The sequence below is a fragment of the Larus michahellis genome, chromosome 7 (assembly GCF_964199755.1).
Source record: "Larus michahellis chromosome 7, bLarMic1.1, whole genome shotgun sequence".
In the NCBI taxonomy this organism is placed as follows: domain Eukaryota; kingdom Metazoa; phylum Chordata; class Aves; order Charadriiformes; family Laridae; genus Larus; species Larus michahellis.
Window position 1 is genome coordinate 19121132 of NC_133902.1, and position 71851 is coordinate 19192982.

The 71851-nt window shown below is 47.6% G+C and overlaps 1 protein-coding gene across 6 annotated transcripts; it reads right to left on the bottom strand.

Moving 5' to 3' along the window:
* Nucleotides 1–5501: 5501 nt before the first annotated feature.
* On the bottom strand, nucleotides 5502–59816 carry VWC2L (von Willebrand factor C domain containing 2 like). Of its 6 annotated transcripts, none has more exons than XM_074594137.1 (4): nucleotides 59004–59812; nucleotides 56392–56858; nucleotides 37787–37916; nucleotides 5502–7824 (listed from the first exon to the last, which is right to left on the bottom strand). In XM_074594137.1, the coding sequence occupies exons 2-4, from the start codon at nucleotides 56800–56802 to the stop codon at nucleotides 7676–7678; spliced, it is 690 nt and encodes a 229-aa protein (XP_074450238.1). In that variant the 5' UTR covers nucleotides 56803–56858; nucleotides 59004–59812; the 3' UTR covers nucleotides 5502–7675. The 6 variants fall into 6 exon arrangements, with proteins under 6 accessions (XP_074450238.1, XP_074450241.1, XP_074450236.1 ...); XM_074594138.1 differs by lacking the exon at nucleotides 5502–7824 and adding an exon at nucleotides 29332–31218 and having other exon boundaries at nucleotides 59004–59815; XM_074594140.1 differs by lacking the exon at nucleotides 37787–37916 and having other exon boundaries at nucleotides 59004–59816.
* Nucleotides 59817–71851: the final 12035 nt, after the last annotated feature.

Genomic DNA, 71851 nt, shown 5'->3' on the forward strand with positions numbered 1-71851 from the left:
TCCTCACATTTTCGTCTCTTCCCTTTCCCACCCCACCTCCCCCTGGAAGCACAGACTTCCATCCGCGATCGGGATGAAGACAGTCTATTAACACAGCACGACTCCAGAACAGCTCTGTTTCACAATATTAAGGATGATTATTTTTTTCCTGGGAAGCTGCTTTCTGCCATTTCGAAAAGGAAATTAATAAATAAAAATTAACAAAACTTTCGTCCTTCAAAAAAACAAAGACAAACGGCAAATACAGCTAAATTATTGGAACAGAGCCTGGCTCTAGGAAATCCAGAAAACTATTCTAGCAAGGCACAGGTTGCATCCATCAAGCCCACTAAGTAATGAAAGTAGCAAAGACCACTGGTCCCTATCTATTAAACTGAAATGATTTTTATTAACCGAGTGCTTGATGGCGGTGTTGAGGATGATGTAAACACTGAGGACAACACTTCTCAGCAGGCCAGCTGAACACCTCGTCCTGCTTTATTGCAGCATCTTCTGAAGTCCTTTGAGGTAGGACCCACAGTCCCAAAAGCTGGAGCCTGCTGCCCCCAGCCGACCCTCTGTCTTTGCAGCCCATTCCAAGGCATGGTCTGCAGTCTCCACGCCTGTCGTCATTTAGAGGGACAACGTAAAGCCTGGCGAGCCCCGTTTTTCACCTGCTTCCTTAGAGTTTTGCCTTTCAGATTCATACGGTTTTTCCAAAACTCCCCAGGCTGGGATTTGGCTGTTTCTCCAAACACAGCCAAGCCACCACTGAAATACCTGGACGGATAATCCGTTTGGGTAACAAGGATAATCCCTATGGGTAACCAGGTGGGAGAGCGGCCCGGTGGTTTCTTTTCAAGCTTTCATGGGTTATGGCTATAAAGAGAACAGCAGCACGGAACACTGTGTGTGTTGTAATGAGCAAAAATACCTTGACTGTGTCCTTTCCAGTGCCAGATGCCTTACAGTCTAAATGAGCATCTTTAATAGTGGCATTAATTATTATTGAAATCCTGCTCTGTCCCACTGAAACAAATCTAATAGCTCAGGCTCGCTCTTTCTCTAACTCCCTCCTTTCCTCAGATCGCCACGTCCTGTGTCTGACGCAAACATCAGAAAGTCACCAGCAGAGGGTCCTTTTGCCTGACTGGTTGGGCCACTGAAGTGCAGAGACCTTGGGAGAGCTGGCTCTGCCGAGAACCACATTGGCCAGGTGAGCATAAAGCACTCTGCATTGCGCTGAGGACATGGCTCTGAGGTGGCCATGGGTACCAGCACCAGGGGTGCTGCATGAGCTGCGGGTTGGAAGGGTTGTATTGGGAAGGATGCCCTAAAACTGTCAGATAATGTCACTGCTCTACTCACCCTCTGCCTTCTTCTAAGGAAAGCCCAGTGCCAAGAAAATATCAACTGGCAGCTCCCAGGGATACAGATAACTAATTAATTAGTGACCCCAGAGGAATCAACATGGTCAGAGGACACAAACTCCCCGAGAAAGGAGAGGCTTTGACCACCTCTTGCTAAGTGGCCATCGCTAGCACCCATCTAGCTGCCTGCCCAAGAGATGAGGCTGGCTGTGCACAAGGGTGCAACCACCACGTTTCCCCCGGGCCTCGTCAGGGAAGACACCAGCCAGTGCTGGTGGGGGCACCAGCTAGCTCTGCGCCATCCCAAAGGAGCCCAACTTAGCTTTCTGGTTGGGTTTTTGTCTCTCCTTCCAATTTCCTGGTACATGATTATCCCTTTTTCTGGGCTTGCATGTCCTGTGTCCAGAAGCACGCTACCTCTGGGCAACGGCTTATCCTTCCCTGCTTCGGGCTGGTTATGCACATGCAGCACAGTAAGGTCCCAAATAATATTTTATATGGCTTAATATGGATCATGGTGTCTGATTGTTGTTTGCTTATGGGGTATTGGCGCTGGCCTGCCTGCTCTCCCCGTTCATGGACTCTCAGCACACGTGTCCATGGGTACAGGGAAGGGAATTGCCAAAAGGAGCAATTCAGTGACCAAGGCCAGTTACCTGGGTTGAGACGCAATCCTGGGGGCGGTTCTCAGGTGCTTCATGTTCTGTGTGCAGCTGATGGAAAAAAACACCTCTGCTATTTATTTGGATGCCAATCTATGGTCACGATGGCTAAAGGGTTTCCAAGGCAGAGAGTCAGCTGCTCTCTAGGTGGCTTGGAGGGTGGACGAAGTTCATGGTCATCCTGCAAAATCCTGTGCATCAAGGACCCCCTTGAAGAGAACTTGGAGGATCTCCATCACCTTAGTATGTGATCCAAAACAGTCACATTTCCAGAGCTCCTCTGTCGATACGGAAGTGAGTACCACCACGTAATGCTGAACATAGTCCCGTGTTGAGCATATTCAGATGTAAAACTCTCACGGTAACCTGTGGCACTGGGGTGTTACTGGCTCCCCTGGGGTCATGCAGGAAGAGTGTGGCTGAGTGGGGGCATGAACTGGCATCTTCTGAGAGCAGAGCTCTTTTAGATAGTGAAATTAGTCCCAGTGAAAATAAATGTTCCCTAAAAAAACAACTTCTGAAAATGTAGGAAGTATATCGGCAAATATAAATATATACATACAATATATTAAATACATAAATTAAACACATTTCCATGCACTCTGTTCCCTGTGTTTTAAAAGCTAACCTTCCACACTACAAAGGAAGGTGGATTTTTGATAAATTCTTCATTTTCTACATTGACTTGCTGTTGCAAAAACATGTAATTTTGCTATATAAAAGGCATTCATTCACTCTCCAGTCACATGGGCCCTCTTTTCTCTTTAAGAGCCACCAGAAAGAAACACATTATTGCCCATGCTGTGCTGGGAGCTAAAGATTTGCTCCTTGGCTTTACATTTAGCAGAGCCGTGGCTGAATAGGGGTTGCTGCAGTGGAGCCGGCATCCCTGCTGTCGGGGACAGCTGAGCCGGGGGAAGGTCACGTCAGACAGGACTCGACTCATTATGTGCCACCGAAGCCATGAACCCATGATATGCTGCTGACTTACGGTGCTCTCAGCATGCTGGTACTGCGTGGAGCCAGCTGGGTGGGATTGGTCGGATGGAGAGTACTGAAAATTCAGGGGTTTTCCCCAGCCTTAGCCTGGTTTGGAGTGTGCCTTGCAGGCTCTTGAGGGAGAACAACATCGCCCTGCTGATGCTCTGCAGGTGATACAGAGCTAAGAAGTTCCTCCCCAGCGTGTGCGGGAAACAACCCTGTAATTATAAAATAATCTTGAGTAACGGCATATTAATGAGGATGGGGAAAAGGCGATGCTCTCAGGGTGGGCTTTCCCACTGCTTGGAGGAGGAGGGAGGCTGTACACAGCAGGAAGCTGCTGAACCTTGGGAGTAAAAAATGGCATCCAAGTAAGACTTGGATGTAAAGCACCCCAGGAGGAAGGGTCACCTTCCTGGGTCTGGGTGTGTTTCTTCTGCAAAGTTCACTGTTACTCGTGCTGATGGTGTTGCCTCTAAGATACCCACTCCCTGACCCGCTCTTTTGCTCCAGTTCAAGAGCTTTTCTATCCAGTTCAAGAGGTTTTCTCTCCCTTTTCTACCTACATCTCCTCGGCTGTATCATTTCTAACTTCCCCTCATGCTGTCCTCTTTATCATCCCTCCTCTTTCCAGCCCATCAACTCCACCTTCCTCTACTTCCTGCCCTACCAAGCCCCCTGCTCTTCTCTCTAGCCCTCAGCATCTTCTGTCCCCTCTGTTCACCGTCTCCTCTTCTCCATCTCCTACGAATGCCTCCTATCTTGTCAAGAGTCAGCCCGGGGGGACAGGAAGGACGGCGCCTGCAGAGGAGGTTGTGCTCCCCCGTCTAATAACATATGTATCAGACACCTTTCCCTTGAGATGGCAGCCTCTGGAAGCCCAAGACGAACCTTTCAACAAGATTAAAGAGATGGTATTAATTGCTATCGATCACGGGTCAACAAATTAAATTGCATCTGCAACTGCATCTTGGAAAGGTCTAAATGAGAAGAGTAGTTAATGGGTCTGGCCGGCCCAGAGCTGTGATTAATTAAAGGGAGAAATGAACTAAAACATTAAAAAAAAAATAATAAAAGGCAGTAAGTAAGGAGATTGAGATGAGGCTGAAACACTTTAGTTCGGAAAAAAAATAGCATATGTGGAGGGAGCTTGATGGGATTTCAGTTCTGGTTCCACCCTGGCTGGCCTGAGATGGGCTGCTAAGAAGCAGTGCTGGTGGCCATGATTTTTGGGGCTATTGTTCCAAGTGCCCCAGGTGCTGTGGAAATGCTGCCCACCTCTGACAGGTGACTCTTCCACCCAGACCCCCAGAAAAGCCCATCTGTGGCCATCGCTCCTCCCTGCGACCCCACACCTCGAGGCACCGTGTGCCCAATGCCGCTGGATTCGGGAGAAACGGGTCCCTTCTACAGCCTGAGCCAGCACCTCGTGGACACCTCACAGAAATGTCTGTGATGGGATCTCCACGGCTTCCCCCTCATTTCACCCAAATGCGCGTTCCAGCTCACTGCGTGTGGTCCTCGGGGCGTCCCCCTGCCATCGCCTGTTTTTTTCCCATTTGTTTTTTAGGCTTAATGCTCTGAAGGGGAAAAATCCGAGCATCCCCATGTTGCTGAGCCATCCCACTCACCATCAATACAGTACCTAAAGGGGGCCTACAGGAGGGATGGGGAGGGACTCTTTATCAGGGAGTGTAGTGATAGGACAAGGGGTAATGGCTTCAAACTGACAGAGGGGAGATTTAGATTGGATCTGAGGAAGAAATTCTTTGCTGTGAGGGTGGTGAGGCCCCGGCCCAGGTTGCCCAGAGAAGCTGTGGCTGCCCCATCCCTGGAGGGGTTCAAGGCCAGGTTGGACGGGGCTTGGAGCAACCTGGGCTGGTGGGAGGTGTCCCTGCCCAGGGCAGGGGGGTGGCACTGGGTGGGCTTTAAGGTCCCTTCCACCCCAAACCATTCTATGATTCTATGATACCGCTCTTCCCACTCCCATCCTGCGTGGCAGCACCGCAGCATCCCGGGGGGAGCCGGGGGTAAAGTACTCCTGGGTGGGAATAAGGGCGCTACTGTGACTCCTTGGGAAATAATGAAGTAGCACAGCGTGGAATGGAGATGGTGCTTAATTAATAATGAAGAAAATAATAATATGTGGCACGTATAGTGCTGCACTTGTTCCAAGCACTGTACAAACATTAACTACAGTAATTAAGCTGTAATTAATTAGAGTAACTACTAATCAGTGTAAATAATGATGCATCTGGAGGTACCAAATGGAGTTTGTGAACTGAAAGCAAATTTCCATGTTCGGGAAATGGCATCAAATATAAAATGGCACCAGAAAAAGGCAAAAAACATATGGAGGTTAAAGTGAGAGCGTGGGAGTTGTGTAGGTCCACGACAGCTCCCCAAAAGGGAAGGACGGTTTGGCAGGTACCCTGCCACAACGCAAAGCTGCTTTGCTGCTGAGGAGCTCCCTGGGAAACCCATCCCAACCATAGGACTTCGACAGCTGTTTCCAGGCTCCAGCTGCATCCTTGCACTCACCAGCGCTGCCAGGAGTCAGGGGCCGGAGCAAGGGATGGGATGGGAAATTGGGAGCTTGAGGCAGAGGGGGAGATCAGCAGAGTAAAATACACCACAAATATATAATTTTGGGGGTTTTTTTTTTGCTGGTTCACACACTTTATATTTAACAAAATAATTTTTTAATAATATAGTCTTTTACACATCAAATATCGTTTCTAGACCCCCCCCCCCATTTTTACAGAATATTTTTTTTTTTTCTCACTAGTTTCAGGCACACTATTGTTGGAAAATTTTGAAACCGCATAGTCACTGATAGGCAACAACTTGCAAAGAAGTGTGGCAATGACTTCTTTAATGGTACCAGTTCAACTTGCAGGAAGCCGCTGCTCAGCCCAAGGATGGCCATCACTGTGCTAGTGCTCGTCCTACCCCCTGCCCTCCAGTAAACACAAAAAACAAGGGAAGAAATAAAAATATAAAGGCAACAGTGTGCATAAACCGAGACCAACCATGCTGATGCGCTTCGGTGGAGGATGCTGTAAGGACGATTTGCTACCATCGCTGGTAAAAGCAGGTGCTGGACTGAAGTCTGAACAAAATAAGCACCGTCGCCCGAACGGCTGTGACCAAAAAGCAGCAAACTGAGTGATGGGAAAGGCTGCTGCGCTCACCCGGGCAGGGCAGAGCGAGGAGATGACATTGGTGGCTTTTCTCTCACAGCATTGCTTGGAAGCTGCAGCCTGAGGAAGCGAGAGGTGCTGGTGCCGAAGAGCCCGATGGGGACGCTTGGCTGCTGGCGGGGACCACGGGGACCTCTCCTCCAGGCAGGCACATAACAGCCTTCTAGAGAGACTCCCCCCCAGGAGCCGATGCCCACGGGCACAGCCAGCCCGTCCCCAGCCCCCCGTGCGCCCTGGCTTGCTTTATTCCCAGCTGTAGGGATGCACCCGGGATGGGGGCGAGCCAGAGCAGCTCCCTGGCACCGCAGCAAAGGCTCCTACCCGCCAGCTGGCCTGGTTTAGCGGTGACACAGTGATGGGACATTTCTGTAAACCTCCCCACGGGCGATGGGCAGAGCCGGGGAATTAGATAATTTAATTTTGACTGGCAGCAGCTGAGTCCCGCTGTGGCTGACGTGAATGAAACAGTGCCTTTGGCTCCAGCGAGAGCAGCCTCGGCGCCAGCGAAACAGGGATGGGGCAAGTTAGGCAAGTGGCTGCTCAGCCCAGGAGCCGGGGGAGCCATGGCACAGCCGGGACCCTCTTCCCGTCCACCACCGATGCCCCAGCTGGGCATCACAGGGACAGCCCAGGGAAGGTGTTGCTCTCTTGGTGCCTTTCCAAGGCTTTCTGGCTTGCCTGCCCGCACGGCCGGGGCTGGCTCTGGCCGAGGTGACAGCAACTGCGTAGGTGTCTTCGACTTTATGGTCCCCACTCAGTGGGGAAAGCGTTAACACAGACACAGCTTGTGTCTTGGGGGTCTGGCCCTATACCTGTGCATCTGCCTCCCTCCTTCCGCAGGTTACATTCCAGTTGGGTTTCTTTTTTGACCCCTTCCTCCCCTTTTAATTTCTACCTCCCTCCTGTCCTTTCCGCGTCCCTCCCCTCATAGACACGATGAAAACGATCCATCGCTTCACTTACAGCTGCGTTGCCCCCGATGATCCCAGCTTAGGAAGAGGCTTTAAAAAAAAAAAACAAACCACAACCAAAGCACAATAGCAAAAAACCTTAAACAAATAAATGTGAAAACCCCACAATCCATGTTGTAGAAAGTGAGAGTGGTGAATCTATTGGTGTCTCAGAGGCGTCACAGGTCCAAGAACTTGCGCGGGCTGTTTTTACCTTTTTCCTCCCCAAATCTGACCACCGCATCCCTACCAAGCGCTGGTAATTACAAAAGCAGAGTAGATACCTAGATACCAGTTACACACTGTGTACAGCGAGAGAAGAGCAGGAGGTGGAGGGGGGAGAGGGAGACCCTTCTCCGCGAGTAAAATCTCTGCTTGTGTGAAATCCTCGCAGGTTTTGCTGGTGACCCTGTTGCAGCCGGCGGGAGGTCGAACGCGTGTGCAGCAGCATTGAAGCTGGTCCTTCATCGTCGTCGTCATTGTCGCGGGCGGGCGGTTCGCCCGGCGGTGCCTGGCAGGGTGTTTCCCGGCTACAGAGCCTGCTTGCCCTGGCACTCGCGCTTGGAGCACTGCGCCGGCTTCCACCAGTCCCCGTTGTGGCAGTGGCAGATGTTGCAGTCGTCCACCTTCACTTCGATGCCGGCGGGAATTATCGTGGTTCCTGCAAAGCAGTTCGGACCTACAAAAACACACGGAAGTAATAGAAATAAATACTTCCCTTGTTTCCTTATTTTTTTTTTCTTTTTTAAATTGGGGGTAGCAGCTCTGCTCTAAGCGCCCGGGAGCAGGCAGACACTCAGCCCCAGCCCCTCGCTCTGCTCCAGCCATGATGTCCTGCTGCCGAAATCAGCTCTGCCCCACACCCATCACTTCGCTCAGGTGGCTTCTTTTTTTTTGTGCCCTCAGGCACTAAGGAAGAAGAGAAGGCCTTGAAACTTCCCTTCTCCTGTTTCTGTACCCAACCACTAATACGGATGGCACTGGGTGCCCCATCGATGCACCCAGCTTTTTCTCCTCAGCTGCCCACTAAATTTAGTATCGCTTTCTCCTAAGATTTGGCTCCAAGATGGAGTATACTGTGAGGACAAGCTTCAGGTCACGGACTTCGCTGCTCTCTCCCAGTGAGCCTGCACCGAGCCAACCCACCCCCCGGGACCGTGGCAGCCGTGCCCAAACCCCCGGTAACCCCAGGGACCCCCCGTCTTGGGGCTGTTAACCATAAATGACTGATGGCATCAAATTAACAAAAGCCATTCACTGCCCAAATAAGCTTTCTGATAAAATCCGTTTGTTTTTTTTTTTTTCTCAAGGGCGATTCCTTTCATCTGCTCGTTATTGGTAATTTTTTTTGGCTGCTTTATGACACAATATCAAAGCTGAGCAGCAAATCAGTGAGGATCTTATTGTCCTCCTTCTCGTAAAAGGCCGGCGAACGCCCATTGCCTGGCTGTCCCTCTGCAACCCTCTCCTCCTCCCCTCCCGCTCCTCTGTCACTCAGCACTGGGAATTAATGTCAGAGCCAGCAGCACACGGAAAAAAAAGAAACCCAAAAAACCAGGTCAGTGGCATTCGTGGCACCAGGGAAGCGTAAAGACATTTGAAAAGCGTCTCGTGGCTCCGGTGCTGCTCCACAATGTCACCCCTCGGCTGGGCACCCGTTTTTATCTTTGCCTCCGGGGCATGAGGTGCACTCGAAAGATGAGAGTGTACAGACATGAAACTACAGGCAAGTTGTTAGTGCTTAAAATAAGACTTGAGAGTGTTTGAAAGGGAAAATAGTTTCCCTACGTGGCTGGAAACAGGCTGAGCTGTGGCCAACCCAGTGCCGGGGTTTCATGTCTTACAGTCTCAGAGAACTATTAATTTCATCTCGCTGATTTATTAGTGCCCTGACTTTATTGAGACGCTCCTCAGGACCCTGTGTTTGACCTCAACAGGCCACGAGTTTGACCGGGCTCAGCTTAACCAGATATAGGCAATTCAGGTGGCTGATGAGCAAAACGGTGCCTGCAGGCGATTTCTGAAGTTGGCACCTCTCTGGAAGACACATTCCCCGTTGGAAAGCCTGTGATCCCAACCGCGGGATTTCTCTGGTGACCCACTGAAGTTCTCACTTCTTCCCACGGCTTTCGAGTCCCTGCGCTGGCCGCGTTGCTGCCTGCGCTCTTCATCACAGATTTTAATCCTCTGCTTCATCAAGTCCGGTGGGGGGCATTGTGTGATGATACCCACATCGCTTCGCCATCACGTTGGCTCATTTTTTTGCCGGTAAATGACCATGGCTCAAATGCAATGAAAAATGCCAATAATTGGAGCTGGCCGTATTTAAAGTCAAAGTAAGTGCCTGTCCCTCTTTAATAGGATGCTCCGATTGCCTGCCGATGTCAGGGACGCCCAGGGTGGTGCACAACAGCCCGCTCCGCGCTCCCAGAGCAAAAAAAATCCTTTTCATTAAAATTTAAACAAAAAGCTTCCTCCGGAGATTAGGGTGGCAAGGAAAGGGGAAGATTGTTTTCTCTCTTTGTTGCCCTGCAGCTGCCTGTTAATCATCTCATTTGAGAAGCCAACGCTGCCTCGACACCCCCACGCGTCTCCAGACACAGCTTTCTCCGGGTGCGGAACGACGGCGGATTTATAGCATTGCTGGCCCTGTTGATGCGGCTGAAAACACGTGGGAGGCCGGCGGTGATGGGAGCCGGTGTGTTCTCTCCCTCGCAGGTGGGCCAACCTTCACTGCCCAGCCCGGGTGTGGGGACCCTGCGCCCCCTCGGTGGGGTTCTGGCTGCATCCCTGCGCTGAAACGCCGCGGGGGAGAGCACAGCTCAGGGCCAGGATCAGCCCGGGGCAAATAAATTGGGACTGGCCAATGGGGAATTGCAAACTAGGGAAAAGCTTATTTTTCCTTGCATCCTGCTTATCTGTCCCTCCCGTGGCTGCTCCATCACGGTCGCAGCTGTCCTTCTGCCCTTCCTCCTCCTCCCTGCAGCCTCGGGTCCCTTCTCCCTCGTGGGTTCCCCCAGGGGGGTCATTTGGGAAAAAAAATTTAATCATTAACACCCCTCATTAATGTCCCTATCCCCGAGCCAAGAAGTAGAAAGCAGAGACCACAATGCAAAGAGGAGATGGATGAGGGGGATGTCCTAAAAGCACCACCCGTGCCTTTGAGGTCTCCGGCGGAGAGGGGTTCACTCATGCTGGGGACAGCACCAGAGCAGCAACCTCCCTGCCCTGGCCAGGGACAGAGGGCAGGCCTGCAAGAGAGTAATTAAACACTAATAATCTGCCCCTCTGATCCCTGGCATCCAACAAGCCAGGAAGGACCTGGCACACGCCTGTGTCCGATGGACAGTCCTTGGGATGCTGCCACCCCTCCCGAAGGGTCTGGGTGAAGGGAAGAGGGAAATTTACAGCTGTTTTGGGTAAATCATAGGGACTGAAGGCTGCGAGGAACATCAAGGGACGGCCAAACCAGCCCTTGCTGAGGCAGCACCGAGCATCCCTGGGCTGGCCGGCGGAACATCACGCGAGCACACCTACGGAAGGAGCTGTATTCAGAGGCTGAACTGAGGGGGAAACTACAGCAAGTGGGTTTGTTTTCCTTTTTCTTGGCTTTTAGCAAAATGGATGAAAACCTTTGGGCTCAACTGACACCTGCCCTCCTATGTGAAGTTTTGCTGCCATTTCAGGACATCCATCTCTTCTGTCAGACTTTAGTTCTTTTAATTTAGGCCAACACCACTACTGCTCTGGACCCTTTTTTTTTTTCTCTTTTCCTCAAAATAGCCACCCGTGCATTGCCAGAGCGAAATGTTTCCTTTTGCACACAAGCCGGATGGAGCGTTTTTCCGTCCTCTCTCCCCACCCTGCCCCTATAGAAATGTGGATTTCAAACAGAAGGCGAAATTTCCACACTCCATTTCTGATAACTCAACGGACTGGAATCACTGAAATCCCATTTTCCAGCACAACCACTATCGGCCAGCCCCCCCCACCCCCCACTCCTTTTTTTTTTGAGGGGCATCTAAACCTCTCCCACCTTTATATTGGAAAAGTGGATCCTGTCTGGCCAAAACGGGATGCAGTGAGCATCGCATCCATGGCGGAGGCACGAGAAAGATGCACTCAGAGAGGGACATGGCACTGCTCAACTCAAATTTAGTGGAAAATACGCTGCAGACAGGTGGCATTTCCTACCCAATGGACAGTTTTCCTGTGGCCTCGGGCTTTTATAGAGCCAACAGCTAACGCATCGCCAGAGACGCCATCCAGCACTGGGGATGCTCCGTGGCTTTGTGCTGTGCCTTAGGAAACCAAGTCCTTTTTTTTTCTTTTGCTCTTCAGCGGAGCTAACCAGGCTCCTTTAAGTTCTCCAATATTTATTTTTCCCTCCCTTAGATCAGCCTCACAACATTCCAAAAGCTCCGTGCCCCAAACCCACGCTGTCCTGAGCTTTTCCCACTGTGGAGGAGGAGCAGGCTGAGACCGGGATCTGCCGAACTGATAGAAAAAAACCCACAAAGAATGGGACAGAACAGCACAGCAAAGTGTTTTCTTTAATTATTATTCCAAGGAAGACGCTGCTCAGAAACATTTGATGACATGTCGAGCACATCCAGAAAGTTATTTATGATAATAGAAGTAGGAACAAGAAGCTGCTTTGGGCAAGGGCTGTCGTCCTGGTCTTTGTAAAAGCATCTTAAGCCACGACTGCGATGAAAACAGGACGGTAATCATCCTCTTCTCCTTGCTCAGGGAGGCTGATGGGAGAAGTTTGCTGCTCCCACAGACAACATAATTGTGAGATTTGCTTTGCTTAACATAATTAATACTCATAAAAGACCTCAGCACTCCAGGCTGTTTGCTAGAACAACTGTGAAGATTTTTATGGAGATATATTAGGGACGTTCAGCTGCTGTTTTGACGGGAGATATACAGCACAAAGAGAAAAATCATATATGGTTCGTCGTTCGGGAAGAGTGATGGCAAATTTTGCAGCCGTACGTGTAAGACCAGATACCTGGGTGACAGCCCACGCCAGGCACTGCTGCTCGGCACCCCGGGTACAGAGGGAATGTGTCCAAGCCCACTGCAGGCACTGATGCGCTCCTGCTGTGAGCAATGCTACCCAAGCGCGTGAGACTAAGTCCCCTCGGGACTCAGTGGCACGGTGGGGCTTCAAAGCCGCCCGGAAACCCCCAGATGAGACACCGCCACAGCGGGAAAACCCCACCTCCACCTCCAGCCACCACAGCTCCCCAGCAGACTGCATCTGCACGGTCCCCACCGCAGCACTATGTGGGGTGTGGAGGAAACCATCTGAGCTCAAGAGCATCCCGCATGGAGGGCGAGTGAAAGCTGGGAACAGCAGGAGCACATGGCCTGATGCTCTCTGACGCCATGGGCACGCAGCCTCACGCCGATGCTTTGGCGGAGCTTGGCGCCGGAGCCCAGCCTGGCTCCTGGGGGCTGGGGGCTGCTCCCAGTTGCTTCTTGAGTGGGTTTGACTGAACTCAACGGCTTTGCCCGTGGCTTACAGCAGCCCTCAATTTAGCTTTGTATGTGCAAAGAAGCAATAAAAGGAATTCAAATGTTAAGCACCGCAAGCAAGCACGAATCACTTCAGGCCAACTGTGACATTCAGCTTTACCCTGAATAGCATCGTGCACCGAGCGAAGCTCATCACCTTCACTGGAACTTCTCATGGTACAACTTCCTATTTCAGCAAGAAGCGGCATTTTCCTCTTAGTTAAATGTTTTCTGACGATAATCCTATGTCTCCCGCCACTCCTTTTAAGAGCCTCCTCATTCCCTTTAGGAAATATTAAGGCTGTCTCCAAGAGAATTTAGCTTAGTCGGTCAATGGATAATGTCAAGGAGAGAGGTGCTGATGGCTACGCTTATCTACCTTGCACGGGTAGTTTAGATAGCCGCTAAACAGCAACTCAATTTAGCCAGCCATCCCTCAGGCTCCCGCGTGATGTGCCCCACAATTAAAGCTGCAAGGGATAAGGAGAAGACAGCGCTGTTTCCTGACAGTATTTAGGAATGGATACAGCCTGCAAACATCCCCATGGATGCTGGTTCAGCTGAACGAGTCTTGACAACTTTGCTTTTGGAGCCTGACTGCGAATGCAATAGGGCATGGGAATTCACTGCTGGCAAGCTGCACCAAACCGGGGGGTGGGTGGGGAGAGCCAGTTCTAGTGAATGTGACCAAATGTCCTCTTGCTGGGAAGGCAGATTTTTTCCTTGCGTGTCTCCACGAAACGTGGTCTGCAGCACAACCATCCCACGCCGCAGCCACGTAGCCTCCAGGGCCGGCGTCCGGCACTCCCAGCGTCGCTCGGCTGAAACAAACACTCACAAAGCCACGGCCAGGTGAGGCTCACACCCTGGACCCCGCGCAAGGATGCGCGTGGCCAACCCTCCCACGGCGAGAGAGGTGAAGAGGCGAGACACGGCAGAAATACAAGTGACCCCGGGCTCTGGTGCAAAGGGCAGAAATCGCCGGCTGCCGGCACCTTGTGACACGGTCCACGTGCAGGCTGAGCTCTGCGATCAGGGGCAGATAAACCTAATATCTTGCTTTTAACGATGCCCCCACCCCCCCCCCCGCCCCGCCCCGCCCCGTTTCTGGAGGTTAACACAGCTCCGCTCTGCTGATCCCACAGGATCTTTTAAAATGTTCCCTTAGCTCCATCAACGCTATTTATGGGATCACTTCAGATTGCAAGAAAAGACCTCAATTTGTGGCTTTAATTAACGAGTCGAGGAGGGAATGAGTCTTGTTTCCGCTGCCTGGTACCACGCCTGCCTGCCCCCTCTCCCCAGGGGGGGAGAAGGCAGCGGCTGAAGCCGGAGGTGAGACATAAAGAAGTCAGCTGCCAATGCTGAGCTTTGCCTTATGGAAAATTAAACTTGATGATGCTCTGCACGGGGCGGGGGGGCTGAAAACCCCCCAAAAGAGAACAGCTCTGGAGCTCTGTTTTGTTGGAAAGAGGCTGAAAGCAAAGGTCCCAGCTCGAAGCACGGCTGAAGCCCAAGGGCACATTGGGAACGGGGCTGCCACCACCATCGCATGTGTGGTGGGGTGAGTTCACACCCTGATAATGCCCCACTCGAACCCCTGGTCTGTGGCCACTTGCTTCTTGGTGGTGGCAGGAGAGAGGGGAGCACGCCGTGGTTCTGCTCCCAGAGATGATGCCCATGTCCCCCAGGCTATGGAGGACACAGGTCTTTGCAGATTAGAGGACATGTATTCATCCCACACATTCCCAATACATACCTGAAGTGAAAATAACCCCCCCTGGACTCCTCTATAGCCCAAGTCCATCCCCACCCAACCTGCACAAAGGCTGGAAATGGGACAGAAATGGACTGGAAATGGTAATGGATGCCACCCCCTTGAGGTGACCCCAAGGTGGAAGGTTCACTCTGCCTTTGCCGCCTTGTCCAGCCACACATGGAGAGATGGCACCGCCAATAAATGCCCCAAATTTCACTCTGTTACCTAAAACATTGCAAAATGTGATCCTCTCCTTTTTTTATCTGTGGACAAACCCCACTGGCTCTGGCTAAAAGCTCCCTGGAGTCAACTGGTGGTACCTCCAAGCCACCCACGAGCTTTCAATCTTGTACACCATTGCCCCAAAGAACTAATCTCCTCCAAAGCTGATGTGCAGCTCTTCTCCATCCTTCCTGCAGATTTCACTCCGCGCAAGAGGATGCTAACAGCCCTTCTCAAGCACTGCCTATTTACATGAGCTATTTTTCCAGCCATAATTCACGTTGCTAGGTGCCTGAAGATACCTAAAAGTTATTTAATCTCTGCATTAAAAAAAATAAAAAAAAAATAAAATATATATATCTGCAGTATCCTTCTGCAGTCTAAATCCAAGTTACTCACTCTAAGCAAGCCCTACATCATGAAAAGAAGTGCATTAAAAAGGCAAGACTGAGCTGACAAGCTAAATTCTGGGCAACGGGAGCTTTTCCACTGACCTTTTGCCAGCGATGAAGCCGGCACAAAAAGTGAGATAAAACACACCTGCAGCTCTCAACCAGCCCAGCAGGATGGGGATCTCCCGGTGGCCCCACGGCACCTTCTGGCTCTCCCCACGCAGAGATGTTTCACATCATCCGGGCCTTGCTCGGGCAACTCCAAGCATCTGCTGCTTTGGCGTCTAATGAGGGCAGGGGACCTCGCTCAAGTTCCCTAAATCATGACCTGGCGCCCCATGACACCGACTGATTTAATCCTCGCTGCTTTGCACCGCGGTTAGAAAATTACTGATAGCTCGTTATCCATCTTAATCAGGATCAGCAAACAAATGAGGGACAGGGAGACATCCAGAAGGGAATACACCGCATTACTCCTCCTTATTGATAGCACAGTTACTTAATTTGATGTGGAGACATAACTTCAGGCATCACTAAATACTGGAGCAGGAATGTTGTGGTGCAAGGAAGATCTATGGGTGCAATTTAAAAGCAGTCTGTTTAGGAGCGGTGACGTCTCCCAGCGCCGATACAGATCTGAGCTGTGTAGACAGACGCGAGATTATCCCTCAGCAAGTTAAATACAGACAGCGGCTCTCTAACAGTTAAAAAGCACCAGCTGAAAACTGCAGCCCCGCTGCCCTCTTCCTCTGCTGCACTCCTGGGAGGAGCGCGACGATGGGGGACTGAGCCCCAGGCTGATGGTCACCCCCAACCTGCCCATCCCCAGCCGCCACCGGTGTTTGCTTTCCAACACACAGCACTGCCCACGCCGGGGCGGCAGCAAAGCTCTAGGTTAGACATTTGCGGGGAAGGCGGCATGAAGACGATGGGAGAGAAACGCGTGTTCAGCACAGGTGTCTGCAGAAAACGGATCAGCCACCAAGCGGTGCCAATGACTGACAGCCGATGCTGCCGCTGGCGGGTACAAGGGGATGCCAAACCAGGCAGTGTCCAGGATTAAAATCTAGAAGGAGCTGAAGGTTTCTTCCAGCAGGAATATTATCGCTCTCTGCAACCCCCTGAAAGGAGGGGGTAGCCGGGGGGGGGTCGGTCTCTTCTCCCAAGGAGCAGGCGATGGGACTAGAGGAAACAGCCTCAAGTTGCGCCAGGGGAGGGTTAGACTGGATATTAGGAAAAATGTTTACACCGAAAGGGTTGTCAAGCCTTGGAACAGGCTGCCCAGGGCAGTGGTTGAGGCACCATCCCTGGAGGTATTTAAAAGCCGGGCAGACACAGTGCTTAGAGATATGGTTTAGTGATGGGTTTGTCAGAGTTAGGTCGATGGTTGGACTCAATGATCTGAAAGGTCCCTCCCAACCTGGGCAATTCTGTGATTCTGTGATTCTATGAGGCACACTAATAAACTACCAGGAGAATTAACCTTTTCAATCAGTTTTTAACAATCCAAGACTAGTGCAGATAATCTAATACAACTGATCTGGGTACACTAAAGAAAACAGGGCAAGTGGGATGTTTCCCGCTGCTTTAGATTATGGGTATTTGCCTCATCATCTGGGGTCTTCCCCGAGGCCGGTGCATCAAGCCTCCGTGTTTCTGATCCCAAGCGCACAGAAACCAAAGCCGGGAGCACATCTGAGGGCACCTCAAACTCCTGCTAAAACCTCTGCCCCTGGTTTCCCTATTTTACCAGGTTTCTAACCCAGTGGTGGGTTACGGCCTGTTGACCAGCAGGGTTAGGCATTGCTGCGATGCAAATTAATAGCTAATATCAAATTCATATTAATTAACCCGCTCTGATGATTGAATAATACACCCTATTAATACACCTGGACTACGGACCCGGCCTTAAATATAGGGTTTCCCACCCCACCTTTTAATATAAAATGCAGGTTGGCATTTTCAAAGTCACCTATGGGATTTGCGCATCAAATTCCTCTTCATTTTAAAAGGACCTACATGTGCAAATACCTTCGTGAGCACTGAAAAGTTGAGCTTACGGTAAAAACAAGGCGCTCAGCACTGCGCAGCAGAGACTGCACCTATAACGCAGCTTTTCCGAGTCAGATTTTCACTGTGTACATTCAAGGTTGAAGAAGGAAAACAGTAACACCTCAACGACAGCAATAACCATCTATTCCAGTGAGAAATGCATGTTTCAACATTTACCTGACCAAATGAAAAGGATTAGCTCTTAAAAATTTCCCTGCAGACAGCATAAAGCTTTGGGAGAATACCATAGATTTTTTTTAAAAATAAAGGTAGATTTTAATCGCAGGCAATGAAATCTACTCCTAGGTCATTATAACCTCTCAGGTAAGTAATAAGCTTTTAAAAACTTGTCTAAATAGATATTTCCCAAAACGAACTCCAACAGCGCTGAAGGTACATTAATTCTTTTAATGGTTCAAACATGGCAAATAAGGGTGGGGTTTTTTTTCAGAGCCGGTATAAAATAGATTCAGTTAAAAGAAATCAATTAATAAAACTACCATTAAAATACTGCATCGGCTGGCATTGTTACCAATAAAATCAACAGCCAAAGGGAGGAAAAGTTGGACCTTCCGGAGACTAAACCTTTAAGTGAAGGCATCTATACCCGCAGGGTGCAACATCCTGCTGCATTCCCGCTGCCCTCACCTTGCCAGCTCGGGTCCCACGGGACAAGATCGTGCTGTGGGACAGGCTCGGTGCGGGGTGACCGTGCCCTCACAGCCGCCATTTCCCAGCTCACCCAAGAAACGAACTGGGATGTCGAGCGGTAAAATCGGCCACTGCCTTGGCTGGATGTTGATCTGCCCACTGCAGCGGTGTTGGGGCATCTCCCAAGGCACCGTCCCTGGAAGCAGCAGCTCCATCAGGCAGTAACAGCCCTGCGTCCATGCAGGCATGAGAGGAAACCCTCATCTAGGGAACTAAGTGGCAAAACAGCCCTCGACTGCCAAAGTACCGGGTGTTTGCCCTCTGCCCGGGTATCTCCATTCAAAGGCGAAGGTTAACAACAAAAGAATAACAACTAGGACTTTTTCTCTGGGTCTTTCGAGCTTTTGGCCAACTTCTTCACCTCTCGGTTGCACTCGGTGTGAAAATTTAATGATTTTTATGGCCCATTTTAACATTTTTATGTCTTTTTTCTTCGGAAAAAAATCCCACATTTGGTGTAAGAATTAAAACAGTATTTCATTCTTAACTGCAATCACCGATGATGTATGGAAGAGAGCTGGCTGCACGTCAACTCAATATAAAGCCAGAATTGAATCTGACTTGGTCACTACAGCTGTGCACAATGTTTTATGGGGTGAGTTTTTTTTCACATCAGTCATAAACGAAGTGGGAACTGTGACTGTGCTCATTTTGTATAAAACAGGAGGGAAAAAAAGCAAAAGGTGGGGGTGGGTGGAAGAACCAGGATTACTATGCATTTGTAGTCGTGCATTTAGACGTGTAGTCTACTGGAAACTCAACCCAACCCGTCGTTGGATAATGACACTACAGTGGTTGACACACGATGACAGCGGCACCACCACGCACAGCGCTCGTGGCAAGGCTCGCCCGTTGGTACGAGTAAACCTCTGCACGAAGGGGCAGAAGGGTTTCTTAAACTGCAGGAAACCACACGCTCAGGAGGAACCCTCAGCTCCCGTCTGAAAACCAGAGCTTCACCGCAATCCCGATGGCTGTGGGAACGAGTCAATTGGTAGAAAGACGCCTTTGTGCCTTTCCACCAGCCTGAGACGAAACGTGACGCTTTGAGACCATCAGCCACGGTCCCATTTTTTTTTTCCTTTTCCACCTGGCGACAGCTTTTTCTGATGCAGGTTTTGAACGTGGGCTCGTGTTAGAAATGGAGCTTCAAAGCAAAAGCTTTTCATGTAAGAAGAGAGCTGCTGCTGAAACCATTTCTTTCTACTCCTGGCTTGTGTTTGAGTTGGGTTTTCTGTTGCCGGTTTTGAGCAGAACCCAATTTTCGTACTTTGCGTGACACAGCAAGGCCGTCTCCTGCTGCCTTCTCCACCCTTCCCATCCTCCTGGCCGCCACAATGACAGACACAGAAATGACTGGTTACGGGGGGGTAAGACCCAAGTGCAAGGTGGATTTAACGAACCCGTACGTGTATAAAAGCTAAAAGTCTAAAAGTCAGTCACCAAAGGCTCCCTTTCCAGTCGAAGATTGGATTCTTCTGGAGGGTGCTTAACAGAGCCAGGCGGCATCCTCCCTTGGGTTTGCCTTTTTTTTTTGCTAAATATAAAATTTGCTTATATGTAAATTTGCTTATATATAAATTATAAATTTGCTAAATATAATCCCACCCCAACCTACCGGTCAGGCTGCTCCCATTTCCACGCGAATCTGTACAAACACTTGATTACCCAGAGAAAGGGAATAACCCCAATGGCAGAAACTGTAATTCCTGAATTTGTTTGGGGAAGTTAATTACCTGCCTGGGACATGGACAACACCTCCCCTCCGGCCCCACCTGCTGCGCTGGAATCTGCAGCTCCTGCCACCAAAGGAAAGGTCAGGGCAGGACGCAGGGACCCCAGGGACACACGGGGAGAGACAGCCCTGGCAAGGACGGGCACACCTTGGTCTGACGGACAGAGGAGACACACAGGCGTTGGTGCTTCTGGAACAAACAGGCCTGGAAACCTTCTGCTGGGACCTGCCCTGATTTTTCCAACAGCCGCAGAAGCAGCTTTAATCCACTTTTTGTCCCCAGGTTTTGCTCTTCTGAGGGCCCATTATGCTACCTGGATTTAATGGTATCCATGGCATTTGCACAATGCTTTCTGATGGTGCCGTGCAAAGAGTCAGGTCGCTAATAAAAATAAAATGAGTGGTGCTGGTTTTGCATGTGAATAGTTGCATTTAACGAAACCATCAAATGGAAAAGGATCGTCCTTTCCTTTGCTAATAATTCCGGGTGCCACTACAAAATGCATTACCACAATCTATGTGGGCTTTTATACTCCAGCAGATGCCATGCGATATGCTGATGTGCCAGGACAGGATAGTTATGTTGCGCTGTAAGGTAGCGACTAGGAATGATGAAAGGCTGGGGAAAATTTGTAGTGGATAGATGTGGTTCTGCATCCCTCCCCCCTAAATTTTCCAAATGCTTTGTTACCCCTCATTCTGCCAGTCTGTTTTTATTACTTAATTACTGGGTAAAACTATTATTCACTCTCTGGTCTCGGTGGCACCACAGTATCCGAATGGCTCACAACCCAGAACCTGTTAATCATCACAGCATCCCCACGGGGCTGGGAAGTGCACGGGGGAAACTGAGGCACGGTGGCAGTGCCCTGCTCGAGGGGCCATGGGTTATTAAACCAAACTCACGGCCAAAGCACCAAGCGCTGTGCTGACCTGATGTGCAGCCCTTACATTTTCCTCTCTTCTTGGGGGGCTGCAAGCTTTGGTGCTTGGTCACGGGGGCTTTTGTAGCGGCGCTGAGACGTGGGGCGACGGTGCTGCTTGGCCAGGTGCGGGTGGGGAGGGCAGGCAGCTTCAGGGACCCCCCCCACCCCCGTTCCACCTCCTGTAGACAGACAGTGCCTGAAAAAACAATAGAGGCATCCCACTAACGTGTAGTTCTGGGTTTACTGGGGGAATTAAACTGGTCTCCGCCTCCTCTCCCTGTGTCTGCGGTACAGGGTGCAGCACGCGCTGCGTGACAGGGACAGCCCAAGCCGCCCCACGCAGCAGCCCCCGCTGAGGGCAATGCTCAGGCCACTCTCGGCCCTTCCGCAGATGACACTTTTGAACAAAACTCGTAGGAACACAACAGGTTTGAGGCTGCAAACTGTCCTCAAACGTGACTGAAATTGGTTCGGACCTTATCGGCAGGGGGAAGGGACTGCAGGACGGAGCAGCAAAGTGATGGACATCACATTCCCAATGAAACGCCCCATGTCTGAGTGTTTCCACACTCTTTGCCAAGTATTCCCTGCCTTTTTTTTCCTGGGTTCATTTTGTCCTTTAGAGTTATTTTTTTTTAAAGCCAGGAGGGGGATTTAGACATTAGAACAGCTACTGACCTGATACAAGTTAATGATTTTATAAACCGCCTAAAAAATGCTTTACTTTAAAAGATTGATGTTTCCTATTGTATTTTTTCAATGCCAATTAATTAGTTAATTCATTAGCAATGTAACACAAGAACAGTCTTTGAAAATCTGGTGCTTTGTGTAGATGCCTTTAATTATGGATAATTAAATACTGTGGAAGGACCTGATTATACCTCCGAGCATTTTCTAATGTGGAAAATGAAACACACTCTCGTACTCCTGAATGCCTGTAACAAAAGCTGAGCTCACCAACGACACGCAGGAAAAAAAGATGGAAAAAAACCCAACATGCACCCTAAAATCCAGCCCAGCCCAAACCCCCATGAGTAAAGGAGGGCAGAAATCCCTGGGGAAGCTGGAGGGCTTTGCGCACACTTTCCCTGGCTGACTCCCCCGCAGGGGGTTGTACCCGCTCCCCGCCGCGTCGGGGACACGAGCAGAAGCCCAACACGGAGCTGCCACAGCCGGCGAGCAAACGTGGGCTCAGGGCAGGCGGGTGTTAACGCTTGCTGAAGTTGGGAACGGATTTCCAGATGGTTCTTTGTACGTATGGCTGCAGCAGCCAGAACTGCTAAAAAGAGCAAAGCGCTCTCCAACTGAAACCAGGGCTGACCTTGGAAGATGAAAACTCGCCCCTGCCAGAAGTTACTCTGTTAGTTTGGCTTTGCATTCATTCCCATTCCTTGGTTGTTTGTTTTTCTGCCCCCCCCCCTTTTTCTCCTCTTTATTCGTCCGCAGCGATCGCAGTGAGAAAGTCAGCGTCCAGAGGGCTACAATAACCAGCATCGCTCCCTCACAGAGGGTTTTAATCTCAGAAGAAAGTCTGGGAAATGTTTGTTTTGAAGATGGCATCGCCCCAGCGCTTTCAAGAGATTCCCCCCCTACCGCAGCTGAGGTCTTGCAGTAGGACCCAAGGAGGTTTATTTTTGGCTCTTTTTGTACTCGCAGGAAAAAAGTGGGGGGAAAGGAGGGGCACCGATGTCTAAATAAAGCCAATTTGTACTGTCACACCAGGCACCCTCGCTGCATATGCCTTCCCTTCCTCCTCCCCTCAGCATCTTCTTACACCACGGCCAATTCCTCCCAGCATCCCTGTCCCTCCCGCGCCCTCTGCAGCCCATTGCCTCCTGCCTTAATTAAAAGCCACCAATTAGGGTGCCGAGTGATAAAACGAGGCCGGGGGCTTTCCGTTGCTAGCGGCCAGCCCCGCTTGGCTGGCTGGGAGCTGACTCCTGCTGCCGGGCAGCCAAAGCCGACCCAACTCCCTAATGAACGGCAGGCGATCCGTGCGCTGAGCACATATGCTGCAGAACGGGATCGTTAAGCACCGTATCGCAGAGCAAGCTACCAGCCAGCAAGACTAAATACTTACAGAGAGCACAGGCCAGGGCTTGGTAAACCTCCAGCGGATGCTTTCGAGAACAAACAGCATCTATTTATACCCCCCCAGACCTCTTAATTCGCATCCTTCTTCCCCGGGCCATGAAGTGATTGCCACACATGGTGAATAAACTCTGCCATCTTTATCAAAGGTATTTCTCAGTTGGAAAATTTGGGGAGAAAAATCAAGGCAGGTCCTGTGAAACCTCAAGGGCGGGATGACACAAGGACGACACAAAACCGGGCTCCACACTGGCACCGATTGATCAGGAGCACCAGAAAGAGGGGAAGACGTCGTCCCTAGTGTGCAGGCCGCCTGACTGTGTTGAGGAGCCAAAGTATCAACAGCGACTTTGTGGCTGCTGATGTCCCAGCGTGGGGCGCTCCTCTGCCCTGGAGATCCCCTCCTGGGCTGCACTGCCTAAATCCTCAGCGGAGGCAGCTGATTTCAGCTGAGAAATGCAGAAATTCATCGACTGCAGGGCGAAATGAACAACTGGACGCGTCCAGCCTCCCGGAGGTGTTATGGGCACTGCCCGGGAATGCGGTGCCTGCGGGCGTCTGTCAGGATTGGCCTCACCTGCTGCCCCCAGAAAGGCTCCCTCCGGCAGCCGAGGGGTCGGAGACTCGCCGTCACCCCCGCGCAAAGAGGTCCCCTCCTCCCGGCGTGATGCTGGGGGGGTAACGCTGAAACACAAGGGTGCAGCAGACACCCCCCCCCAAAGCCAGCAATAACGCCTCATTCAAAGGTGTCATAACTAAAAGGACATTAAAAGGTGCCAGGCCTGCAAGCACTGCCAGACTCACTGCCGCCTTGACCCCACCAGTTGTGAAAGTTTTTGACATAAAAAGCTTATGTGGGGAGTCTTACTTAATCTTTTTTCCCCCCAGCAGACTAGTGGAAAACAGAAGGCCAGTGATACGTAGCCCGTTTACTGACCCCCTGCCTATTAATACATACAGTGATGGAGAACCATTGGGTTGGTCCCATTGGGAGAACAATGGTTCTGTGGGGAATAGGGCTCTATTCCCCACAAAAGTGAAATTCACCCAGCACAGACGGTACCTGATCTACTGCAGAATTCCCTGTGCAAATGTCTTCTCTGCCTAGTGCCTGGTAAGCCCTGCTCCTCAGTCAGGAGGACAAAATGCAGCCGTCTCCTTGAGGCACCTTGTGCACCACCTTCACATCCAGCAAATCCGATTCCAACAAGGAAAAGCTTTCACACACCGCTTTGTAACCCCGGAGCATCCATGGGGCTGGGCATCGGCTGTCCTGGCCACTCCACAGTGGCTATCAGCATCCCGCTGGAACCTGCCAAGCGCGGCCACTGCCGCTGCTCCCGATTAGCCAGCGCCCTCCTCTAATCCCGTCACTGGCTACAGGTAGTCACGGCACGTTGTTTAACCTGCGGTTAAGAGAGGACAGTTTTGTTTGATCACTTGTGAACCGAAGGAGGGAGAGCGCAGGCAGCTCTCCCCTGAGATGGAGGAAGCAAACAGGGGAGAAGGGGCAATGCCAACCGCAAAAACCACGATTACATGCATCAGAGGAGAAAGGAAAGTCCTGGTTCTGTTGCTGGGGGCTTATAATCCCTCCCTTTGAGGCCACTCGCCTTCCACCACCACTCCTTAAGCCTTTAGGTCCATAGATCTAGGTTAGGATAAATCCGTAAAGAAAAGTAAACACCTTGGTTTCACTGGTTGGCCCACTTGGGAAACCCAAGCGACCATTTGGGCAGGGAAGTCCTTCAAGTACGGGTGAAACTGTTCAAGAAGGGGCTCTAGGAGGTTCACACCGAGCACCCCGAGAGCTGAACCCAGCTCAGCCCCCTCTGCGCCTCTCAGTCCAAGACTCAAATTGTAGCAAGGTATTTTTTGGCCAAAAAAAAAAAGGCAGCAAACAGAAGGAGGCAGAGCAGCAATGTGGGGTGCGTGTGTGCAGACCCTCCTAGCCCAGACAAGCACGCGCCCTTCACGGATGAACAGCTTCGTTGTCGATCTGTTACAACAAATGGGAGAGACGGCCAGACACCCAGCTGCTGAAAACGCACGGGTGTCTCCCCAGGCCCATTCACACCCGTCTTGGGAACCGGAGCACAGCGCATCTGCTCTCTAGGGGGGCACGAGCACAGCCAAGAAAACCTGTGCAAAACACAGCCAATGCATCTAACTGTTGCCGTTGTGGACAGGTTTCCATTTTTAATCACAGTTTTCCAAATCCTTAATAATTACCATTTGATATTTCCTGTAGTACATTTCTTTTTTGTTTGACACGGCTTGAAAAGGAACCAAACCCTCTCTCTGGCCGCTTGCCCTGTAGCACCAGAGCCTCACGCGCATTGACGGCGAAAAGCCAGCTAAATTCATTCATGAATAGCTGGCAAGCCACTGCCCTGCTCCGCAACCCGGTGGGCAGGTCTGTGACTGCCGTGCCCTCGGGAAGGGGCCGGTGGCCACACCGCCCGGGCGACTCCGGCCTCTGCTTGCTGGGAGATGAAGGATGACGCATCGGCTGCTGCCGAGGACCCGGTTCAGATGAATAATCCTCATGCAGAAGGAGTCCCTTGGACGTCAGCGGCGGCTGCGATGAGTCAGAGATCAGAGAACGAGGCTTTTCTGGAAGGAACACCCAGCGTCAGCTCGGCCATCAGGAAATCAGAGCCTCTGACGTGCCTGCGGAGCTGGCTGGGCACCCAAAGGCTGCTGCCGGCTGCTCCCCAGGCTCTGCTCCGACACAGCCCGAGGAGCTGACGGGGCATTAGTCACTCCCCAGTTTTTGTCACTGTTTCTGTATGCGGTGAGAGCTGAGAGGGGATGGCATGACAGCATGCTGGTATTTCAGCACACAAGCCAGAAATCAGGTAAATGCTCTGACCTGAGCTAATGAGACTCAGGAGGACAGAAGGAAAATCGAAGGAGGGCTCTTCCGCCCGCGCCTCCTGACATTTCCCATGCGTTTCCATCAGACCAGAAAGTGCAATTCCAGGTGCTGTTTTGCAAATGGCAAAGCCTGAGGGCCTGATCCTGCAAGGTGCGGAAGGCTCCCCGAGACGCACCGGGCGCCACAGCCCCTCTCCAGGCGTGGAAGGTGTTGGCCCCAAAGGCATCTCATCCCAGAGACTTATTTTAATCCCATCCTGGACATGAGCACTTATCCAGGTGAGGGCAGGAGCGGAGCCGGGAGCACACTTCCCATCGCCGTCGGAGCTATTTCTGTTATTCCTCTCCCACTCAAACGGGGAGAGAAAGTCAAAGTTGCAACCACTTTTTGGTTTTAATAAAAATGAGAGCAGGTTGTTTGAAATAATTCACTGGGCAAAAAGCCCTTTCATTTCTGTCTTCCCTGTTTGAAACGTTCCAAATTATAAAATAAAGATCCATGTCCAAAACTCTGTCACCCCCTCCACCCTCCCAGATTTGAGTCAGTTCATTCTGAAAGCATTAAAATGGGGCATCTGATCATTTCAAGGTTTTTTCCCCCGACCTTTTTTAACGTACAAACAGCGAGTTTGCTGTAATTGGCCTTTTTCCCGGGGATGTATCAGTGAGTCGGCATTTTCTGACCAACACATTCCCGTCTTCTTCAAATACACTCCACCGGCTGCAGTGAAAAAAACCCCGAGCTTTGAAAGGTCGGGAGAACTCAGTGTGCTCATCTTCACACAGAAACGCTTCTCCCAGCAGACCCCTGTGCAGGACCGCAGCACTTTTCTTTTTGGTACATCGGCTCCCGCTCCATTTATTTTCACAAACGTGAGCTTCCCTACCAACACTGCACGAAACATTTTTAACTGGGACAAAAACGCGGCTTAGCTGATGTAAAACGAGTTACACCTGTTTACATCAGTTGCGGGACTGGTCCATATCTAGTTGTTGGTTTTTTTTCCTTAAAACTACTTACTGAATTCCTTGTGGCAATCATGATTTCAGAAATGGCTACAAGTGGAATGGAGTTTACCTGAAAAGAATAAACCTGCGTATCCTCCGTGCACACAAAATATAATACTGCTCACATGGTGTAGAGTATGTGTGATGAGGGTGTAGGAGCTCTGGGATACCTAAGGGGAGCTTTGATTGCCTCTCCACCTTCCTAGGAGATGAAATCTAACTTGCAGTTGACATCTTTTGTGCAAGAATGAGGCTAAATCATACATACAATCATATCACACACCCTGAGTGCATCGCAGACAGGGTACATTTCACTCTGTTAGATAGGACTGACAGTCTGTGGCGTTTTCCATGCTGTTTTGAAGGGGTTTTAGCCTGATTTTTTTGAGTTTCTACTATGAGCAACTGCCGATTTTTACAGTTTTAACTTAAAAGGCCTTGTGTGCGAAGACATGGTAAGGAATACAGGCATGCCTACACAGGGTTGCTAAGAGTGACCATGTTCTGCAATGAGAGCCACCTAATCCATACCTACACCCCACGGGATGGGTTCCTTCAGTCCAGCTGGAAAGCGGCATGTCCTCAGGACACAGAAGTCAGGAGGACCACAGGGTCATCACTGCCTTTGCTAATGAGCTGCTGTGCCACCTGGGGTGCACCACTGCCCTCCTCCCTGTCCTCTCTCCACCCCCGTCCCCAGCTCAGGTGTGAGCTCTACACCTCAAGCCTCTACACACAAAGTCTCCTGGTGGCTCAGTGCTCCTGGAGACAAAAATGGTAAGGGGCAAGAGTGCAGTGGCAGCTTTCCTTCTGGAGGGACTCAGAGAGTGCACCCATACTGCTAAATAAACCAGGGCATGAGATTCTTCTCTGGCACTAACGCCATGTGGCAAGGACTGGCCACATCCACACCACCCAGCATGTCTCCTTGGACCTCCTCCAGACCCCAGGGGGTGCCCTCTTCACCCTAAGACATTGTGTGCATTTCTTTGGGCTGCTTGAGCAAGCAGGAGGGTGGCCCTGCAGCCCAGCGGGTTATGGTCCCTGAGCATCAAAGGTGCCGTATGTGCCTCGGGGTTGGGGGGAAGACATGGGCGGGCAGCGGAGCACACAGAGCTTGCCGACTGCTGCAACTTAGCTGGGCCACCCATTACAAAGTGCTGGCCATCAGGGTCCCATGGGCGAGTGTCCTGCCCAGCCCTCCTTTATTTAGCTGTACCAATACAGCCAGAGGTGCAAGGAACCAAACCACACCAACCCAACCAGCCAAAGCAAAGAAAGCAACATTCTCCTCTTTTCCACTGGGCTTTTATTTGCTGATGACCAAGCCTAAGCTCTTCAGTCTTAGGTATGAAATCAGACCAACACTGCAGAAGGGTTTTCTAAACACAAACACAGAAAGCAAGAAATTACCCCCAACCAGCCAAGCTCTTTGCAGCCTGTGCTGCAGGAATCGAGGGGAGAAAAGCCTCATGCTGCAGGAGCTGAGCTCGTAGACCTGCACTGAGAGCTGAAAGCACTCATGGGAAGTCAAGAGCACGAAGACAGCTAACCGAGAGCGAGAGGGGTGGGCCCAGGGGGTGGAAGGAAATGGATGCTGATGTTTATGGGCAGAAGAGCATCTCTGGACAACAGGGACGGGCAATATCTGATGCCAGTCTTGGCACTGTACCAGCCTTGAGCCTGTCCTACAGGAACCTTCTCCAGGCAGCACAGCTCAACCAGTGTCACACAGCAGCATCACCACCACAGATAAATCACCCTCTTCCACCCTCACCTGGACATGCCGTAACAAATTGTGGATCTCTCTGGCAAATGCATCCACAAAACTTGCACTTATTTTCATTCTGCCCAGGAGACACACTCCATCAGCAAAGCAGGGATAGAGATGAAGAAAAACACACCTTAAAAATACTTTTGAGTCTCTCCAGCCAAACTGATTGGTGCGTTGGCAAGCGTAGCAGACTGGGATGATGTGCAAACAAACACAGTAATACCCAGAATGAGATTACTGCGCTGATTCCCTCTGCAAGGTGCGTAGGTGTGGAAGAGATAGAAGGCTGCGGCTGAAATGCAGGACCAGGACTTCTACAGACTTCCACAGAAGCAGAGAAGATGGAGATGTAGAAAAGGTGGAGGGAAGGAAAGGAAGCAGGAGGAGAAAAGTTGTAAGTGCCTTTTTTAATTCTAAGTTTCCTCAGACTTGCTTAGCTCTAATCTTTAATTCATATTTTCATTACAGTCTCTTTGCTCTCTAAAGTCTGCATTTCATGTAAAAGGAGCAGCTCAAACATCAATTATTTGACTTAAGTCAACCCCTTGTTAGAGTCCTCTACTCTACATATATGTAGGCTCCAATAAAAGAAGCATTAAACATTCATTAAATTAGAAATACATGAAGACAGTGTCTGCCACTCTTCTCATACAGATATGCTTAATAATCCCAACCTTCTAGAGCTGCAAAAGCAAACCCATCTCTAATCCTTTTAGAAAGCCTGGCCATGCAAAACACCCCAGCCTCCCGCAATGTGCCTGTGAGTCATCCAGAGGTACTCGCTCCTGCAGGGCAGATCCTCAGCTGGAGTAAATCAGAGTAAAACAACACTGCCGGCATTACACCAAGTGACACGGACTGAGGATTTGACTTTAGGCTTCTCTTGCAGCAAAATGGTTTACAGCAATGTAACTGGATAATAATGTCACTTTTGGTCTTTTAAGTTACACCACGAATCTGCTCAGGTGAGGAACAGCAATACCGTGTCTGCTTTCATTCCAGCACTGCCCGGCCTGCTTCCGGTCTGCAAAAGAAACCTGGTTTCCCAACCTGAACCTAGAAACTTTCCCCCCCAAAAAACACCCAAACCCACCCGCTCCTCTACAATATACCAGCATGATGATAGCGGATCTTGAACTACCGCTGCCATAGGCTTGTGCACACTAATTTCAGCAATGTTTTCCCAAGGGGAAAAAATCACCGGTGAGCAGATGCTTCTTCATAAATATTTCTGAGTTTAAAGAGCAATGCAGTAACGTGTTTCCCACGCCTCTGTGAGCTGTGTCCGCTTATTGAGAGCTTTGGAGCAAGTCCCATCCAACAAATGACTTCTCACAGTTGCCCCTGACCCTTCTCTTTAGGGTGCCTCTAGACATTCACTTTGGACTGTGCTGGGGTGGAAGCACGGCAACACGGTCAGGACCTGGGGTACAAATTCAGGATAGCAGCCTTCAGCTCCCGCCTGGCCTTCGGCTGTCTGGCATCTTCTCCTGCCTATTTAATGTGTGAATTATCCTTTTCTTGCTTCCTGGGCAGAGGAAGAGACCACAAATGCTCAGGAAGCCCCTGTAAGCTTGCAGATGAACACGCCGGGTCAAAAGGGGCTGCCGTCCTGCTGGAGACCTGCTGCAGCACTCTTTGCATCGGGCTTTTCCCGGCAGCGCCCCTGTCACTCTGGTGCTACACAGTCCAGCAGCTACCACTTTGTGTGAGCACTGAGCTGTGTGATAGAGTTAATCACATTAAGCGCTGTTCAGTTCATGTCTTTTTTGTTCTCTAAAGGCTTTTCCTCTCCCTCGCCTCCTTTAGTCTCTCCTTCTTCTAAACTGCAGGAGGTGGAACATTCAACTCAGCCCTCCCTGATGCTATCCAGCACCAGGATGGTTAATTCTGGAAGGTTTAACCTCTATACACCTTTCCAAAGCTTTTCACCGTTATTAAGTAACTCTTCCAACAGCTGTGTCCACAGGGAGCGGGTCACAGTCTTGAGTCAGCAGGGCATTTGAGCACCTGGATAATCCAGCTGCGTGAGATTTCCAAAAGCAATGGAGGGGCTGGCTCCTGATAGATGCTTACGTACCCAACTCTCATCAGCAAGTTCAGCATCTATGTATCTTTAACCACTTGGCCCAGAGTGATGGAGGTGAACAAGCTCCACTGAAAATCCATTTCAGTGAAATGACTTATTTTTCAAGGAACAGTAAAGCAAGTACAAAGTGTTTTGTCAGGTCGGTGACTGCCTGGCCCAAATATACCATCTTGTTTTCAGTCTTGATCTTCCACCAGCTTTTAAATCAATCCTCTTTTTCCCCTCTGTTGGTAATCAAATCACTCCTTTAATTGAGCTAATAGGGCACCACAGTTTACATTCCTGCTGGTAAACACAAAGAACATTAGCCAACAAACAATCAAAAACGCATCATTTGTAGTCTCAGGAATTTGCTTTTGCATTCACCCTTCCAAAACCACTGATTTTCATAGCTGGCCCCAAAGCCTCAGTGCAGCGGGCTCCGTCATGGCAACGTTACGGCAGCTTCTACAGCTTCTGTAAAAATAGAAGATGACTCCTGATGTGGGGTGGCATCTCTGCATCGGCACAGCAGCGCTCAGGAGGCGGCTGTGGAGCAACCACCGGCCCCCCCCGTGCTGGGCAAGCACTGCCCGAAGTGCGGCAGGTCCTTCCCGCGGCCCCTCAGCCTGCCATCTCAGTGGGGTGGGAGTGGTGGGGTCAACCGAGTACCCAAAAAGCTGGCTGGCTGCCATGATTATTTCATCCGCCGAGAACGAAGGGTGACGTGGCTATGCTATACTACCAGCTTCTGTCTCCAGGACCTATGAAGAGGATCGTGGAGTCCAGCAAAGTCCGGCGTGGGGGATACATCTTCTTCTTGGCTGGTCACATTCAACTCGCATCTGCACAATCAATCAGCATATTGCATAGACTTTGACTGAAGGGGTTTTAACTGCAATCTTAAAATCTGGCCATTTCAGGAATTCCTGAAATAAATTAGAAGAGGAATTTTATTTAGTTGTTTTTTCTAAAGGAATTTCCCCACGGCTCCAAACCACTGTTTTCCATAAAGTAAATGAATATGAAGTCTTCTCTCGTCCTCTTGCCACATTTTCTGTGTCATCTTTATCCTGCAACAGTTGTATATAATCAAATGGCAGACAAAACATCCTCTCCCCAAAACCTTCCTTTCTTTCCTCAAACTTTTAGTAATTTTTTTCCACACTTCATTGACTTTTTTTGTCACTGATCATGTTAGAAGCGGATGCTTTCCAAAACAATGACCTGGAGATTCAGTGATCAACACCGTGCAGACAAATAACAAGCTATATTTATGCAATAAAGCACAGGTAACTTAATATCCAGGCACTGGATTACTTGATATTAAAATCTTGGCACTTTTCAAGATAGCTGATAATTTGGAACAATAGAAACCGCATGGAAAAGTTCTTTCTGTCAATATTGGTTAACAACTTGCACTGTTAATCCATTACCTTCACCTAAAATACAATAAATAATTTACATTTATATGGAGCCTTTTGTCCCCCAAAATCCCAAAGGGTTTTGCAAAATAAACACATCGCATTGACCCCCCAAGACAATACCTGGGCATTGACTGGGCTGTCTCGCTCATTCAGAAGGAAGAGCCCTGGTCATTGACTGCGTCGCCAACATCTCTTTCTGCAGCATCTAGATTTTCCTGGGAGGTCTACCCACCCGAGGGGTAATCGGTATTAACCCCGCTTCATTTATTAAAGTAAATGAAGTTCCTTAACCGACTTTCTCCCGACGTGCGGCTGGACGGGACAAGAAGAGTCTGTCCTGGAGGCTGCCTGCCCACGGCCTGGCACCAACCCCCACCACTGTCCACAGCGGAGCTTTTCCAAAGGGACACCCCTTTGGCCCTCGGGGCCTTCAAAAACCCTCCCACTTAGAAAAAAGACACTTCTATATACCAATTGCTAGGAAAAGGCAGCCTCAAAGGTCGCCCCCCGGGCAATGTTCTACGCAGTGGCGTGCAAAATTCTCTCAGGGACACATGTAAGGCGTATTTGTTTGCTAAAGGAAAGGCTGCCCTCGGCTTCGATGGGCTGGGAAAACCCCCGGGGGGGTTTCTGGGCAAAACACGCCGTGTTACAGAAGGCTGGTGTGCGGAATGCTTATTTCAAATTAACTTGGACGGAGAAATAACGAGCAGCAAGTTTATATTCTCAGTAAATTAAGAGAGAAGCTTAGGTAAAATGTGGCTTTATATGCATGGCAATAAATCATTATTTACTCACTTTTGCGCTCATGTCCTCAAAGACGAAGACATTTGTATGGAATTATTAATATTTATAGCATATAACAATAAATACCCATAAGAGCTTTGCTGAATACGCGCTATTTTACCAAGGTAGATCTGTAAAATCTGAAGGGCAAAGGGATCTTTTACTTGTGTGTGGAGGGCAGGATCAGAATCTTTGCTTTGAAATCCGTATCAACTGTGATAATTTAAAACTTTAATTAAAGACTCAGTGACAGATTATCTACAAAACATCTTCCTGCTGCCCAGTATTTCATCACGGATGTCTCCAGAAGCCCACGCTAACGTGAGTAAGCACACTTGCCAGGAAGCATTTCATTGTGGACACGTTAGCTTTTATCTGTCTTGTTGGGTAACAAATCCTTTTGTTGAGGATTAGTGGCAACAAAAATTAAATTAAAAGCAAAACCAGACCCCAAACTAGAAATTTATAACGCTTATTCTGTTCATCCCTCAAGAAAATGAAAACGCCAAGGCAAAGTCTATTTTAGTAATTGCGCTAATGTATGTGTAAATGGGTGAAGGCGCCTTTGAAATGCTCCGAAAAGAATTTCACACTTTAGAGAGGAGAAGAAGTTAACAATTCTATTGTGGCATTTATTGGAATTCTTAAATTAATTTCCCTGACACAGCTGTGCCATAAAATACCCCATGATGATGAATTTTTGCTAATGTCGAGATTATTTTTGGATACAATTTTGAAGGAGCACTTTGTAACATCAGGAGAACGTGGGAACCCTGCGCTGCCCTTTCCTTGCCTCCGCTCTTCTCCCGCCTTTCCCTGAGCAGCTGCAAAGCTGCTAATGTGAAATGGCATCTGGTTTTTCTTCCATTGAGCAGCAAAACAGTGGACAGATGCCCAAGGGGTGTGAAGCTGGGCCCCTTAGAGCACTGGGCAAAGATCAGCATGTCGCTAACTCAGCACAGCGTTGGAGGAGAGACCTCAGAGGCCACCTGGGGCTTGAACACCTCTACTCACCGCCCCCCGGAAAGGGCACACTGGGAGTGGGTGGGTTTGGCTCTGAACAAACAGCACCGGGGAAGGCAAAACGCAATGAATGTCTCCCTCTGCAAACAGCAGTAGGTGAGAGCTGTTCCGAGCTGTCAAAGAAAAGGAACTCATTTAATCTGGATCCCAGATTAAACCAGATTAAGAGATGGGAGTGATCACACACTGGGGATCCCCCCCATCCCTGCATCCTTGCCAGGCCACGTCCAAAGAGTTGCAGGAAACGTAACGAGCAACGTTTCAGGGACGCAGGGAAGGGCTTTAAAAACCACACGCCCCACCAGTACGGAGGCTCAGCCTGCAGCAGGAGATGGATTTACAGGGAGGGAGAAGCAGAGGTTGGGAAATGAAGAGTTCATGGCCAGGTGAGAAGACCCAGGGGAGGTCTGAGTGACACTACACAGGCATGTCCCCAGCCTCCAGGAGGAGGAGGACCTCAGGGGGGATTTTTGGGTGGAAAGGCTGCAGTGTAAGCAGAGTGGATGGATGCAGCGGGAGATGGATGAACGGCGGGAGAACCTGGGGGCGGGAGGGACAGCACAGGTGGTGGCAGCCATGAGCTTTGACTTTAACAGCGACAGGCGAGTTTTGGATCCCACGGAGGAGAGAGTTAACAACAGCTGACACACTTTTGGCTGGAGAAGTCACAATGACTAGAACTAAGAACTCGGGGCCATAATTCCGGCGGTCTGTCACTACCAGGAAACGTGAAATCCAGTGACCTTTCATCTCCACGACAGAAATGCTGCACAGCACCTGGAGCCATCACCCTTAAAATCCACTCTGACAAATTGGACGATAGGACACGAAGGATAAAATGTCCTCTCCCTCTCTCCCTCCCGAATTTTAGCCTCCCGGTGAACCCCGCCTCCTCCCCGTGTAATGTGGTAACCCCTGCCCAGCGGAGCCAGCTTTGCAGGAGCTACACCGCATTTAGTGAAGCACAAGATAGCAATTCTATTTCTTTTGACAATAAGGAATAAATCTCCAAAGCCACTTGTTCAGACTGCTCTTAAATGATGGCAGAGGGAGGGAAATTGATACTGGCTTTTCATGCATCTTCAGGTCAGGTATGTTAGAATCAACAGATTTTTGCATTAACCTCACTGCTTCACAGCACTTTTGCCCTTGGCAAGACATAATTAAGAAAGGCATGAAAATCTATCGGAATGTACGGAGAGGAAATTATTCTTCCATTAATGGCAGCAACAGCTGAACAAGCAGGCAAGCCACGCTGCTAGTGGAATGCAGCAAACAACGCAGGGCTGTGTTTTAACCCAAAACAAGGACTTTCCTTACCAAAATTTTAAGAAGCAGCTTTTGAAGTGAGGATTTGCACTACATGTTGTTCTGGGGATTGACATTCCCCACCCCCCCCGCAACAGCTGTATCCCTTGAGCCCTTCTGTTTGCCAGTCTAAAATGATGACTACAGGGACCGAGACTAAACTAAAATCTTTTCATCACACCGAGACACGGCACTGTAACTGCCTTCACCACTCTGGTAGAAAGCAAAAGCTACTGGATGGAAGGAAAAAACCAAATAAATTAAAAAAAAAGGGGGGTTCAGTCATTTAAGTGGGTCTGTCAGCTTGTGTTATCTTCATGCGTTTGTGAAACTGAGCTTTAATTGACCGGCTGCAGTGGAGAGCCGAAAGATAAAATCTTGGTCTCAAGATGAACAGACAGCTTAAAGCGTTGCGATCCTCATTCATTAGGATGTGTCAGAGGGATTCAGAGGGGCAAGAGACACAGCAACGTCTGTAACTCTTTCACATGAAATTCCCAAAAATCTATGCGGGAGGTGAAGGGTACGTGCCACACTCGGAGCCATGTCCAAGAGCAATAACAAAATTTGCTCATCACATTCCCTGTGACAACAGAGACTACCTTGGCGCCTGCTTATTTCTATGACTTTGTGAATTATTTCATTTCATTTGTGAAGGATAAAGTCAAAATTACAGGCAGTTGGCCAGCAATTAGCCAGTCAGCCCTGGCTGCAGCAGGAGGAGCAGAAAGCCCTGCTGGCTGGGAGGGGTCCCACACCTCATCCCTACAGCCAGGCTGGGATGGAAGGAAGGGTTCAGCTCCCCTCCACAGCACCCCCCATGCAGATACGCTCCTCGATCCCAAGGAACAGCCCCGCCACCACGCTGCCTCTCCCCTTCCTCCACCACTGGCTCAGAGCTGAGCTGCAAGCCCCGGTCTCTCTCAACTCAGAGACCAGGATCCCCAAGGCGGCTCTTAAGAAATACTTCCCTGCCTAAAACAGGGTTCAGAGAACTCTGTATTTCCAACAGATGAGGGAAGAGAGGAGTAGAGAAATTTGGCAACACCATGGAGAAAACCTCCTGGCTTCTAGTTGAGTATCCAATCACTCTACTGTGCCCTGGAGCCCCTTCAGCAGGTGGCTGATAGTCCTTCTTTCCTCCTGTTCTTGGTCCCATCAGTAGGAGTCGCTTCTTTCCCTCTTATCCTGTCTCTCTGGGCACCCTGCCTGTTTTTGGAAGAAAGATGCTGCCCATTCCTGGTCACCAGGGATGTTTGGGACCGCAACACAGAAAGCCACCAACCCCCAAAGTGGGGGACTCTTGTTACTGGAGGAAACGGTGATAGTGGTGAAAGGCTGGTGGGGAAATCCAGCAGCTCCCGGACCTGTGTGAAGCCACCTTTGAGTCTGCACTCCTGGGAAGCCTGACCGATGCTCACAGTTTGGATTTGTGTGATGCGAACCAGACGGGAAGACATCAGCAAGTGTTGCCACCATAAATGGGGGGATTCAGCGTGGTACCCTATACACAGTGGGAACATGGAGGCCAAACATGCCACCATAAATGGGGGGATTCAGCGTGGTACCCTATACACAGTGGGAACATGGAGGCCAAACACACCCCAGCAGCGTTCGTTCGGGTGTAAATGAGCCAGAGCTACAGCGACAGGCACGACGATGGCCACTGTTACCCCTCCCAGTCATCAACCCAAGACATCAATCGTGCTGAGTGCGATGGGAAACCTCACACCCAAGTGCAACGCGATCTATGCAAAGGTGATGGATAGAGCTGGTTAACATACCTTTTCTCTGAAGATCGGCATCAACAATGGCAAACCAATGAAATTTCCTATGAACATTTTCTGCTTTTCAACAGAAACATAAAACTCTAAATGAAAACCTTGTAAAATATCTGTGAGTAAAAATCATGGTTTAATGCAAAACTCAGGATTTCAAGTAGTATTTTTGGTATAATTTTCCAGACTGGTCTTAATTTTGCCAATTCCTTTAGTAAAAATATTTTGCGTTTCCAACTGTTTGCTTTTTCTCTGTCTTAAAGAGCAGAAAATGTCTTGAAAATGTTATTTCTTTGTAAACATTTTCATTTAGATCCAAAAGCAACCATTACTCTTATCCAGCAGCAGGGATGTATGTAAGAGGAAATATATATGGGTAGTGAATTCCAAACACTAGAAGATGAGTCTAAGCAGCCATTTCTTATATGTTAAGAAAGCCATGAAGAGGTTTATGTGAAGCTAGCTCAACTCTCAATCTGTCTTCATATCTACATCAGGAGAAAAGTGCTTTTCCAGAGACATATGTGTGTACGGGCTGTGGTACAGGACCAGGGAAACCTTCTTGGAAACAGATTTATTTTCCAAAGAGGTACTTTCAGTCATCCTAAAACCCTTCTTGAAAGTATTACTGAATTCAACTCCAATTCATGAAATTGTTTCAGCAGGACAACGAGGGCCAATGCTACACACACAGACTTCAGCACACAACCTACAACGTTACAGGCTCGGTGGGTGTCTTACTGGCCCCAGTGGAAGTTTTGCCATTGATTTCAGTGAGTTTTCCCCTGGTCTTCCATAATAACCATTGGTTTCTTAATTTAGGGACAAAGACTCTCTCTCTTCTTATACACTTGATTTCATGTTAGACTAATTATGAGCAAAAAGCAAAGACATGAAACGATTATCTCCGATATCAGGACTCAGCCCTATAAAGCCTTACTCAAGTCAGCAATCCCATAACCTCCATGTGAAGACACGGGCCAGGAAGGGCAGCCTTAGTGTTCACAGTTGCCACCTCATAACTGAAGCCCACACACAAGGAGAAGTAACGGCCCCATTGACAAGGGCAGCCCGTGTCAATAGAAGCAAACCTCCTGGCGATGCATCAGTAACAACATTTTAATAAAATGTTTCCTTTATACCTCTTTGTTAAAGCCAATACAGTACTTTCTTACCATTTTTGCAGACAGGACAACACTGTTCTGGTTCATAGACTGGGTTGACACACTCGGGAACTGCGCAGTCTGCTACAACACAGTGAACTTCATTGCTGGGCTCGCAGCGACACCATTCGCATGGCGAGGGCTAGGAACAAATCTCAAATTAGCCCATTTCCTCCCGTAGCTCACAAGTTTGCAACATTTCTATCTTGCCATAAGATAAACACATCAGCGTTCAATACCTCTTGACTGCATTCATTCATCATGGGTAATACAAATTAACCTATGGGACAAAATAACAACATCTGAAATAGGCAACCAGAACATTAGAAAAACCAACGAGCATGAAGATTGTTTTCCCAGAGAGGGTGTGGGTGTTTTTAGCTTTCAGGAGACTTTAGCTCCCTTCATCAAAAAGGCCAAGCTGAAGCCACTCGGTTGTACCTCTGCTCTACCCATCCGGTGTTATCTAAAACACTTGGCCGGGAGCAGAGCAGGATTTTTGGCAGATCACGAGTGGTGGTTCATCCCGGGAAGGGAGGACAGGGGGATTTTCCGGGTCATATTCTTATCTCATGTAGACCACCACTGCCAGCAAACCCCAAGCTGTCGGAAAGGTGCTGAGGTGGCCTGCTCATCCACCAGCCTTCTCTATGTGCTGTCATTCCTGCTTTTCAGAGCAGAGGAGAACAGTGTTGCTCTTGGAGGGGCACACGCATTTTATTCCGTGTTTTTGCAGCACCCGCATCAAGGGTCTGTAATCGCTCCCATAATATAGTCATTAGACCTGGCCCTGGCCCCACTCCTGCCTGTTTCAACATGGTTTGTGAGCAACCGTCTCACACAGAATATGTAAATAATTAGGAGCCTAAATAATTCTGCTGAAGTCGGGGAGTTCTGGATTAAAGCACCCAACTAAGTGGTTTTGCTTCAACTCCATCAATTCTAACAGCAATCCCTATCCGCCTCCGAATAGCAGAGAGTTGTCACTGTCGCACCCTTTAAAAAAGCTGTGGAAATCTGTTGAAAAATATAAAGGTCAGTGCTTTAACGTTCCCCATGTCCTTATGTGTGTGCAAGTGTGATGAAAGGATGACAACAGAGCTAAGAAAAGAGAATAAGAGGAGAATTTGAAAGAAAAATCACTTCCTTTCTGTACCTGTAGATTCGATATGTGAATCCCAATTCCTCAGCAACAGTAAAACTGGAACGAGTAAATTGGGAAAAATTCTGCTTTCTTTTGCATTGATAGGAATCTGCAGCAATGGGAATTCCTCCGCATTTAAAAAAAAACCAAAAAGTGAGATGCGAAGGAAAGGAGGATTCATCCCCACGTGTTTCAGACCCCAGTGATGGGTCACTCATTTCTACAAGACAGATACTACCTGTGAGCCCTGCTTCTGGCAGGTAATAAGCTTTTCAGTTCACCTCTAAGAAGCTCCATATGTCTTGAGTCAAATAATTTATTCCCAGGAAATTCATTTCTACCCTAAAATGCACTAATTAAAGCTTCCCTTGCTTTGTCTCAGCGTCTGCAGTCTATAATTCCCATCACCTCTCATTTGCTCGTGGCTTTGGCAATTTAGATAAAATCAGCACTCCTTGAGCAAGGGAAGAAGTCTTGTGGAGGTGGAATTCCTCTCTCTAATTATCTTTCCTCATTCAATCCTGCTTTGATTTCTATCTGAAGCACCAGGAATCTAAATTCATTTGACTGACATTTCTTATTCAAGGCTATTTAATAAGAAGAAACAATACAGAAGAAAATAGACAGAACTATTTGCTGAGGGATCAATAAGAAAATTGCTGCTTTGTTTTTACTCATTTTAATCGCTAATTATATGGAGCAGTAGAACTAGATTCTTGTGATTTGTGGAAGCTTTCACTGACGTATCCTTCAGGACTTGTCCCCATCTTCACTACTACAATGGCTGCGACACTAAGAAATACATGACGTGTTCCCAGGACTGCAGCCCAATCTGCGGCTTAAAGATGATCAACACAAGTAGAAGATGCCCCTGAACGACTCTGCGACTGAGTAAATGAGACATGACACACACATCTTTTGCTTTTGCGTTGTTGGCGTAACCTGAAAATGACACTGTAATAAACCATGATGTTGCTCGACACTGAGAGCAGCTTTTCAAGCGGGAAGAACCGCACACAATTAAAGAAGGAAAGCACACCTCGGCAGCACAAGGAACGAGCAGCCGGCAAACGAAAAGGCTGCTTTGCCATGAACGACAAGACTTTTCTCGGCCACATCCTCTTCCCCGTCTTATCAAGGTCAAGCTGCTTGGTCTTGACTCCAGGTTCTTCCTCTATCTGACCACTTTCTTCACTTGCCAATGCCCCTTACTGTGGCTCTTACCCAGCCCCTCGCCTCCGTGAGTGACTCCGGCCTTCTGTCCGCTTAGTTTGTGATGTGCTTTGGGATCCGATTTGCAAACCCCTGCCCCTTCAGAAAGGGCTTTGCCCCAAGCACACTAATAGAGCATCTTTTTCCTGTTGTCTGTGAGCTCTGCATCCCAGCTATTAATTTCCCTGGAGCTACCCTTCTTGTGGAACAATTGTGGGACATTCGCCAAAAAAGTCCTCTGTTAATTTACATAGGCAGTAGGTAGACAGAGGCAAAATGACAAAGTGGGAACCACGGAAGAACAGTGAACCAGTGAAAGATGTCCCAAAGATTTGTTTCCTGATTTAAAGATTCATCACCCATGGAAGAGGGGTGTTTTCCACTTTTGTAGCCAGTGAAATTCAAACAGCAGCTAACACCAGATCCTGAAAAGAAACTCTCATCCCTACTGAAAAACAAGGTTGAAAAAATACAGAGGGTTTCTGAAGTATGAAGGAGAGAGGACACAAATCAGAGGCTATGCCATTCCCACATGGACAGTGCAAACGCTTTATTGGTGCCCCTTAAACTGATATTCTAGAAAAAGTGTTAAGATTAAAGGATCATAAAAGGCTTGAGCCAGAAGACAATTTATTCACTACACCTGTCCAAGGCAGAATAATCTCTTAGAATACTCTCCAGGGAAGGATTTGTCAGAAAGGATTTCAAGAGATGTTGGCGCAGAAATGTTTTTCTCACTATTGTCCAAAAGGAAAGGATGTTCATGGTGCCCAGCCGTAACACGGACCCACGACCACACAACTGCATGGCCCCTTACTGTTCAAGGCATGTTTGAACAAATGGACCTATAGTCAAAACCAGAGCAGTGAACTGGGTCCTTTTGTAGGAGGTATCAACACAGCTTTTTGACTTGGGAAAACTGGTGCAAAGCACCTGAAATTCTTTTTACCCAATGTTCGCTTACAATGAGGGGGAGAGCACCAACCCTCAGAAATAGTGAGGATATACGTTCTTTGATGGCGTTGTCAGTGTAGGGGCCAAGTCAACCCAAGTTGGTGGGAAGCAGATGTGGCCAACATCTAACCACCATTCAAGAGGGTTTGGGAGCAGATGAAGTGGGACACAGAGCACAAAGGACCTTCTCAGCCTCAGCACTGACCCTGATTCACCTCTCCTTTGGCCAGTCACTTCAAAGAGACCAAAGAAGCACAAGGATGTGGACCCTGAACACCCCTGCTATGACCACACCTAAGATCATGGCCCAACTTCTCTTTCTCTTCCGTTCTATTGACCTCAAGGAGGACTGTGACCCCAGGTTTGGCTGGAGGGCAGGTTCGTTCCCTGCTTCTATCAGAGGATGGCCCCATTCTGCAAACCGGGGTGGCAGAAGGAAGGCGCCAGCACTCCTTTGGCTGCGTGGCTGGAAAACCTTAGTCCCAGGTGCTGTCAAATGGGAAACATCTGCCATCAGCAGAGTTTGTTAACAAAGAAAGAAGGAAGGAAAATTAAAACAGAGAATAGAGAATATGCATGGCTAATAAAGATTTTATGTGCATGAGCACATAATGATAAACTTGATAGATGATATAAACAAACAAACGAATAAGGCAGCAAAGGAAACAGAATGAGAAACAAGATAAGCCCTGAGCAGGGGAAATCACGAAGCCAAACGAGATGTGGATACTGTATCTCCTAATCTTCACGCTCACTCCCCTACACACCAGCTCCCCACCATTCTCACTCTCTGTTTGGAAGCAAACGTAGGAATTATGCTCACTAACATCATCCAGCTACTCCTCACAGTGATAAGGGGCTGGGCAACACATGGGTCCTTCTTTAGTCAGGCACGAGGTTTCATAAAACCACAGAAATTTCGTACCTCTAAGAGGTCTACACCTGGGGGCTCCAGCATGCCCTCAAGTCATCCAAGAAGATGGAGAGATGTGGACAGACAGAGAGATTGCATGATCAAACGGATAATAGCCTAAAATACTAATTCCTCCCAAACTTAAGGGAGAGGTGGAGAAAAGAAAATGGAAAATTGAATTCAAAACTCAGTGTCTAACTCTACTCTTTTCTGTTCTTTTAGAGCTGCAGAGATCCGAATCAAGCATTTTTTTAAACCAAGGCAGCTTGTACAATCACACAAATAACTAACACACAAAACTTCAAGTTTTTAGGCAATATCTTGCTTTACTGCATCTGAGACATCTTGTTTAAGCATAGAAATTCTCTTGTCCCAAATACATCCTGAACTTCACCTGTACTCCACCCTTGGCTCAAGCTTTGTCCACAGCTACAGCACCCTAAGCTGCCTCTCTGCCGTCCCAAACACGTGAAAGATTTTTCTGTAACATGTGGCTTGCCCTACAAAAGCTTATTACTGAGTAATTAAGTATTCTCCTTGAGTGAATGGAGGAAGCACAAATATATATATACACAAAACAATATACTGCAGCCCTCCCCTTCCTTGCCTCCAATAAGGATTCTCTGTCTACACATCTGCTTGTCAATCACTCTCAGCTGCTTCTACGTAAACATCTCCAGAGAGGTGGAAAGGGAGTGATTTACCTAAGACTAATGAAAAACTGTGAAGGTGACACCTGATTGATACTTTTTCTTTACCTGCTTGATGTGTCAATCAGAAGCAATTTCTCTCAGGTTTTGCTCTCTGTCACATTCACCAGACTAACGGGCTTCCAAGACCACTCCTTTCAGTCCTTATGAGGGCTGTCACCCAGCTCAGAAGAGACCTCAGACCAACTTTTCAGGCCACAGCCTCCTGTGATCAGCTGTGATTAATCCACCTGGCTTCACTCAGACTGGAGGAGTTGCAGTTCATTCCCCCTGCGGAGCTGGGTAAACAGTGCCCATTTTCCAAGCAGCCTTCTGAGAGCAAAGTGTTATTTGGCACCTAAGTATTTCAAGAGCCACTGGATCATATATCATTAAAACACACCATACACAGACCTGTTACTCCTCGAGACTTCCCACTCTATGAATTTAGATGCCAGCTCCTGATTTCCTCCAGGCATGTTTAGCACAGCCGCTTCCTGAGACTTTGGACACCTCACCCTTTCAAGAAAAGACTTTGAATTGCGTGGTACTTTCTTCATGCTTAAATTTTCAGCCTCATGGAAGAAGGTGTACACCTTTGCTGGAGCTAGCGTACAGGCTGCTCAAAGCTACCGCAAATTCTTGCAATTGCTCTCTAGTAATCTGTTCTGAGATCCAGTTATCAGGATTTATTGGGCTGCTCTCTTCCTCCTCCTTCCTACACTCTCCAGCTAAGCTTGAAGAGGGTATTCGTACAAGAATGCCCCATAATCGAAGACATCATCTCATTGACTAGGTGCCATGAAGTGGTCACAGAAGGACCGTGTCCTCACGCTGTCTGTCGCACAACAGCCCTACATCAATTATACACAGCTACTAGCCAACAACTACAGAGCAATACAAACTTTACAACTATTATATCACAAATACTTGATATTTCTTTTCAGGAAGAGAACAGAAAAGCTTAATGTTAAGTGTTTACAACCATCTAGTCATGTAACAACAGACACGTACTGATCATCATGCAGGGGCTGTTCAAGTCAGTAGAGGACAATCTACGTACTTCCACTGAATTGAACAGAGCTGCCACTGGGGCCTGCCACGCTTTTCCCAGTCAAATAGGTGTATTTCCAAAATGGGCAGAATGGCTGGAGAAATCTCCTTGGTTGACTGGAATTTGAAGTGGTGCGTAACCAAGAAATTAAGCCAGTGGGCTTGCTTTCTGGGCCCCATGGAAACCCAAGGATCCATCACACCAGAGCAGATGCAGAGCAGATGCCAGGACTCTTGATATCACTGCAAACCTGAATCAGGCATGTTACCTCCCACCTCCTTTAAACACCAAAAAGGAAATGGTGCATAAGTATATGCCTTTTCTAGATTATATTGCAAAGGGAAAATATGCTTTTCATGATAGTTTTACTGAATACGGGGCTGCAGTACTTTCTCCCCCTTTGAGAACATGTTAGTCAAAAGAAGTGCAAACCCCTTAAAAAGAAGGAGATGCCACCATCTCCGTCTCTACTGACGTCAAGGCAGCTTTGAATGCGATGGATCCAACCTGGTACTTCTGCACACACTTGTCCCCGCCTTGCTTTAGATTGGGCTCCACTAGCTCTATCCACAGGCACCGCCTGCCTGCCTGACCCTGGGAAGGGCTGGATGCGTCCCATCCCCTGCGAGGGCTGGACTCCGAGGGAAGGAAAGCCGAAAAGCATCACTGCTGCCAATCTCTCTATCTTTTAGTTTTCAGGAGAGTGTGTGCCAGCGCTCACACGGATAATCACATTCAGCCTCCCCCCTCAGACAGGCTCGACTGATGGCATCCTGCTCCACGCAGATAAAACAGCAGGAAAAGCAGAGCGATGCAAAGTGAAGTCTGTCAAAGTGGGCACTTACATCTTAAGAGTGGCTGTAACTTTTAATGACACTAAGGACAATGGCAATTCTGATGGAAATGATTTTTGTAGCTACAGTTTCAGGTGGCGAATTTATTGGCAGGAAGCAAGAAAGGGAAGAAAGTTAAAAAGGACCTGATGAATAAAATCGGAGGCAAAAATGGTTTCTGCATTAAGCTGAGGTGGGAAGACATAAACCAGGGGAGATGAATAAAAAAGAAGCTGGGATAGCATTCATAGAAGATACTCCCGAAGTTGAAATTAGAATCATTTTCATTGTTATTGAAATTGCCTGTGATCTCAGGCAGATTAGCAGGAGATTGCAGGGAAGTTCACAGAAAGCTTTCAACCGAGAAATTTTGCAGGTGCCGAAGTGTGGAGCAGGGGCTAGCTACTGAGTCCCGCCTGAAGGCGAGACTGGTACCAGCCTATTTCTGTTCTGGGCCGCTCACTTTGCTTTTACCATTCGCCCAAATAACTGTCTAACTTGTGGTAATTGGTAAATGTCTCTTTTTTTGTGTGTACATGCGTGTGCACCAATGCAAGAACTTGCACGAGGCAAAAATTTCACTCTTTTTTTGTCACTTACTCAAAAAAATAAAAATCACCCATCCAGCTAGGGGAGACACACTATCAATTATCTACAGAAACCGTAATGACTTGGATTTTCCATAGGTGGAAAGTCGTTCAAATAAACAATCCAGTGGGTGGTTATAGATGAGCACAATCACTGAGAACACCACCAGGCTGCAAATGATTTTGCAACAGGAAAAAAGTACTAAGTCATTAGATAATTTATTTGCAGTGAAAAACTGGAGCTGTGTCCTACTTACGTGGAGCACTAGCAATACAAATGAACTGTGCCATCCAAAAACTGAAAAATGCTTGCACCACACTGCAGCTCAGCTGAAACAAGGAGCTGGCTTCCAAGAAGCAGCAGAAGCGGAATCCGAGATCCTGTATTTCTAAGGGAGTCCCCAACACGCACACGAGCATTACTAATGTAGGACTGAAATGAAATGACAGATTTCTCCCTCAGCTGAAAGGACAAGAAAGACAGGTCCATCACTGAAAACACTTTCTGTAACTGGGGACTCCACCCTGTACTCAAGGCAGCCCCATCACAAGGAGGTGGAGGACGACTCGCCTGCTTTCTCAGCCTAGAGATGCTGCAGCTCTCCAACCAAAGCTCAGTTTGAGTCACCCCTCACTGCTGCTTGTCTATTCACAGCTACGAGAGTCTTTCCAGCAGGCTGGGGAGCAGGCACGGATTCTGGAAATGGAAAGGCATAAAGATGCTGTAATCTCCCCAGATCCTGTGTACCTCTCTTCCCTTCAGCCCGAGACCATGCCTGTCCATACCTGGAGAAAACGCCCTTACCATCCCTTTGTAAAAGTTCCTGAGGAGCTACTACAGATCAGTAAGCCAGACGAGGGAGAGAAGCACAGAAGATACGCCTCACCGTGGGTATCCTGAGCCCACATCTGATAGTTCAGGGTTGTGATGGCATTAGGAGCTTTATACTCATATATTTGCTATGTACCATGCAACTTGATGGGTTTAAAAGGCTCCTGGAACCGTGTCTGGGTCTGGAGTATGACTCCTCCATTATCTGATGAGAGACACCTTCGAGCCGAGCCCTGGCCCTTTTTCCACGGGAGCTGCCTATCTGCAGTCTCGTGGTTGTTTTTCTCCCCAGAGAGCAGCCGTGGAGCTTTCTTTAACAACATGACTTTGCACTTCTTTCGTAAGAACACTCTCTTTGTTTTGATATATGTCCCATTTTATTCCTGACAGTAGTTGCACCTCACCTACCCTGGGCCTGAGGGGACTGGAGGTCTCCATTACTTCGGTGATGATTTTTATGACTCTATTCCAATTGTTTTTTAGTTCGGACATGCCCGGTGCACAGGGAACAGGACTCCTTTCGAAAGGCTACGGGTATGACAGATGGGACTGTGGCTCCAACGTGTGACGCGCAGCCCCGTTCACACACAGCCAAAATGTGTGCGTGTGCTTCAGATTCGTTAAGCTCCTTTTAATATCACTAGGGAAAGCGAGCCCAGCTGGCAGCTTCCTGCCCTCCGCTCCCTCCCTGCCTGCTCTTGCCATTACCAATGAAGGAGCCACATCCAGGAGAAAGCCTCCCGGGGCAGGGAGAAAGGAACCAAGGAGCTGGGTCAGAAAGCTGATCCCTCTTCCATGGGTTTTCCCTATACCTGTATCTGTTGTTTCCTTCTTCATTCACACCAAAAGCTGGGAGAAGGTGTCGAGATCAGCTCTATGTACTGATAAAACACTGCATTTGTATTAACGAGGTAGGTATAACGTAACCAGCCATCACTGGGAAGGAGATTTGGATCTTGGTCCCATTCCTTCTCCTGCCTTCTTCTGGCTGGATCATCAGATGCACCTTCCGTGGCCACAGTACAGGCCAGGCAGATTTACACCAGTGATGGATTTGGCCCTGAGACTCTTACTCACAAGACAGCCAAATCACAGCTGCACTGCTGAGCTGAATGCCATCTTTGGAGCCGGTCTGTTCTCTCTGAAGACAAGCTCCGTGTCCCCACGCAACTCAGGCAGCTGGAAATTACCACCCTGTCGGTGCCTCCTGGCTGGATCATGGCAGCCAAGGGCAGGTGCGAGCTCCTCTTGCCATAGACCCCACACTGCAGATTTCAGGGCTGTTATCACCCTCAGCCTCAGCACTTTGCACAGTTTTGTGCCTCTTGTGCCCTAAGGGAAGCTGGTCCCACCTCCCTGGTACTGCAGTGGGAGCTCCTGCATGCCACTGGCACACCAAAATGCTCCCTCCTTCCCTCCGAAGCAGCAGCTTCTTCCTGAATGCTTTGCTCTTGCTCACCCCTGCCAAGCTCAGGATCTCCTCCGGCTGGAGACAAGAGCTCGTTATTTAACACGCTCTGTTGCTGCATCAACTTTTACTCCTCCTAAGGAAAGACACATTGGCTGAACCCCAGTCTACGTCTGAGGAGCGGTGAGGAGCTGACTTGCTGTCTTCCTTTGCGTTGCTGAGGGTACAGGAGCTCAAGGGCGCTGAGCGCCCACCTTTACATCTACACACGCAGCCCCTTCTCCTTCACTGTCTCCAGGCCCTGCTGCAAAGCCCTGTCCTGCCAAGCGGTGAGCTGTGGCTGCACCAGTGGCTTAACCCCACTTGGTTAACTTGTCTGCTGGCGTTCGGTTTCCTTTGCTTCTGGGCTTTGACACTGTCCCTGTGTTCGTTGCATGTTGAGAGGTGGGAGAGGGGCAAACGGATCATATGAAACACTGACTTGGACCTGGTTGCTTTTTCTCTCTCCAGCCTAACTTTTGACTTTCTGGCAGCTGGCAAGGTGGATTAGACTTCATGAGAGCTCCCTCAGGCAAGCAAACCCTCATCTCAGGTCTCAGCATTGTGTGAACTCCACAGAAGTGTATCTAACTGGTACCGAACTTTACACCAGTGTCACATCCCACTGGGCCACCCATGATCCATGGAGCTGCAGCAGTTCACAGCAGCAGAGAACGTGCCCCACAGAATGCAGCAGGTCTTTAACAGCGGGTACTATGGAGAAGGCATTTCCAGATTCTCCCGTCTGCCCCCTGTATCCAGTTGCCACCACTTAAACCATCAGGAGAAAAGGCAGCAAGGTTTGGGAGGCTTCTGTCCCTCAGGGGACATTATCACATTCGATTTTGAGCACAAGCTGGGAAGGATGTGAAACGAAAATGGGTTTGAATAGGTTATCTGTGCCGAGAGGACTCGCTGGGGTCTGCTAACGCAGGCGGCACACTGGGTTAGCCCTCACTCGGAACGGTTTTCCTGCCCAGGATGACCACAGGTAACAGCCTGAAAGATTCCCTGCTTTGAGGAGCTGTCTCGAACCCTAACGCTACCCCCAGCACACCGATTCTACTGCAATTCCCAAAGAACTACCTCTGAACTGTACCACAGGGCGAAGAGTAAGGAAGCCTAACACTACTTGTATTTTTATTTTGCAACTAGACTGAGTGTTGTCATTACATGACTTACCTAATTATAGCCTTAAAAACAATAACTAGGATAATTAGCTAATTAAGCATTATTTTTAATGAACGCAATTCTGCATAAAGCACATTCCAGTAGCAACAAACACACACCTGCACTTCCCCTCGCTCTGGTAGGAAACGGTTGGTCTGAAAAACTTCTTGCCAATGATCTGCCAACATTTCTATGGATGACATCCTTCTTCACGAGCTGATGACCACACGGTCTCCAGCCCTACAGAAACATCTCGGGTGACAGGGACGGACACACCCTGGGCAAGCCAAGGGATGAGCGCGTCTCTCCTTGGCCCCACCGCGCATTGCCTGGCAGGACAATAAACCCTCAGACTTGATTCAGTGCTCCTGGAAGGACCTGGTAACAGTTGCGCGTACTACACATCCCATTTTCTTAACAGCACGGCTCCAGCAGCAACGGAGGGGAGGGGGCTGCCAGAGCCCCTTCTCCAGCTGTGCTGAGATATCTCCTCTCTTCCAGCAGCTCTCTGAACAGCCCCCAATTCCGGAAGGCAGCAGAGCCAAGGGGCTCTTTCCTGGAGCAAACATCTGAAAGCCCAGCCACAGCTCTGACGGTACAAATGTTGGGCACGTGTTCATTCCTCTGTTGTATTTACTGGAAAAATACCAATCCCTTGGGTTTGCATGTCCAGGCCAAATTCCGCATTGTGCTCCCGCACCGGTGCACTGTGATAAAAACACGGCGGCTTGCGCTTAATTCCTGGCGATTTTGAATCATGCTGATGCTTGAGTTTTGGGTCTCACCTATTTCAGCGGGGAGCTCTGAGAGAGTACGTGTGCCACGCAGCTGGCGCCACGGAGCTCTGAGCTTTTGGGGCCTCCATTTATTACTTGTATTACTGGAATCCAGGGAAAAACAGCAGCATGGATTTTTTGTAGACAAATTCTGAATATAGACCATTCTCTTTCACCTATTGTAATAATATACTTGTGCATAATGTAATATATATGTTATAGAATTGGTAGGTAAGTACGTAACACAGTTTAAAAAAGAGGTATCACTATAGATCAATATATGACATGCCTATCTATTTTAGTATGTTTTCTTGGTACAAATTATGACAGAAATACAGTAAGTCAGTAATTTCAGATTCCTTTGCATAGACATTGTCACTGTAATTTTGCCAGGAGGGAGATAATAAATCATACTTTTCCATCTGACTGATGTTCTGTTTCCCCTGTCTGATTTCAATGGCTGTATGCTATCTTCAAAGCTGGCATTGTTCATAGCTCCTTTTATTAAAGCACAGGCACGTTATTGAAATTTCTTTTGTATTATGATTTTCTAGCCGTACGTGAAATTGCAGAACACACAAGAAGAAGAAGGAAAAAAAAAAAAAGGCCCCATTTGTTTGAGTCATAGTGGAAAAAAAACCTGCTGCACATACCTTAGAGAGAAAACTGCCAATATTAAAATCAGGGCCCCATGCTGGCTTGGGTTACTAATCAGCTTCTTGTAATTTAAGACCGAAGGTCTAAAACCTACTAGTGATTTGGGTGGCTGGTTAAGATACTACCAAAAGGTTTTGGTAATGCCAGTTCTTGCCATGCTTAGCGTGCCACAATTTGAGCGCCTTCTAAGATCCACCAGGAAACTGAACACTCATATCACAGAGAAGAAAACTCAGTTGAGAACCTTCCTTTGCTCCTCACTTTGTTTTTCTAGTGGCCTAACGAAGCTCCTCGGGTATCTCTGTTCTCTCACGCCGACATGAACGGCAGCATCCACACTCTGGACCCGCAGCCGGGCAGTTGAATACCCCGGGGCAGGGCGGAGGGACCCTCAGGGCAGCCCACTGCCCCGCACCAGCCACCGCGGTCACACACTCCTCCCCCTCACCTGCCTTTTCAACCCAGAGCTGCAACAACCTCTTGCTTTTCACCTAACAGTATCATCCCATCAGTAAATTGCTCTGGGAACGTCCCAAGAGTTTCATTCATATTTGATCAGGTTGCACTGCCAGGCTGGGTTTGCGAGTGGTCAGAGCCAGGCTGTAGTTTGCGCCACGTAATTTCTATTTTTGGCGTGGTTCTGCGGGTGGGAAATCACATTTTGGTTTGGTTGCCTCCTTTTCTCCAGTGGCAGCACAGACACACTGCATTTCAGGGACTAAGAGATGCCGGGATAGCAGCTGAATACATCCTTGCATGTGCTAATGCCTTTTGATGAGAGGTCTTACTTTGTTAAGTTATATTGAGATAATTACATTAATAAAACATTTTTAAAGAGCATTAACAAAGGAGAAGGAGGTGCCGCTATTCCGAAGTAAAGGTTTCCATAATGAGCTGAGAGTTAGTATATGATAATGCTATGCTCATATAGTCCCTCATTTATTTTGGACTCTGATTATACCCCGAAGATCCCTGTTAGAGCTGGGATCCCTACTGTGCAAAGTGCTGCTCAAGAAGACATAAAGCCAGCGAGATACAGAAACCCTAGCTGAAGGATCACAGATGATTTGTGGACAAAACAAAGCAATGAACTTAAGATATAGTGGCAGGAAACATGGAAAAGAAAAATAAAGTAGAACTCCAGCAGTGAAATCCTGGCTCTTTTCAAGTCAGTGGAGACTCTGCCCTGGAATGAAGCTAAAATTTCCCCTTTCCTGGCTTTTACTTCCCCCACAGTGCAGAGGGCTGCCCAAGGGCAAGGGTTGTTCTCCCATCCCTCCACACTTGGGCTTGACGCAAGGGACAGACATTCGGGCATCATCTAGGGACTGTTTGAGTGAGAACGGGTTTGGGAGCAGTGAAGGCAGAAGGGAAGAGGACGAGGCGGTGCAGGAGTCATTGGGAACGGCAGGGAGATGAGAGGCAGCAGCAGGGGTTAAGCACTGGCACAAGAAATTGCAGCGCTGCGCTTGGCAGAATGCAGGGCGGCCACTGATGTGCACCCAAGAAATGTCCTTCATGTTCAGAGCTGTTTCCAAGCTCACGTTCACAACTGCAGGTTGACGCTGCTCTTCTGACGTGAATACTACCAGGAAAGCCAAGCTGTGATGCCAAAACCTCTTGTGTTCCCACCCAAAGGATAACTCACCCAACGTCCTGGCAGGCAAGTGGAGATATTTTAATTACTGGGCCTAGACAATTTCTGCCATTGACTTTGAGAAGGATGGCACCATGGAACCAAGAACCACGTCACGGGGATTCACCCTCCTGCAGGGACAGGGAGCAGTTCCTGCCAGCAGGGTCTAAAATGAAGAGAATATTCAAGATGTCAGCTTGACAATCTCTTGTGAACCCATCACTCATTTCCTAGCAATGGTATTTTGATACAAATCCACAGGGATCCACAGAAAGGTGGTTATTCGCCTATACTGGGTGATGAGAGATCCAGGAAGTTCATTATGGATTATGGACTCTTCAAACTGACAACCTAACCCTTTTCAAACGGCTCCTAACTGTGGCTACAAACGCACCTTAAACCACGCTGTAAATTGCATTTCTCAAATCCGGGTAGGCATGTGCTTTTCTGTCAGTAAGTTATGCAAGAGAGGAAAAACTAATCAGCACTTAGGAAAAAACTGTCATCTCACTGACATTTGCACGATTTCTCCGTAAGCTGCCAACGAACATCCATCACGCTGGCGGTACACTGTCTCCTTAGGTCTACATAAGCTGCTGTCTGTGAACATTCATTTAAAACAGAGTTACAATAACCGAGCCTCCTCTCCGAGTTTGCTCTCTGAGCTGTTATTTGCTTGTTTTCTCTCCCCGGGAAGAAAGGGGAGGGTTAACAACCTCCCTGAAAGATCTCTGCTACTACAGGCACGCGCGGAGCACCAGGGACTCGGACCTTAACCTCCAGGACTGAAATCAAAACACGGCTGGTGTGTGGGAGAAAAAGCAAGCTGCTAAGTGACCCCGAGAGTCCCCGCCAGATCTCTCCGGAGAAAACAGAGAGACTGCCTGAGACTCACGGCATCCTTCACACTTTCCCTGCAGCCACCACAGCTGCCTGTCGCCCCACGTTCCCCTCCGAGAGGGACCTGAGGAGACCCAAGAGACCAGATTCAAGGCCAACAAGGGAAGAAGTGGAAAATGAGGTTGGGAAAGAGATAGAGGGATCCCAGTAAAAGCCACCAGACGTCCTCTTTCTCCTGCTTACTGCTCCACGGGAGTCAAAATCCTGACCACTGGGCAGTAACCTATTAAACATATTTGAGTCAGATCTTCATTCACATTAGGGAGATCATAGAATCACAGAATTGCCCAGGTTGGGAGGGACCTTTCAGATCATTGAGTCCGACCATCAACCTAACTCTGACAAACCCATCACTAAACCATATCTCTAAGCACTGTGTCTGCCCGGCTTTTAAATACCTCCAGGGATGGTGCCTCAACCACTGCCCTGGGCAGCCTGTCCCAAGGCTTGACAACCCTTTCAGTGTAAACATTTTTCCTAATATCCAGTCTAACCCTCCCCTGGCGCAACTTGAGGCTGTTTCCTCTTGTCCCATTGCCTGTTCCTTGGGAGAAGAGACCGACCCCCCCTGGCTACCCCCTCCTTTCAGGGGGTTGCAGAGAGTGAGAAGGTCTCCCCTCAGCCTCCTTTTCTCCAGCCCGAACACCCCCAGCTCCCTCAGCTGCTCCTCACGAGACTCGTGCTCCAAGAGATCGAGCTGGCCTTTCCTGCAGGTGTTTCCAGGTGGAACCACAGCTTCAGATGAAGTTGGGCATAAGTCCCAACAAACCAAGGGCATGAGGCACTCTCCGTATGGGCAGCTGGGGCCCCAAACCCACAAAGATCTCCCAGGACAGATCTATGAAGATGCTGGAGAGGGTTACTAAACCATCTACCAGGGACACAAGGTTTTACAAAAGGATACATGAAAAACTACTAATGAGTTTAAATTTACAATTGAACTTCAGTTCAGCATGTTGTTTGTACTTGTTAACGATTTCGGGGAACAAGCATAAACATTTGGACAGCTGTCTAAGCTAGATGGCTTGTTGTCATGTTTATATTTTGTGCTTATGATTGTTACGAGTCAAAAAAATCAGAGGTACAAGATCAGGTCAGTAGAAGAAAGCTAAATATTCAAGAAATGGGTCTTTATAACTACTTCTCTACCCTCAGATAGTCACAGTTACTGTCAGTGGTAAGAAGAAAAAAGATCAAATTGCATTTGGTTTTCTCACCCCAAACCTAAACAGAAACCTAGAAACAAGACAGGAAGATTCTCCCAAATGGAAACCTCTCTCTGAGTTTGGTATCCTAGAGAAAAAAAAATTCCTAGAGAAAAAATACCCTAATTTGTGAAAGATCAGGCAGTTGAAATTTCTACAAGATGAGTCAGCCCTGGTAATATCACTAGAGCAAGTACAAATGTCTGTGTGCATGCACACACAGACACACACTTACAGAAGATTTTTAAATGGAGGCTAATTTCAGTTGTAACAAAGCAGTGATGAGCACTTCTAGGGATGATGATTTGGAACCTACATATTAGCAAAAGTTAATCAAGTGGGTGAAAGGGTTACGAGCCCACACAAAACAGTGCCTCCGTCGCCACTGAAAGCAGCCTGTTTGTGAGTCAAAACGACTGGAGAAAGCCTCTCCTCTTTTCTTCAGCGTGGGTGGAATGGACTTGAGAAAGTCTGCAGACCGTACGAATGCCCTCTTCAAAGAGGAAGAGGGAAGAGCAGAGCTCAGAGCCTGTAAAACCCATGAACTGCTCAGAATTCCATCTGCGGAGACAGCAGGTAAAATCTTTGTGCTGTTGCAGCAAACAGCAAAATGCTTGGATGTGCCAATGAAGTCAAGATTTCACTTCAGAGTAGCGGTTTCCTCCGTCTTGATGTTCTGCCTTTCCTATAGCATTTATAAACTCTCAGTTCACCGGTGCTCCTTCCTACCCACCAAAACACCCCTGGAAGTGCACAGTAATCTTCCATTGCCTGAAGCTCTTCCACCACTTAAGAGGAAAAAAAGATTTTCACTATTTATTCTAGGCAAACACACAGATTTCGAAAAAAAGCATTTCTGCTCTACTCCACATGGTATCGAGCTCTCAGCAGAACACAGGTCAAAGGCTCCGCTGCCAACTAAATTAGGTCTGAAGGATCTCACATTATTCCTGGGCTGAAGGTTACCATGTGCGAGACTGAGGTGCCACCATCTACTTTGTGTTTCTCAGAAGACACTGAACTTCGCTTTCCACACAACATCCCCCAGCTTTTGAACACAGCAGACAGTGAACCAGATTGCTCTAACTCTCTCTAATAGCCTTTCTCTAAACTGTGTTTTTCTATCCCTTAATCCATTATGAGGGTGCAATATTTCTTTCAGAAAAGTAATTAGTACTTTTGTACTTCATTCACATGCAAAAGATACTTTAATGAGAAGATCCATCTCATTATTCTCCCACTGAAACCTCTCCAAAAAGAGTCCATATAACTTTCTCCTTCCTAAAATCTCTCCAAAAAGAGCCCTTACAACTTGTAAGAACCTAACCATGTGACAGAATTACACCGAGGTGGGACACTTCATCACCTGACAGCACAGCTGTCAAAACGGGACCACTGAGGTATGATTGTGGGATGAAGGCCTTCCTAGGGCAAGAAGAAACCGTTATTTAAGCAGGTCACAAGATCAGCATCTTCGCACTCCTCAGCAAAGCAAAGCAGAGAACAGGTCGATCAGGATGGCCCTCAAGGAGATGCTCCCCATATATTTGTTTTGCCTCGTGTCTATGAAATCAAACTGTCTTGCCCATACTGAGTGACTGCAGTTACAGATGGACAGAAAAAAGATGAACATGGACCATACATGATAAAAGAAAGGAACTAAATACCACCTTCACTGAAAATGACAATATCTGGGAAAAAGGAAATTGTGATCTCTGTTATCGAGAACTTGCAAAGTACACAGACCTATATAGAATTATTTTCATTGTCAGAAAATAAATTGGCAAGTGTATAATGAGATCGGGCATAGAGCCATGAGGAGTTATAGGCTGTCGTTAATTATCTTAAAGCCACATGACCTGGGAGAAGAAACTTGCATATACCTATTGCCTTCACAGAACCTGTTCTTCATTGTGAAACGCTATTTTCCTTAGCAGAATTGAGAACACGCAATCCAAGTCATTAGAATGAGAGATGCAGGTTGTGTAAAGGGTAATGGTTTTTGAAAATCTGGTCTTTCAGATATATTCCAGCAGGATTTCTTCACAACATTCCTAACAGGAACTCAACCATTACAATTAAAATGCATACTTCTCATTACTTCAGATGGTCATCTGCCTAGGAACCAATCTTCTGCCATTCTAGACAGCCTTATCACAGTTGAAATGAAAATATTAAATATAGCTTGCGATCTACTGACTTGCATTCTCATACAGCTATGAGTAACAACTCCCAGTACCACGTCATCAATTTTTGCTATCCAAATTGGAAAAGGGGTTCTTATGAAGCACTCAGTATTGATTTACCACCGTTTTTACAGACACCATTGGCAGTCCAACCTGACTCATGCTACGAGCAAAGGAGGAGGTTGTCCACAGTAGCAGATTCAGGGGGCTGGCATTTCACGCAGGAGCTTTTGACTCACCGTTGGCCCTCTGGGAGTGTACACAAGGGGGAAGGTGCCAGACCTGCATCACAACTAAAAAGGACTTCAGCTTTAGCAACAATTAATAGGAGTAAGCAAATACTGAGTGCCTTTCAGACTCCCCGGCAGAAATACAATTCCAATAGCATACTAATATTAAATACTGAAGAAAGGATTTCATACCTTAAATTCCTCCAAGATTTTGTAATTTTTCCCATGATATTCACAAAAGTTTTTCACTTCTTTGCATTCTGGACAGCACCCATTGTGTTCCACTTTTGTACACTTTGGGTGGATTTTAGGGCATTCTGGTTGATCGCAAACAGGTCCATCCTCAGTACAGACACAGGGACAGTTGGAATGTCCCGGGAAAAAACGTTCTCCCAGTTTGTACACAAACCCACTGTCATCCACACAGCCCTTCCCTCGGTAGTCATCAAAGATCAGATTGTCATTACTGGAGGTCTGGTCCCCTTCATCGGCAGGGTAGTCTTCATGATTGATGGCAGCCGGAGAGACCAACGCAGGGATTACAAACAGAAGTATCCAGGCTTCATGGATATGAAGAGCCATCCCCCTCCTTGGCTTCTCCATGGGATCTCAATGCCAGATAGAGACAGCTGCTTCCATAGGGAGACCAGTGTTGTGGTCTGAAAGCAAACATTTTCAAGTGAGAAAAAATTCAAAATTCTAAGCAATATTGACTTTTAAAGGCCATAGTTTCAACCAGCACACAAGAATAAATCAGTGCTGTCAAACTGCACAGATAACTATCACCGTTTCAGTTGAATTAAGCCTCTTCTCAACTACTGTTTAAGAGAATAAAGCATATGAAACACATAAACTAGGCACACACTAACCTCTAACCATAAGCCCACAAAATATCTCTATAGAAATGGTGGCTCACAGAATCACCCAGTTTTTGTTTCCCTCATTTGTGCAGTTGAGTTTTCTGATGCACCAGAAATTAAAACAGCAGCCTGAAATGGCATGGTGATGGGCAGCTCAGAGGGATCTGAACCCAGGTTTAAGCACGGCCTTAAGCTCCTGCTGTGGCCACTGCCCCTCTGTGCTGCGCGTGGCGCACAACCCACTTCGTTAAGCTGAGGTGGGAAAACCGACTTGAAAAATGAGATAAACATACTCTGTAGGTAGATCTGTGTCCAACGCGAAAGATGGTGCTGGGTTATGCTCGCTCTGCGAGAGGTGGAATAGCACAGAATTTTATATACAAGCATTTCTGAGGAGGAAGAGGGGACCACCTGGGCTACCCACACAGCCCACCCTGCGGCAGGTATGTATAATCCCAAGAGAAGCAAAAACATTCTTCACCTTCTCCATTATTCAGCATTTCAGTAATTCCCAGAGAGAAACGCAGGGAGCAGGATGTTAAATGCCTGTGTAATGCGTGGAGCCGCTGAAATGCATTTGTCTGATGGAGCTGGAGCCTTTCTAAAACTTTGGGAGCGATGCAGCGTGGCCCGAGCTTTGCGGAGCTGTGCCGGAGCGGGGGAGCCAAGGACTGACCCAGAGAGGGAGCGGAGCTTCGCGCTGCCCCCGGGAGAGGCAGCTCCAGGCAAAGGCTCCGTCTGTCTGCGTGTCCTGGGTGTGCTACTGGCTGCCCCCGGTGCCACATCACCGCCACCAACGCACCGTCCTGCCGGCACACCAGCCAACGGCCAGCCCCGGCAGCAACATGGTTTCTGAGCTCTCTTAAGAGAACTGGGGAAAGTATTATGGGAAACTTTTAAATGAGATAAGATAATTAGCATTATATGGATTGAGGAGCGACGGGGGCAGCTGCTGGCACAAACCAAAAATGGACTGTTTGGATGCATGTGTCATTCCTGCTCTTCCTCCGTTCCCATAGTGTGCACACAGAGATAACACACAGTACAGATAAACATGCACTAACCTACACACACAGGCAAACACATACTCCCCCGCCACCCCTCTGGGAGGTATTTGTTATGTAGCGGGATTTTTGGTGGACTGCAGATGTTCAGCAATTAATTCTCCCTTAACTGAAGAAAAAAAAAACAAACCAGCAGCAGGAGGAGAAACAGCTTTAATCCTAGAGAAGCAGCTAAGGGATCCTGTTGACAAAGCAGTTTTTGCAAAGCCACAACAGAGGGAGACACCGGATATTACACAAGCTTTATCAAATTCAAAAGATATCTTCTTAATTGAAGTACTAGCTATGTTTCCATCACAAGGACTATGCACCCTGTTACCACCATCAGCAGTGTCTATTGTAACATGCTGTTTGGAAATCCCATGATTCATGCAGATACTGCTGCTTTACAGAGCAGAGAATCTTGCCCACTTAAATGCTACAGGTAGGTTGCAACATTGCAGATCTGTGGGCATTTAAGGGGGAAAAAAAAAACCACGCAAGCAGAAGCAAATGAAGTCAATCACGTCTGAGGAAACGTGAAACAATCAGGAGAATTTGCTGAAGTTTGATGAGGAAGCTCTCAAAATTATTAAAAAAAAAAAAAAAGTTCTCCACAGATCATAAATAAGACCACTATATTTTGCTACAGCATCTGAGATGTCCCACGGCAACTCACAAGCCCTCGGCTCAGCGGCAATGGCCGGGAATCAGAGAGACTGCAGACGTCTTGCACGGACAGATTTCAACAAGTAAACAAATGCTGCCCAGCTCAGAATTAGTTTACAGCTGAACTTTCTCGTCATTTCTCATCACCAGGGAGGCCAGGATCGTAGGTAAGTCTCTGAGTAAAACGCTTCCATCCGCCTCCCCTCACCCCAAGTGAATAATTCACACTTACCTAATCAGGCTCGATCTGAAAGCTGAAAGGGGTCACAGGCCAACATGGACTAAAAGGTTAGAAACAGATTAGCGAAAGCAGTTCCTCTTAATCACATTTTCAGCGTTGACTCACGGACAATCCCTTTTCCTCCACCTCCCATGGCAAAAGCGGGGGAAAGCGGCAGCCCAGCGACCACACCATGAGAACTAAGCTTGAAGCGGGTGGCGAGGATTCAGGGCGAGCAGCGGCGCGGTCCGGAGGCAGGGATGCCGCGGAGAAACCCCGCTGCCAGCAGCACAGTCATCGCGGCCAACTTGGGCTGGATTTCCTCAGGTTTTGGCGGTGGAAGGAGGGGGGGGGGGAGGGGGGGAACGAGGAAAAAAAAAAAAAAAAACAAACAAACCAACCACCCCATCTATATCCCCTCCCTATGCCCAGCGGATCTCCTGCGATTCCAGATTTGCCACAGCGGGGGCGGGGGGGGGGAGAGGGGGAGAGGGGGCTGGTTAGGCTGGAGGCAGGCGGCGGAGGGAGGGCGGAGGAGCCCCGCGGCCGGGCAGCCCCTGCGGGGACCCCCCGGCCCGGCAGCCGGGCATGCCCGCGCCGCTCCGCGCTCTCTGCCTACTGTTATTATAATAATTAATTATTTAGGAGGGGGAAAAAAAAAAAAAAAGGGAAGGGGGGGGGGGAAATACAAATAACGAATTCCGCGTCGGAGCGCCCGGCGGGCCTCAGCGCGGGCGTGCCATGGCGCGGAGCGGCGCGGGGGTTCCGCGGGGTCCGCGCTGCCGCCGGGCGCCCCCAGCGCCGCGCCCCCCCGCCCCGCTCACGGCCCCCGCCCCGCGGCCGCGGCCGCCGCCGGGGAGAGACCCCCCAGCGCCGCGGGACTGACAGCGGGCATCCTCCCCCCGGGCGGGCGGCGGGAAGGGGCGCCCGGCTCCCGCGTCTCGGGCTGCCTTACACGAGAAATCGATCTCCCTGCAATTCGGCTGCTCTGTCATTAGGCGTCATCGTAAAGCTGTTTCTCCAGAAAGAGATTCTGGATGTTGGAGGAAAACACAGTGTCAACAGAAAAGAGGGAGAAACTGGGGATTTTTAGACGGATAAAATGCAGAATAATACTTCATTCGGGCGATTATTCCCACTGCAAACATTAACTATGAAAACACTTCACTAAGCCCTCGCTGCTGTGGTGTCAAACCGTATTTTTTTTCCACAATGCCTTGAGAGGAAGGTTACAGTAAGCAGCGTGCTGGTCCTGGGCTCCAGAGACAAACCCTACCTTCGGCATTCCCGGGAAGCAGCTGCTCTGCCTTGGGATGGGAGAAGACGCCGTGCCCTTTGCGGCCGTGGCCCTGCTGGCTGGAGAGCTGCCCACGCTCCAAGGTGCAGAACCGTAACGCGTCCATCGCTGCTCGCCAGAGCCACGGAACCCCCCCTGAAATTCAGAGGAAAGTTATCGAGGTTTGGTAAAGCAAAGCGAAGAGAGCTGCGCTGGAAGTTTGGAGATCGTTGCTTTGAAGGCACCCTTGTGTCCTCCTGTTTTCTGAGATAAATTATCAGAAAGTTGGACAGATCGATAATAATGAGATTGGATTTTGGAGTGATTAAGTGAATCTGGAGACCCTGGCATGCTACCCATTAGGAGCACAGCTATTTCACTTATATTTGGATACAATTATTCAGGGCCAGATTCTGACACACTGACCGAGCATCGGGGAAGTAGATGCTATTCTGGCACCTGGAGGAATCAGCATCAGACCATGCTCTTAACACTACTTTTCTTGTACAGCTTTGTAAGAAATGAAGACGCAGGTTTTTCAGGTGAATTTCAAGGAGGTCAGGCATCGAACTCAACCGAGGGCCTCGCTCCCTTATATCCTTATGGAAAAAACAACCATAATGAAATTGTTAGTACAGAATTGGGTCTGACAGTAGAAAAAATAAAAGAAAACCTAAAAAAGGTTCTGAGGAGTTCCCAGTTGCCATATATTTATTTACGAGCCAAATGGACTCAGTTTTCATCGTTCTCAAGGAGGCAGAATGCGTTTCTAAGTTTATTATCTTCTTGCTTAAATAAAAGCAGCAGTAACAGTGGGTAAGTGGTATGTTTGAAGCACCTTTTACTTATCCAGCCACCACATAAAGACTCTCTTCTTTTAGAAATTAACTTTAATAATCATGAGTTTCACGTACAGAAAAAAAAAAAAAAAGAGGATCAATACATTCATTTTGAAGCCGACGTGGTCCTCCCAACAACGGGATCATTGTACTGCCAGTCATGATCCCGGTCAAACACCTTTTTCTATTAGCAGCAAGTTCAATACACCCTCCAAATGATTACAGCTCTTTTTATGTATCAGGATTTTCCCTCTGAAAGCAAAGACATCACCAGCAGAGGAATAATTAATATCGACACTGACAAAGTCAATCTGGCACTGAGGTCATCATTTTGGGGAAGATTATGAAAAACAGGAGAGATTGTGCTATTTTTAGTCACTCAGATTATTAGCCAAGTAGTCGATGGGAACATATTGCCCAACAGAAGTTAGTATGGAGGAATCTGTCCTGATTTCAATCATGTGCAAGCCATAGGGCCTTGGGTGTATTCCCTGGATAAACCATATGATGTATGGTTTATCCAGGGAATATACTGTCCCTCCATTCAAAATACTTCATAGCAATGATGTTCTCTACTCTGCTCATCGAGACCCGATGGCTTCATTTGACATCCTGGGAAGTAAACAACTGCCACTTTCTCCATTTACCAAAGGAAACACACAGTCTAAAACATCTTACAAACGCATCGAGAACATTTAATCACCAGTTACGCTTCGTGTGGCCATGGGTATTTGTGCGAGAAAGGGAACTAGAAAGTAGAGCTAACCATGATAAATATGCCCTATTTGCAAACCTCTATAACTACCCAGCTTCTTCATCTAGAACAAAGCCTGACACAGCAAAGATCTGTAGGATGGATTAGAGTGTCCAAAGCAGCAGATGTGAATATTTATTATAAACTCTCTTCCAGCGAGTCTTTGCTGACAGAAGCATTGCATATGGATTTCACTTGCAGCCAGACTCTCCAGGCAATCGCTGGGATGACTTCTCTGGGAGCCAAACAAATGCCATTTTGCCTGGAGCCCTGACACCGCGACAGCTGGCCAGGGGGTTAATGTCACTTTCAGCTTCTCAAAACCGGTAACGAACCCGCTCATTACAAAAGAGAGAGGGATGGGAAGGAGAAAAGATTTGGATAACTGCAGTTCACTTGCAGAAAGCAAGGGCAGGACAGACTGATAACTGAGACAACAGCTTCGATGTCTAATGCCCCCCCTCCATCCCGCTTTGGCAGCAGGGCAGGAGCAGACCCCAGCGCCGTGTTGTTCTGAACTCTTTGCTGGGTATGTCATACCCCTGAATCGAAACATGAGTGGTCCACGCCAGTATTCCGACAGTATCGGGAAATGACAAAACCAATAGGAAAATGGAGAGGGACAATAAACCCCAGCTAACTAGGAGGTGCCGTAGTAAACCGCACCTGACGTCATTGCTAGTACTCACTGGGGAAAGGGTTTAGGTGTCCGAGGCAGCCCTGACAAGGAATGATTAATGTCACAGGAGTTCTTATTAGCTGAGTTATGATGTGTTACTATGGCTGACTATGAGTAGAGCCACTTCCTTGCTCGGCGGCAGCAGGATGCGCAGGCAAACGTGTGTGAGAGGGAACAAAAGGGGAGGGGAAGGCACAAAATGAGAACATCTCATTTCCGTCACCCTTTATGTCAACACTGATCTACGCACTCATAACAGTTTGCTCATTATAATGTAAATTTACTCCCTCCTTCCTTCCAAAAGGAGATGCTTCATTTTGGAAAGAGGGAACAAATTGTGTTTTATTGCTCTTTCAAAATGTTCTCCAATTAGGAAAGCAAACAAAAACTATTACATAATTGTCATGCAAAGCTCTGTTTTCATGAAGGATACTTACTTGTGCACTAACAAAGGCACTTTGATAAAACACTCAGAGGAAGATAAAAGCCGGGAGATGATTTTTTTTTTTCATACCTTTGACTAAATTGTCAGGTGGGGCTGGTCTACGCAAACTCACTGAACTCAGCAGTTGTGCTGATTTGCATTGAAATTAACAGTTCCTGCTTAGAACATCCTTCTTCCTCAAACTGGCAGAAAGGAGTCATGACAAAGCACATCGCCACGACAAAGAGACCCTAAAGTAGCAGCCTTTGTACTAATTACAGCTGATTTGCTGTTGCCCATTGCTGGAACATAGGTAATAATTTTTCTGATGTACCCCTCTTATGTCCTTAGAATAACATAAGCTCTGACCATCTGGTCCCTTCCTTCAAAAAGGATGCAGCGAGTGAGAAAAGGTAGCAAGAGAAAGGCAGCAAAGGCAATGAAAGGTATAAACAACTTCTGTGCAAGGAATCGTTACGAGGGATGACAACTTACCCCAGAAAAAGCTATTTATGCACTAAAATGTACTGGGCTGGTCATAAATGCACTTGGCTGGCCATGCTTTCTCCATACGCAAACCTCAGGCTTCTGTCAGCCCATTGATGTCGCTGCTGTTTCCCTCCCCGGGGACCCACAGAGAAATCCAGAGCAGAGTCAGACCCCAAACTACGACCCAGGTGGTTTGGGCGAAACAGGGAGTTTCCATCAAAATGCTCAGTCGGAATCCCCGCTGACCTGGGGGCTGCGAGGCAGCGGGAGAAGCTGTCAGAAGCAGCACGGCTCGGGACACGGTATTTCTGAACAGTCACCTTTCCTCTTGGGTGAATCTGAATTTCCTCGGAGCGACCGCTGCACTCCAGCTCCCGTTTTCCCCCAGCGTTTGAGTAAGCTGCCGCTGAGGGTTTCCAGTCCCTCCAGCGTCCTACAGAGAACAATCTCTGTTCCTGACCTCACGCGCGCTGCCTCGCCAGGCTGCCCGTTCCAGACTGGCAATGCTCTTGGCTTTAGGCATTGATTAATCACAAATGTAGCGCTGTTGTTTGGGCTGGAAATACATTTGTACTTAATAAAACAATAAAAATCACTCGTGCCCTTCTAGAAAAACCACTCCTGATACCAAAACCTTATCCCTACATTGTTTTTAGACCAGAACTAAAATCAATTAGTACCTCAAAAGATGCCATTAATTTTAAGGCATGTACCCCACTTTGGAGAATGGGGTAATTAAAATTAATTATCTTGCATGGAAATCTGGCCCTGTAAATTGTCCTCATGTACGTAAAGTCGCGGACCTAAGAAAGGCCATAACCATAAAGTGTCAAAATCAAGAATCTGGCAAAAAAAAAAAGTTGTCATTTTCCTGGAGTCTCCACACTGACCTAAACACGTGAGCTTAAAATCAAAGTTGTTGCATTCGGTGAAGCTCAGTTTTGCTACATATAATTAAGCAACATGTTTTTTCTCATCCGCAAGGAACTTTGCATACCTCATACTAACAAAACCAAAGCCACTGGTGTGAATACAATATGAAATCCATCTCCTATTTCAACTGGTGGATAAATTTAAAATAGTGCTGGTGTGCTGAAGCAATCTCATTTGTTACCGCATTTCTTCAGAAGACAAAAGTAGGCAATATTAATTTGCTGGGTTGATGGAACTCAATTACTTGGGGTAGAGGGAACAAAAACTGTACTTTTCAAAAGACAGTTTGACAATTTATATCGCCTAAGAGCCTAACAGAAATCACAGCCGTGATTATGGTCGTCTTTGTAAAATGAATTTTGAATGAAACCTTGCCAGGACCACCTTAAGTACTGCTATATTGGTTTATGCATTCAAACAGCTGGAAACAGTGATATCTTGGGACTGGAAAAGCCTAAAAAGCAGATCAGTTTACTGGTATTAGGCTCTGGCAATCAATAAATGATGTTGGCCAAAGCCTTAAGATTTCATCTTAAACCAAGCTGCAACTGTGACGGCTGTCGAGCAGCTGATTTCTCAAACAGCTGGAGAGAGCCCTCTGCGGAGCCAAGGCTCCCACAGACCTTACCTGCCCGCTGCGTCCCGGCACGTCCCGCTCTCGGTGCAGACACACACTGCTGCGTCCCAACAAACCCCCACCGACAATCCCAGCCGCTTACAGACACAGCGAAGCATTACACTTTTCTGCAGGCAAATTCATTTACAAATTACGCAACATTCAATTATCGAATACTCTGAAAATTCCCGTTCTAGCAGACAAGCACTTGATGTTTCTGGAGTAGTCTAGCTGCTTAAATGTTAATAAAATAGTATGGCAACAAAAGTCACAAACCCCACAGCTTACTGTAGCGCATTAGGCTGGGACGTTCATACTGATAACTAGCAGCTTGCTATCTCAGAATAATTTTTTTGTGTAGACCCAGCAGCCAACGTTCACTCTTCTGCTCAGAGGCAGAGTAGGACAAGGACAATGAAAGATGGAAACCCCTCCTCTCTGTTCCAGCAGCTCTTACTCCCCGAGCAAACAGACGAGTCCAGGTGCTGCATTTGGACAATCGCTTCTAATAAAAGTACGGCAGTTATTTTAGACTTTCTTGTAAATAATTCAGATGTGGTAACTTTCCCAATTTAAAAATACTTGCACTGCCTAACTGTAAGCAAAGCATTCATCTTCAAAGGCACAAACCCATTTATTTCTTGTTCCATTAAAATTATAACCTTGCATGGATTTAAGAAATTCTGTTTATCATAACTGCATAGAGAAGCCTGAGACCATTACCGATGGCAGAGATGAAATAACATATCAAAGAAAGAAAGAAAGAAACGCTTTGATCAATAGGGAAATGATTTTTATACACATCAGAACCAATTTAAAGAATTCTCTAGGATCAATTTAGATAGACAGAAATGCGTCTCAGCATTTATTACCTGTGGAGGGAATATTGATCCCATCCATTGATTTCTCCAGTGCACGCAGAGCAGCATCTGGTTTTGTTGTGTGTTTTTTTTAAAGAAAGATGTCCCAAAGTGGAAAGTATCAAGAAACTACTTATATTTTAAGGACTTACATTAATGGTTCAACCAATGATACTCAGAACTCTTAAACTCTATTCAAGAATAGGCAAAATGTAATTTAGCTTCATTGTGGCACCTGATTGTTAGTCAATAGAATATATTTTAAGAGAAGGTTTTTTTCAAACTTTACTTACCAAAGGCGACTAATTCTCTACATAGCACGTTGTACCAAATGTATTTTCTTTCCTATTACCTTTTTCAAAGGAATCTCTCTTCATGATAATATTCTAAATCACACAGCCCTAATGGATTACATCCCTGCTGAATTAAGATCTTTTGTCGTTATTGGAGCCACAACCATTTGCATCATCAATGACGATCACTCAACCGAGAGAGTCTCCTCGGCACGGGGCACCTCTCAGGTTAGGTGTAAAAGGCAAAAATACCCAGGCCCTGCCGTGAATAATCTGCAGTCTAAGTATAATTAAAGAAAACAACCAACCACAAGAAAGAATGCAGCAAACACATTAGGGAGGACAAGGCTACAGATAATTATGAACTTAATTAGCCCTGATCACGCCGCCTTCCCATAGTTAAATGTTTTATGGGCATCCTGGCAGCAGGAGCTGACTTGGTCTCGCCTGGGCACTGCACCATGTAGAGGTACCAGATACCGCCACCCGTACAAAGCTATTTCAGGTATATAGAGCACATCTGGAGCAGGACAGCTGGTTTTGTGCCCCCCCTGCCCCCCGCCTGCAAATACCACTTGCTTCTCAGCCTGAACCCAGTAGGGCATGACAGTGGCTACGTGACCTCCAGCTTCTGAGCTGGCATCACCTGCTGACCTGTGCTGCAGAGAAACGCGACCCGGATGGGCTGGGATCCCTACCTGTGGAATGGGAGGAAAGCACGGAGTTGCTTTACCCACACTTTTTACGTGGTATGAAATAAGACAAAACTGTAATTTTGAGGAACACTTTCTGAGGGGGGTAGAAAGGCAGATGGAAAGGGTGCCAAACACTACAATCTAAGGTTCTTCATGCAAACGTTAGTCTGCTCGTCTAAATAAGAGTAAATAAAATGCTTAACAGATGCTGCAAACTATGATTGCAGTGGCTGTAGATAAAATTCTTCATTACTGTCACACCAAGCAGAATGTTATTTACCAAGCAACTGATTTCACCATATGATAGATGTTGTACTTTTTTTTTTGTTCTGTCAACAGCTTTCAACAAATACAGCAATTATTTCTAATCTTCCAAATGTACACTATGTTTTGCTTAGGAGTGCACTTTTTTGATGTTGTTCTAAGTTCTCCATTCTCACATGTGAATAAAATGTCCTAAATATACTTGTCTTGGAAATAATGGCAACCCCCTCCTCCCTTTGCCTTCCCACTGTGTTTGTTTAGATCTTTCATAGGAGAGGGCACAGATGAATAATCTTGAGCAGGTTGTAATTCACTTGCAACGATTTACTAAATATTCTCAGTAACGGACACCAAAAGGCAAGCTGGGAAGGAGAGGAGAGGTCCAACAATCTGCTGATATAGGTTTTTAATATATTGGTACCAAAATAAAATCCTTTTGTCATTCTCTAATGTAATGAATTTTTTTTTTTTCTGAGAAGTATTTAAATAGACGGAGATTTGGCAAAGTATATTAGGGAAAATTAACTCATCTCAGTATGCACTTAAACTCGTGACTCACCTTATGCATGTGAAGTCATTCAATTCAGTGTAATCATGTGCTTAAATGATGGCAGGATCAGGGCATCACAAAGAGATTCATTATTGCAATAATGAGTTACAGCACAAGGTCTTATAATGAACAAATTCACTTTTATTTGGCTTTTAGCAGTAGACTAACAGTTAGACCTTTTAAAGAGAAAGGCGGCTTTATAGCTGAGTAGGGGCATATAATGCATGTTTCCTAGACTTAAGTATTAGAAGAACGTAATAACAGAAACGTAAGTGCAGAGAAGTTTCTTAGACAAATTGTTCGATAGACATTTACAAAGATGGAAGGTGATTCTCCCAGAACACAGAAAGACTCAAATTACCCAGGCAGAGTGTTAATAGAAATGCAGTTATTATCTTTAAAAATCTGCATATGGAGATGTGTCCTGGATGAAAAGTGAGCGTGCGACAGGATATGGCCTTACACGTTTCCCTCAAAAGAGTAAAGGTATGGAGTCGTGTTTGGCCAATGCAAAAAGAGGATTTCTCTTAACTTCTTACTGTGTGGAAAATGTGACCTAGGTGAAAGGGCGTTATTTCCAGAGCTTAAACAGATCCCAGAACTCAACAAATCCTTTTTCAATCAAAACATCACCAGAAGGTTACTCAGAGCAAAGAAAGCATTTATCTGAAGAAAATCCTTTATATAAAAGAACTTAAAGCCTTTTTATAAGGATTTCTAGACCCAGACCATTAGTGTAAAGCTACCTTTCAGCTGGACTTGAGCTTGTGTATATTAGATTTTAGTTGGCCTTTTGGTAGCATTTGGGATTTTCGAAAGACTTTCAAAACAAACCAGAAAGTATTTAAAGGAGAAACTTTTGGAGCAGAGTCTTCAAGATGTCAGAACATTTCTGGATGTGTTAATGAGGCACACTTGAATATATGCAGAATATATTAAAAATAATATATTGAGACTAAAGGGACAGCAATCTCCATCTTCTGTCCAGGACTGGAGGGTTTTTTCATGAAAATTTCTACCAAAGAAGAATATTTTTGTGCAGATAATAGGAACACATTTGTCTAGCTTTCGGTGTTATCTAGAATATCTGTATGTGGTCTATACTTCCAAGTGAATCTACCTGAGGGGAAAAAAAAAAGGAGAGGAACAAGGCAGATGGCATTCGGGCAAAACCCTTTGGACTGTTACTGAGTGTGGGACCTTGATCCCACTGAGCTCTTCCGAAATCTCAAATCCCAAAAGACAGTGTTTGGGTTTTATATTGCCACTAAAGGGGAACGTGTTCAGCGACGCTGCATCAATGGGGAGCTGCCTGGGGCCTCGCAAGAACCTCCTCAACACTTGGTGGCTGAGAAACTTCAGAGAAGGTGACATGGGTCATGTTGTTGCTTGTGCTTGTGCTGCCCAGGGCAACAACGTGACAAAAATGTCAAATTTTAAAATGCTGTATGAGGGGAAAGCAATGGAAGAAAAGAGGAAAGATCAGTATCATCTGATGAGCTTCAGAAAGGAATAAATCACCATAAAATTATCAGCAGAAGTTGCCAAGCTGAAGCTCTGCTTACAAAGAAACTTTCTGAAGGGCTTTTTATGTGGTGGCAAATGCTCCAGAGCATAGTTAAGGTTCACACTAAAATCTTATTCTGAAGAACAAGCTTTTCTCTTCTGTTAAACTTATATATTGGAAGCACTATATCCAGTACTGTACTGCATGTAATATTATCTCCATAATACATTAGCCGATGTCTTGGTGTTTCAAGAGTCTGAGATGAAAAAAAGTCACACTTACGTTAAATAAAAATTTTCATTAAGGAAAATAAAACTTACTGATGGGTTAACTTAGAAAAATTAAGTCACAGCAAAACTTCCGTCACCACAAGTTGAAATTTGTTTTAGTTTCTGCTACAAGTGAGGTCCCTGAATATAGATTTGGGTGCATTCCCAAATGCTTTCCTCTGAACTTCCTACTTGACTGCAGCTGTATCTATTTTAGGTACCAGTATGTCTCATTTTTAAGAATTCAGTGAAGTTGAGCAATGTATAAAGACAAGAAAAATTCCAGGTATGCGGGAACATAGCTCTGACTAATGGAAACACCGTTTTAAAAGCATTCAGAGAATAGAAGATAACCTTTTTATTAATATTCTATTCTTTCTCTTTTCCCCACTCTCTATTTTCAGATGCCTGCAGTCATTCAGTTAAAGCCTCTTTGATCCTCCTTCCTTTCTCAAACGATAAGATGGATATGCTTGTGTTAGAGAAGATGAGACCAGGATGTGAACAATGATTTATTTTTCCCTTGGACAGCATATGCATCATCCTTTCCATTAACTCCAAAGGAATGACCAGATGCGTAATCGTTTTTTGACACAGAGTGGGATTCATCTCACCGAACCTTGCCATCCCCAGGCGAGCGGTTAGTTCATCTGGGCTCCTTCTGCAGCTACCAGTCAGAAAAACTTCCTTTTCGAAGGAGCTCATCCTGCCTCTTTCAGAAGGCTATCGCAGGTGATGGTCTCTGCGCACTGACTGCAGAGGGACTCCACGTCGCTCATTTTCAGAGAGCTGGGGCAGGGTGCGATTAAATCCCGCTCAAAACTTACAAACAGGCACCACAAAGAAATTTTCAAAAGGGATTCCCTAATTTGCACTGCTGGCAGACTTGTGTATACCACAGCTTCTGAAAATGCAACAAGGGACCTGCACACATCTCCTTATGGCAATGGCACTTAAATACCATTGAAAGTCAGACTTACACAGGCAACGACCTCTATTACAGAATCGCAGAACAGTTCGGGTTGGAAGGGACCTTCAAGATCATCCAGTGCCACCCCCTTGCCCTGGGCAGGGACACCTCCCACCAGCCCAGGTTGCTCCAAGCCCCATCCAACCTGGCCTTGGGATGGGGCAGCCACAGCTTCTCTGGGCAACCTGGGCCAGGGCCTCACCACCCAAGTCTTAATCATTTGGTGCAACTCTCCTGCTGCGGCAACAAACCATAATTTAATTAGCCTTTGGTAACAAAGCAGATCGAGTGCACTGTCAACATCTTGTAACCCTAATCACTCTGAGATAATGGACTTGTCTCTGCTATATTTCTAAGCTTATTGAAACGGACTGTAATTAGCACTTCCTTCCTTATACAAACCTCTTGACCCCAAGAGCTGGCTCTTCCACCACAGCTAATAACCACTGCGGGTGATCAAAGCCCGAGATGAAGGTGGACTCAGACACAAGGGTTTGCCCATGGTGCTGCAGACCTGGAAGCCAACCTTCAGTTTACTTCTACTAGAGTTCAAGCAGGAGCCATGAAAACTACTGCTTCAGAGAAAAAGCACTTTTGAGGAAAAATAATGTTTATCTTGCTTTACCTCACAATGTTCTGCCTGAACGTTTTATATCTGAACATGCTCCTTAATGAGAAGTCTGTTGTCCTTATGAGCCCAGAGCAGAGCAGAAGCTCTGGGTAAACACTGTTGATTCCTAATGCTCCTTGCACTCATCAGTCTTTTCTAAGCAAATAAGATCAGGAGACACTTCTGTTTTGTCCTTAAAGCTAGTTTGTTGTTATCATTATTATTTCAAGCTTAGAGCATGATCTAATGTATGGGGATTCTCTTTTTTTGTCAAGCAAAATCCTTCCCTACACAGTGCTCCCTGGAGAGGAAGGCTGACGCGGAGCTGGTTAAAGCACTGCTGAAGGCGGCTGGGAAAGCCCAGCCTGGTTTGCGCTGTGCATGCCTCCAGCTTAGCCTGAGGTTACCCTCCTGACTTCCCTGTGCCCAGTCTGGGCATTTTCTGTGATGACTGGAGAGAGATAAGTGGAATAAAACGTGCTCTGCAGGCCCCCACTCTCCATTCACTCCAAAGGTAGCCCCATGAGTAGCTTGAACAAATTACCTCATTTTTTAGGTAGCCAGATAGACGGGTTCAATGCCATCCTTAATACTCTCAAACTTCAGCTCTCCCAACTCTTAAGTTGGTTTCTTTTGTCTGTTTATAAACTTATCAGAATAAAAAAATGGTGATTTTTAATACTAATCAATGCATCCTTCAGACAGTACCTACACTATCATGATCATTTAAGTGAAACAGGGTATTACAGAATGACTTGTATCTTTCTTCCACGTTACAACTAAATAGTATTTTACCATCGTAGTTAAAACAGACACACAGGAAGACTCTGAA

Excerpts from the sequence above, each read along its gene's own strand:
- VWC2L (XM_074594137.1), bottom strand. The coding sequence starts at position 56,802 with ATGGAGAAGCCAAGGAGGGGGATGGCTCTTCATATCCATGAAGCCTGG. Across the intron at positions 37,917-56,391 it reads AAATCTTGGAGGAATTTAAG|CCCTCGCCATGCGAATGGTG; the intron begins GTATGAAATCCT and ends ATTTGTTCCTAG. Across the intron at positions 7,825-37,786 it reads TTGTCCTGTCTGCAAAAATG|GTCCGAACTGCTTTGCAGGA; the intron begins GTAAGAAAGTAC and ends GTGTTTTTGTAG.